Genomic DNA, 72,089 nt, shown 5'->3' on the forward strand with positions numbered 1-72,089 from the left:
GGTAAGAAATGTACAGGGACGGTTTGCTTTCCCTCAACAGCTTTAGCTTTTAATTGGAAGATTTAGGTGATGAGCATGTTTGAATCTGCTATCAGTGTAAATTTCAAATAGACACCTGTTATGAATTTACATTGGAGGCTCCCAGATGCTCTTGTGGAAGGTGGCTCTCAATATTCCAGAGCTGCTGTTGGGCAGTTCTTTACATTACTATGATGAAAGAAATCAGATTGAAAATATTTTCTTTCCTGGCTTGTCATACAAGATCTTAATTTGTAGATAAAATATGATTATAACCAATGAAATGTTACAGTGAAACAGCCAATGAGACATTACAAGCACATAGTCATAGCCCATCTTCCATTTCAAGCTATTACTTCCATGCTGTGGAGACCACAGCTAAGGACTGTCTAGCATAAGCTAAAAGCTTATAGCAATACTGTCTTGATACTGCATGACGTAGTAAGTGCCAGAGGAAAGCCGTATATATAGGGGACCACACTTGTGACTTCTTCAGCTTTTCATTTTTATAAAAATTGGACCACTACATTTTTGCAAGATTGTTTCATCAGTTATGTCTGAGCAGTGCTGTAAGTTACAGGCTAATATTAGGGGAAGTTAACCAGGCAGATTTCTTTTCCCAGTCTCAGAACAGAGCTCTTTCTTTTATCCCACTGCTGACAATATTTTTCCTGCCCTCATGAACATAAAGTCAAGCTTTTTCTTTCCTCTTCCTTCAGCTCAAAAAGGATCCTTTCCACTGTCATGAAGCAATGTCGTCTCTTGCCCAATACTCTCATAAAGCAGAAATTGTTCAGCTGGTGAAAATTGTTAGAGTACGTACTCTAATCTTTAAAACAGTATTGTTTATGGGCTTTGGATTACCTAAATTGGGTTAAATTTCTGAGAATAAGATCATTTCTGACCAGAAAAGCTACCAAAGATGAATCGTTATTCACCAGATCAGTAGGATGCACCATGACAGTTGCAACCTATTGTTTGCCAGTCATTATTAACTTTTCTTTCTTTTCTAAATCCTGACACTAAAATGTACGTTCTGAACTCATTTACACAGATCTTCTAGGGAAGAGTTACCATAGGATGTATCAATCAAAATCAATCTATAACAAGAGGTTTTTTTCCTTGTCAACTTTTCCATGCTTTCATAGATCATGTAGCCCAAAAGCTGATATGAGATTTCTTTTTCCGGGCTATGATTACTAATGCATTCTCTGTATGCCTAGCATAATGAAGGAGTTGCACATTAGTTCAATGTTGAAAGAATTACAACATTATTGAGCCCATTTATCAACCAGAAAAAGCATATTATATTGATTAAAACAGAGTAGTTAGGCGCTTTTGTGACAGAAAGGAGAAAACCTAAGCTTGAAAGAGAAAATTATTATTCTACAGGTTATTCCAAACAGAAAATTGACCTCAATTCATTAAGCTACATAAGTCAAAATACTCATTCCTCAACTTTTGACCTGACCTTGCTGTCAAAAATCTTGGATGAATGTTCAGAAGAAAATGTGATCACAAATCAAAAGGAAAGACTGCTTGGACAGGAACTGTGCATTGCTCATCACAATTCAGTTCACACTATTGTCAAAAAGGTAAAAAGTGCACATGTAGGAGCAGAAATAATAACAGTGGGAGAAAAAGAAATAAAAAGGATACAAAAAGATATAGGCCAGATTCTCAACTGATGTAAAAGTGTCTGTCTCCACTTCAACAACAGAAATCAAGCTGATTTACACCACCTGAGAAACTCATTTCATTATAGGTTTGGTGTCATGGTCACATAACTTCCTGCTAGTTCCCTCTTATAGTGATGTACAGTTGGACTATGGTGGTATATGCTGCATTTTTTCTTGAGTACAATCTCACGTAGAAGAATAAAATGGTTACAATTTTCATTGTATTAAATTGAGGTGGGTTTTGAGGTGATAAGGAGTGGGTAACGCGCAATAAATTCACTGGAACTCCCTGTCTCTGCTACTACTCAGCAACAATGTAATCTAATGTGGGAAATCCAGACTTTTTTTGAAAAGTTTATTCAAAACAGTTACCATTTAGAAAATCTCGATTTCTGACCTTTTAGAAATGGTTTTCAGGGATTCTGAGAGCCTTGTTGAACCTGCTGGGATATTTTTAAAGTCTAGAAGGCACCCCTAAAATAGGTCCTGGAAAACTGAGGCTGCCATGATTCAGACTAAAATGTTAATGGAAATGGATAAGAACAGTGACATAGTAGTGATTACTGGTCAGTGTTGCAGGCTTATGGGGCTGTTACAGCTGTTTTTGCACCTCAGGAACAAGAAGAGTATTTAAAAGCATAAATGTAAAACCATAAAATTAGTTTGTATTAAACTCTTCAGGTAGTTAATTACTCCTCAGAAATACAAGATAAAAATCTATGTTGAAACAGCTTCTTTTTGAAGTGTGGGAGAGGAAGGGGGAAATATTAGTATTTTGATGTACTGAAATGTACATTACTACTTTTTTTGTGTTTCATGAAGAATAATAGCTCAGTCATTTCATCTAGAAAAGTGGATCACTGTGTATGCCCACTACTTTTATCCTCTGCTTATTCTGGAAGGAAACTATTCTTAATGCACCATAAATAGTAATTTCACTGACATGACAGAACATTACAGCACTATAGAAGTCATTATGTTCATTAGTGTCAATGATCTGCAAAATAGGAACAAAATTCTGTTTTCTTCCATTGACATAAATGCCTAGTAATTCCATTATATTTAGTGGGATTACGCCTAAGGTTCACCTGTGTTAGGAATCAGACTCGATGCAGTATAGAAGTAGAGCTTAATATGATGGACCATAAAGACATTAAATTAAAGAGCCTTTTATCCCCCATCAAGGAGCACCCCATAAGCTTCTGGTATATACATTGTGATAGCTCCTGTATTATTGCATTTATCTAGGCAGGTGAAGAAATAACCCATACAAGAGTCCCAATCAAGAAATAAACAGTTACAATGCCAACACATTTATGACAGATTGTCATGTTTCTCTAGTCTGTCAGTAATACAGGCAGTGAGAGTCAAAGATCTGCTGGTTAAAGAAATCCCTAGTAAGTTGTAAATCCATAGGTTATAATAGCTCAAATAGAGCCTTAAGATTTTTTTCTGTCAAAAGTCAGCATACATAATTCTTCTTCCAATTTTGAAATGCCTGTGAATAGTATATGTAACACAGATTAATAGCCTTGAAAAACCTTTATAATACTGTGCGAATGAGCTCAACACTAAGCAGGCAAAATTCGTATGTAAACATTATTGTTGAAGCATAAAGTTCCTCACTAGGGCAGGGAGCTACATGGAATCATGTTATTACAGAGAGTTCTTTTTTTCTGTTCATGGTGCAGTCATATTTTTCTTTTTTTTTTTTAATTTTTACTTTTTTTAACCATAGATGTAGCTGTGCCAGCCTATGATCCATAGTTCTAGTTCCTCTCATTTTACCCATATACACTTTTTAACCATGTACAGAAAAAACAGAATAAAATGTCAACATCTGCTATTAAAACAGCTTAAGGTCTTTGACAGCCCTTGAAAATAAAATGTCCTCCTACTATCAGTTCAAAATCTATATCAAATTTTCCTTCCTGACTTTTGTGATTTATGGCTCATTTTGAGTGTGACAGATACTAAAACTGTCTCAATGTTTATGTTTAATCATAAACACGCCGTATTTATTTATTTTTTATAAAGGCTGTGGCAGAGCAGCAGAAAGGAAGGTTGCCTGCATACGGCCTTCTGTCTGTTTCACATTTGAAACCTCTGGAAAGAGGAGGTCACTCTGTCTCTGAGAGCTGCAGGTGTGCCAGGTGTGCCAGATGTGGCAGCTTTTAGGTTGAGGCAGAGCCAAAAAGGAGCTCAGAGGGAAGATGCAGAGATTCAGAGAGGCTGGCAGCGTGTGGCCGACCCTCGGGGCACGGGAAGGAGTCTCCCTTGGGGCTGCCTGTGTGCAACAGGTTCAGCCTCAGAAACCACTTAAAGCTTCTCAACTAGAAAATACACCAGGAGGAAAAGACTCAAACGGCAAGGATACAACAACCTAACTCCAAGAAAATTTAACCTGTGGAAAGAGAGTCATCAACAGCATCCAGCACTGAGAGTAATCCTACAAGAAAAAGGGTTATTGGGAACACTGCATCCTTAATTAGTGGTTCTTATTGGGAGTGCAGGTGAGAGGTGCTAAGCAGTAAGAGAGGTAATAAACTGTTAAGATTAAGCTAAAACTGTATGTGATATTGTTAACCTTTGTCTCTAAACGGTGCCTCAAATAACAACTTATAAGTCTAGCCACATTTCTTTGTTCTCTTTTTCTATTGAAATTAAAGTAACAAAATATATGTGGGTGAAAAGAGTAAGTTCATTATTCCCTTGGAAAGATCAAACCCAAACAAAGCAGAAACAGCTTACCAAGGACATATTTAGGGAACTTGGGGAGCTGGAGAATGTCTCACCATGCTGAAAACGGTCAGGTGGGCAGGTGCCAAATCTGACAAAGCAATTTTGTATAGCATGCAGAAACCAACACCCTTTCTGAAGAGAGCAAATTGCTCAGAGGCATCCAATAGGCCTGGGTAAAACTTGAGGTGTTACAGTAAGATATTGCTTTTGTAAAATAAAAGAGATATTTTGAATTGTTGAGGCTAAACAAATTTATCTTAAAAATTACTAGCTTGGGCTTCATTATTTAGAGGGAAAAAGGAAAGAGTAAGTCAGATGCTAGTCTGTGAGTCCCCTACAGCTAATTCAGAGACATGACTCGCATTCTTTTTTCATGCCTTAAAACAGTGTTCTGTATCGGATCAGACCTAAGGCCATCTAACTAGGTACTCTATTTTGAAAAAGGGTAAAATTGGATGCAAGTGTAACAATTGGCAGATGAATACCCTCCCTGCCTTTAGCTGTTTTCAGCTCATGAACTTTGTAAGCAGAAATATTTTCTGTTATGAACTCTTCCCATTTACTCCTCAGTCCATATAAACCTTAAACGTCTACAACATACTTCAGCTGGCAGCTCTACAGCTCAGCTAGCCTTTGCATGAGGAATCTTGTTCTGTTTGTTTAGAACGTGGTTTCTCCTACCTTCACGTGGTGCTCTCAAGGTTTTGAACCATTGATCTCTCTCCAGCCTCACCATGCCACACATAATCCTATGGATCATTGTCATAACTCTTCTCAGGTGTCACTGCTCCAAACTGCAGTGTCCCAACATACTCATTCTTCACACAGAAGCCACAGCATATCTTCGATCATACTGGCTGCCCTCTTCTGAACCTTTCCAGTTCTCTATACCCCTTTTGAAATGGGAGCACATGTACTGAATGCAACATTTCAAGATGCAAGCTAACCATGGATTTATACCAATGGTATATTAATGCTTTCTGGTTTGCTCTCTATTTTTTTTTCTAATATTTCCTGGCATTTCACTCACTTTTCTGACAACTACCAAGCACTGAACTGACATTTTCATGGCACTTGCTATCCAATCAATCATAATCCCTGCTGTGACAAGGTTTATGAGAGATAACCTCACTCCTGCAGGGTAATGGTAAACTCAAGAAACCATCATTTTATATGTGAAGTTAGAATTATTTTTTCCTATGTGTATCACTTTACATTTATTTGCACTGATTTTACCATCTATTTTGTTCCAGTCTCATGAGGTCCTTCTGCAATTCCTTACAATCAAGCTGCAGCCTTTGTCACCATATTGTTTGCTTCCTTTTCCAGCTTATTTATCAATATGTTGAACAACATGGTTCCCATCCAGGTCCCTTAAGAACTTCATTTGTGATTTCTTTCCACTGCAAGAACTGACAATTTACTCCTGCCCTCTGTTTCTTGTCTTCTATTTACCCATAAATGCTTACCCATGTGAAGATTTTCCTTCTTATGCTCTTTAACCTGTTCACATTTTTAACTATCATATTATTTAAAACACCCCAAAACCACTAAAAAGAAAACAAGCTATAAATGATGACTAATATAGAGCTTTAACAAAGTTTTAATCCATTTTATCAGAAGTCTACTGCTGAGAATCAAACTATGTTTTTTCCAAAATGGCAGTGCATCCTGACTTGGCTTATGCCAGTGGAAAACTCAAAGATGATGGCAATTCAGGCACATATAGCTAAGCCAGCTTTACCCTCAGAGGTTTGATCGCACAATTGCTGGAGCGGTGAAAAGCTCAGTTCAAACTAACCAAGTTGATAACCACTCACCTTCTGAGGAATGTTTTGTTTCAAGCTATTTTGGCTTGTGTCATGGTTTAACCCCAGTCAGCAACTAAGCACCACGCAGCCCTTTCCCCCTCCCCCTCCCAGTGGGGTGAGGAGGAGGAAAGGAAAGAAAAAAAAAGTAAAACTCATGGGTTGAGATAAGAACAGTTTAATAACTAAAGTAAAATATAATACTAACAATAGTAATAATGAAATATAATAATAATAGTAATGAAAAGGAATGCAACAAAAAAAAAAAGGGGGGGGGGGGGGAACCAGTGATGCACAATGCAATTGCTCACCACCCGCTGACCGATGCCCAGTTAGTTCCCGAGCCGCGATCTGCGCCTCCTGGCCAACTCCCCCCTGTTTATATACTGGGCATGATGTTCCATGGTATGGAATATCCCTTTGGCTAGTTCAGGTCAGCTGCCCCGGCTCTGCTCCCTCCCAGCTTCTTGCACACCTGCTTGCTGGCAGAGCATGGGAGACTGAAAAGTGCTTGGCCTAAGATAAGCGCTACTTAGCAACAAGTAAAACATCAGAGTGTTATCAACATTACTCTCACACTAAATCCAAAACACAGCACTGTACCAGCTACTAAGAAGAGAGTTAACTCTGTCCCAGCTGAAACCAGGACAGCTTGAAATGTAGAAATATTGAATGGGTACTGCAGATAATCAGTTTACAAACAGCAAAGAATTTCATTAAGAGTTAGTGAAGATCTGTTGTTTAGCAGTTCATGGGAAAACCTGAGATGTCTATGGAATGAAAATATGGGTTATGTCTACGCAAACAAAAAAAACATTTAATTCAGTTGCTTGAGAGGAGTTCTTCAAAGCATTGTCCTGATTACTGCGTATTTGCAGAACTGAATGGCATAAACAGTGGTGACTGCTATATGAAGAGGAAAGAGAGAGAACTGTTTGCCCTATTCAGCGTGTTTTTATACTGCCCTCTTTCTGCAGTTTCAAGGTGAAAATACACCTCTTCCATGCTTGGCTACATCTAACATTAATTTGTTGGCATTCTTTCATTGGCTCAATAACTTTATAAGTAAGATCTCTAGCTCATTAATTTCTAGTCTAGTTAATACCTATGAAACAATACCTCTGACTGTATTTGTTTTTTTTTCTTGTGCTAGTATTTTCACTGAACATCTGTAAAATAAGTTGAAAGTGTATTATGCTTTCAGCTTCATCAGTGTTTAACAAGAGCTGAAATTCATCTTTAAACAAATCCAAGCAAGTTTATTTTTGATTCTTGAAGAATCTTTAAATTTGGATAGTTATGATGAAATCGTTGCCATTTATTTTAAATAGTCTTTGGAGATGAACTTGTATTTGTGAGTTCAATAAGGAAGTTGTTTAGCCTCTAACAGGTAACTGTTTGTTAAATATACACATTTTTCCATGATTAAGAAATATAAATAGTTTTGACATTAATGTATATTGGTAGCATCAAATGATTTTGATGTATTCTACATTCACCACCTTCAAGCTTATATAGCAAAGAAATCAGAGAACTGGTTTGTACTTGAAATGTAAAATCATGCAGCAAAACACGCAATATTAACAAGTATAGATCTCAGAGGAGTTTTGAGGTGTTAAGCACTGAAAATACTTCCTTAAAGGAAGCCCGTTCTTTGGGACAGCAGACATTCAGGGGTTTACAATATGCTATTCAAGCATGCAAAGGGCTGACTGTGCCATCAGGAATGACAACTTGTGGGAAGGGTGGTGAGCAGAAACGCTGATGGACATAGTAAGAACTGAAGCAGCTGACATATCTGTTGTGTAGGAGTATCTGATTTTGGTGTCAACATTTTACTAATGAATCTGAGTTACTTAATTGCTCAGCCCATGAAGGAGCAAGACTCCAAGCACGGCAATACAGCCGCTTGTCAGACTACGTACCACTTATATACCTATTACCTAAGGATTTTCACCTAGGTACCAAAACCAGAGTAAGTGACTTTCTTCTGCATAAACAGCACTCCAGAACCACATCCAATTAATGGCTCTGGTGAATGGTAAAGATAATGCAACATAGACATGTCATATCTGTGGGATATGGACATATCAGAAAGAACATTCACTTGATGCATATATTTAATAGTGTGTGGTACATAGAGTGAATGATATTCCCTAGAGCTAGCAGGTATGCAAAAGTACTTTGTTGCTTCTGAAGCCAGATAACTCTAAAAGTAGTATTCGCTGAAGGTATGGTACAGCATTCTTTTCTTCCTCAGCCAGAAAAGCCCTGAGCACTTTTTGGTCTCTGACTGTCATATGGAAATACAGCTCTTATGATCTGAGGATCCAAAGGAAAACAACATGCCCTGCTTGAGCAAAAAGGAACAGGCTATGTTTTAAAATTCCCAATATGTGACAGATCTGGATACAGTAGGGATGCAGGAGTAGCCCGGCAGCATGACATCTCTTGCACCATGGGACCTGGAGAACAGCCTGCAGTGAACATATGGGGGAAGGGGTAGAACAGGTACCAGGTAACCCATCTGGTAAATCAACACCCTGCTCCATTTGAAGCTTTCCTGACCATGCTGCCAGTGAGACAAACCCCAGCAGTTCCTCCAGACCTTTCTCCTCAAAAATGGACATGTCTTCCATTGGAGACTATTAACATCAATATGTACATTCCACAGCCTAAATAATGAGTCACAAATAATTCATTTGCTCCTGTTGAACAGAAGTAAAGGGCACCACTGAGAAAGAAAAATGTGTCCTAAATCTAATGGTCAACAATGGCATGTGATCAGTAGGAAGAAATAAAAAAAAAAAAAGCTACCCCCATTATATATGATTTATGAGCAGAAAAGGAACTACGTTAGCTTATTTAATTTCAGTTATTTGCTCATAATTTAGGAGACTTTCTAATAACTCAAACTATTGTGAAGATAACAGTTTGGAGCACAGTGTAGATTAATTAGCACCAGTACAAGTCATATGCTATGTATCTTTCTGGTACTTGCAAGGATGACAATATTTCTATTAGATTTTGACAGCTGGTTTTACAGCTCTTAGTGCATTTAATGGACATGTTTGACGCACAAATGGATCTATCACCTATTTAAATTGCTTGTGTTCTCAAATCCAGAGTTATTTTCTGAACACATGGTTGGTAGGTTTTGTTTGTTTGTTTTTATTCTGTAACCATTAAACATATCACAGATTACATAACTTAGAGACAGTTAGAGGTTGTTGTTACTGTAATTGCCAGCTGGGTAGGAGATGTTTGAAATTAATTTCTTATTTTCAAGAAAGAAGAAAATGATTCTTTTCAGTTGCAGACACTTTGATATAGGCTCACGTAGCCAGTAATAATAAAGGCAGTCCTTAGCACTGAGAAAAAAATAATGCAGAGACTCAGAAATGGGGCAGCTGGAAAAAAGTGCACTCAGGAATAAAGAACAAGCTCCTAAGAGGTCCATAGCCTAGGAGAAGAAAAATTACAGCAAACCTTATTAGTCAGCAATGGCAAGAGGCTAGTAGAAAAAAAGGTGCTCTAAAAATGCTTTATTGATGACAAAAACAGGGGTATCATTCTTGGAATGAAAGCTCTGGCTTAAAATATCTCCAGTATGTATCTGAGTCAACATGGAGAGACAAACAGAAGAAAACAACTGTTCCTAGTTGTATTTAGGATCTCTTGATGTTTGACTAATCACTAGGTATTCCTTCAAGTAGGAGAGAATTTTTTCTGCATGGTGTAAGTAAAGCAGTGTTCTTAATACCAGAGTGATTTGATATTAAGTGTTCAGTGATTCATCTGATGTTTGCTTCTGCTAATATATTTAATATATATATTTACTGAGTATTTTTCTTTATTTTTCTAAGATAATTCTGATGTTTGCCTCTATTATATACACATACAATATACATATTATATTTATGTGTGTACATATAGCTGTATCTAGAATATGGGTGGTAGAAATAAAGAGGGAAAAAACAAGTAAATTTTGAATTCATTATAAAGGCCTCACACGCATACTTTTTGTAGAATGAGCAATGAATTAATTCTTCCATATTTGATTATTTCTTATTAAGTACTGCAAAAGGTATTACATTTTCCTTGATAGTGAGAACATACCAGACAAAATTTATCTATGTAAAATTAGTTTTGACTCTTTGTGCACCCATCTTATGCATTGAATGAGCTTAGGAGGCAGAGTGAAAGTGGGAGCTGTAAGAATAGCATGTGATCAGGTAACTGAAAGCCGCTTCCCGATACCCAGAGTGACAGAATTACAGTTTTGCAGAAAACTCTAAATATGTCAGTTTCTTATTTTGGTGTACTTGACTTTGTTATCTATTTATTATCTTCTCCAATTTAGCCTTTTATTATAGAGCTTTCAATGAGTTGAATTAAGGACTTCCATTAAGGGGAAGGGTTCAAAATAAATAAACATAAATTAGGTCTTCAACTTTGGAGATATTCAGACCTTGACTTGGATGACGTTGTGAGCAACCTGATTTAACTTTGAAGTTAGACTTGCCCTGAGCAGAGGGTTGAACCAGAGGACCTTCAGAGGTCCTGTTCAGCCTCAATTATGCTGTGTGGTGTGATAACAGATCCTGTCTGAACAACATCAAAGAAGTGAGGATCATCATATTTACCTCTTAATTTACAGAACTGATTATGTCGATTATCATCTGCACTTTGTTATTGGTAGTGTGTAAGGTAGAGTGTGTGGTGAGGATGAAGGGTGGGATGGAGAACAGGCATCACTGGACTTAGAGCTCGAATGAGTAACTAGGAATAGACCACTTTTTCCCACTTTTATTTCCCTCCTTGTATTTTGTCCCAGTACTTGACTCCATGCCATGTTTAAGGTTGTGAATTATTAGAACTGCAAGGCCGATCAGAGCCTCTCAGCCTTCCCTCTTCTTACATCTCTTCCTCAGCCACCGATGTATTTCTAGTTCATCATTTGCCATTGTCGCTGTTGCCAAGGCATTGGCATCAGCCCAGCCCATAGATTAGGATGTTCATGTTCAATGATTATCTTGGTCAGTTTACTACATCTTTCCTGAGGAAACAAGCTAAAAAAAAGAAATCTTGGCTTTCAGCTGATTATATCGCAACCACACCTGAGCAGAATGGTGGAGCAAAAGAAAAGACACTTCTCAAACCCCTGGGCTTTTTCCACATCCAATTTCAGATACCAACGTCAAACATTAGAGATGTCAGAACTTCTCAAAAGATTCCTCAAAATCATTTATAATGAAAGATGTCAAGCAAATTTATCAGAAAGCCATTACCAGATCACTTGATAATAACCTGACTAAATAGGAAAGATATTTAGAGTCACTAAACAAGCCACGAGATGTGTAAATTGTGATTTGCAGCTAGACAATCTTGGCATGTTCATACATGCATATACACACACACGCACACACACAAACATACATAGAAGAAAAATATAATATTCCCTAAGCCTAAATGAACAATTATTTTTGTAAGACTACTACATAGTTTTCTTACAAAATATGAACTGGAGGTAGAAGTTAAAAAAAAAAACCCACAGAAGATGAGAATGCAAATGGGAGTTTTCATAACACAGAACTTTTATATTGGAGTAAAAAAGATGTGCTTTCCTGTAAATCCCAGAAGATGGCTTAAAATACCATTGCATGATAAATTAGCATCAGAAGTTATATATAGAAAACCAGATTTCTTGGTAGTCCTGAAACACAGTATGAAAATATAAAACTCCATGTGCTACTCTACAGAAGGCTGATCTGAGAAATCCAGTGATCTCTTTGGTCTTATGAAGTGCATAGCAGTAACTCCAGTAGTCAATAATATTAAAATTCATTATCTGTAAGTCTATTTATCACTACTATTGGCAAATGTAATTCATTATAACAAATAGAAGTAAATATTATTTGTAAAGGTAATTTATAAAAACCGGATACTTTCTATAGTAGCATGCTTTATACCAGCCCGTGGTAATACAGCCTCTACCCATTTTACACAGTTGGCTAAGCTTAAGAATTGTGCATGTATGGGAGGACACCAACTGATTAAATGTAGTGTTTGCTACAGGATATTGTGCTATGGCATTGTGCAGCACAGGAACCAGTGAAATATTCCACCCTCTGCTATTTGGCTTCTTTGGTTGAATATTATATATATAGGTGTATCTGTGCGTATGTATGTAAATGTACACATGTATACAAGTATACGTATGTATGTACATTTCCCTTATATGACCTCCCCCTGGTGGAAACTTTAGACATCAAGATCCAGTTGTGTTCCCTCTAGTCTTTGGTCATCACTAATAGCAAAGCCCATGCCAACCCAGCCTTCTGCATGTTATTACTAAGTGACTGCTGTTTCCAGCTGCCTTCGTAAAACTAACCCTGTGGTTATATTCTCTGCTGTATGGGAGCTGCAAGGCTTTTTAGAGTCTGGTAACTAAGCTGTATTGACTCAGGTGTCAGAGAAATTATTTAGTGGTTTTTAACTTGCTGATTTTTTTTCACGACTTGTTACAGCCAGTTGTGCAGTCAAGTTTTCACTTGCACGAGCTGGTTTTTTCAAAGTCTGCTGTCACAAAACGCTTTTCTAACAAACATAGTTTCCCTTCCCCACAGTCTGAAAGGAAACTTTTTATATCATTCTTTAAAACAGAAGATCAGAATTAAGGTCATCCAGGAAGATTTAAAAAGACCAACAAAAAATATAAAACTTTTAATCTACTATTTGCTCATGGTTCTTGGCCTAGTGCTGCCTTCAGAAAACACTCCTAGAAAATGTCCTGGTATAATGTTACTGATCTGGCATTTCTAGAGCAATGTGATTTTCTTTCCTTCACTAATTCATTCTTAATTGCAAAGTGTTTTCAAGCCCTCAGATGGAAAGCAATATAGAACTGCAAAACATTATAATTAATAATACAAGTGAAAATTAAACATTCTGTGAAGCATAAGTAACGATTTTTTTTTATATGTCTGTCTGTGCAACCCATTTTTTGCTATGTTTCTTAAGGAGAGTTGTATAAGTGAAAACTAATTTATATTGCCAAGGTGTTTTTCCTAGGCTTTTATGCTCTCTTTTCAATGAGCCACTTTTAGCAACTCACGTTTTTGGAAAGGCTCAGCTTCTGTGCTGTAAACGCATGTGCAATACAAACTGCGAAAAGTGTGACTCGTGAACAATTGACAAGTTGGTAAAGAATATCTGAAGCTTATTTTCATCTTCTTATTTATCTGAGGTTTATTCTTCACTCTTTTCCAAGTCACAATAAAAGCTTACCAAGAGAAATATCAACTAAAAACTATTTACTTCTGCAAAAGCTATCTTTCAAAAAATATATGGAATTAGCTTTCAGTTAACTAGCTAAGCAGAGGATTAAATAATAATTCCACATAAGTTCTATTTCAACACATATCTTTATCATCAATGACCATATGCTTGCCTTTCAATCCCTGTATTTTTTAAATTGATAATTCAGAAAAAAAAAAGTTATGATGACATATATAACTCTAGCTAAGAGTCAAAATCTGTCTTCCTTGATGCAGATATAATTGCCTCAATTGTATTTTAAATCATTCTCGTCCTTATTTGTTCAGAAATTACTTTTTTATATCCAACACCTAATATGAAATTAAATGGTCTATTTTGTTATCAAACTTGGATGTCATTTTTAATTTTACTTCATTTAAGCCTGATTTATTCTCAATGGGCTACTTTGAAAAATTGTATAGGAGGGAGGAAAAAACATTTTCTATTCAAGTATTCTCTAAATAAATTAAAAAAATTGTATGGATATCTCAACAGTAACTGAAGGTAAAAATTCCCAGTAGAATTTATTTTCCTGTTTAGAGAAAAAAATCAAAGTGAAAAAATTCGATAATTTAAAACTTATGCTATTTGAAGAGAAATATTTTGAATATATACTGATATGTCAGCTACATCTGTTCTCACTAGGAATTTAAAAGCTACCTGCTTAAGACTGAACTAGTCTTTTTAGACCTGTTTTATAATCAGAGGAGAGAAACAGACATACTGTAGTGATCCATCTTATTGCAGAATAAGAATTAGATTAGATTAGAAGTATTCCCTAGGTAGGTCATATAAATCAACGTCTGCATTTTTTTTTCCTGTGAGAGGAGGCCACTCATTTCTGTGACTAGCTAAGACTTAGACATTTCACTCTTAGACATTTAAAGTTTCCTGCCACTACTCCAGCAGAATTTTGTCACACACACTTATCTATTTAAAATCCTAAAAAGGCATTGCATTTTGGACTCTACAACTATCCCAACAGTTTAAAAATGCCTTCCTGCTAAAGCAGAAGTTAATATAAGATTGTAGTGAAATACAGTGTGTACTGTATTTGTCATGTTATCACACAATCATTCATGATCTAAAGAGAAAACGAATGAACTTCAATGAAAAGCGCTGAGGTTTAGAATGTGACACTCTTTTCACTGAAATATGGCATTGACTCCTTACCACTTTAAAGTAATCACATTTTCCTCTTCAGAAGATCATTACAACTTCTATTAAAATTAGACCAAAAAATATCTGAAAGAGAATGTATATATTATCTTGCAATATGAATGTTTCATACTATATTCACACTGTGCTGTTGGACAAGCTTGAGGCATTTAATAGTGCAGGAGTTTACAGAGTGTGACATCACAGCCAGTCTGAGTTTTCACAAATACTTAAATGCAGTCAAAATTTCTCAGCAGATACTACTGAAATAATATGTATCGTGGGATTTTATCAATGTCATTGGAATTATTTTAGGGAAATGAATCTCTCTCATTTAAGTTTACTTTTCTATATTTCTGACTGTTTTGATGTATGATATTTGTAAAAGTAAAGTTGAAATGCAAAATTCTGACACCTCATTCTGAAAATTCTTCAGATTTTTTTTCTTTATGAGAAATTTGAAAAATGCTTTCAACTATCACTTTTGGATATAAAAATTTACCATATGGAAGAGTTACCACTTTCACTCAGCTTTATCAATAATACCAAACTCATCACAGAACCCAATTGTAGGAATAAATATTGGGAAGAGGCGTCCATAGTTAATGAAGTTTCACACTCTCTCCTGCCAGAGTTCAGCAGCTCTTGCAATAAACATATTTTGGAACCATGCCACCTTTTAAGCAAATACCTCCTGTCTCTCTGCTGGAGACAAGGAGACATCCATCAGGCTTGATAGGTTGTGAATACTCTAAATACAGTGAAAAAAACTATTATCTGAGTTGAAAGCAAGGGGTAAAAGGAAGACTCTGCAAATTAAACTCCCCTACTTTGTGGTTGTCGTGGTTTAACCCCGGCCGGCAACTAAGCACCACGCAGCTGCTCGCTCACTCCCGCCCCACCCCTGGGATGGGGGAGAGAATCAGGAAAAAAAAAACCCTCACGACTTGAGATAAAGGCAGTTTAATAGGACAGAAAGGAAGGAAAAACAGTGATAATGATAATAATAATATGAAAATAGTAATACTAAAAGAATTAAACTATACAAAGCAAGTGGTGCACAATGCAATTGCTCACCACTCGTTGACCAATGCCCAGTTAGTTCCCAAGCTGCGATCCACCCCTCCCAGCCAGCTCCCCCAGTTTATATACTGGGTATGATGTCATATGGTATGGAATAGCTCTTTGGCCAGTTTGGGTCAGCTGTCCTGGCGGTGTCCCCTCCCAGCTTCTTGTGCCCCTCCAGCCTTCTTCCTGGCTGGGCATGAGAAGCTGAAAAATCCTTGACTTAGTGTAAACACTACTTAGCAACAACTAAAAACATCAGTGTGTTATCAACATTCTTTTCCTACTAAATCCAAAACACAGCACTATACCAGCTACTAGGAAGAAAATTAACTCCGTCCTAGCTGAAACCAGGACAGTGGTAATGTCCATCTCAGTGCATCTAATTCATAAAGACACTATACTAATGGTTTCCAATGGATTCAACTACTGTGGGTATCTTCCACTGTTTCACTGGAATTGCTGCCTTCTAGTCCGGCTCCAGACTTCTCTGTGACATGAGGTTTTAAAATCTACTGCTGTTTTCCTGTTCCTTTTTCTCTCTTTAGTAAAACAAAACCATAAATCTTCTTCAAGGAAGCTGTTCAGAAGTTGTTCAAAAGTCAGAATTTCTTTTCAAACCCCCCCCCCCAAAAAAAAAAAAAGAAAAAAGAGTGCTAATTCTGAATGCAAAGTAGAGATTTCTCAGAGAAAGGAAAGTTTGAAGTGACTTGCACCACTTTAGGTACAGGTGATTCAGCCTGACCTCAACTGTGTGAGCTGTGGGTACTACTTACAGGGAATCAGGATCAGCTTGAAGTATCCTTGGAACGCAGCTGAGAGTCAGAGGAATTCCCTAGATTGGAACTGAGATCTCTAAAATGTCTGAAAGCCCTGCAGAGGGTTCAAGATCTTCCACTCAGTCTTCTCTTTCTTAGTCCACTGAAGACTCTCACCAACTTGCAAGCAGTGATACTCTTCCTTGGGTAACTTCCCCTGTGCAACACCATTTCTCTCACCTACCAAGCTTCTTACGGCATGGACCAGTGAGATACCATCATCAAGCTGGATCTTGCAAAAATGTAGACAGTCCCAGGGAAATTTTTCCCATTTCTGTCTGAAGGTTCCACTAAATAACCCAGCCTGAAGATTCAGATCTTTAAGAAGCTGGATAAGTAGGTACTTACCAGTGAGTGTTTCTCTCTGATGTTGTACTCCATGATAGATATCCGTTGCAGGCACCTGGTCCTAGACTTTCTCAGTGTCTCTCCAGTGAAGTCACCAGGGAAACAGGGAATACATATGAACTTTAAGTAAAAATTTAGCTGCTTAGGAGTAAACCTGTTGCTACCCACAAAATCCAAGCAGAATTATTTATGAGAGCTCTTCTGTATCATAAAAGGAATGATAAATAGATGTTATGTAGACATAAAGTTGTTTCAAGCAGGACTTTCCCAATTCACCAACAGAGGGAATAGAAAATTAATTTCTTCTGGGATGTTATTGTATGTTACAGTATTTTTTTTCTGAGCCATAATATATTATATGATTGTTCCACAGGTTTTAACAGGAGACAGAACATCGTCTTGGCTATAGGGTTTTGACGTATTGTAGGGGATTGCGGTTGTTTGTCTATGCAAGAAGGCATATGAAAAATGTTTCTCCATTTTCAAATTTTTAGGGTAAAAGTGCACACAGCATACCTCAGACCACAAGCTGCACTGAAGGTGGATCTGGGAGGGAAAGGGGAGATGTGACTTCTGGCAGAACTTGCCAATATTATTCCAATTTAAGGCAATTAATCTTTGTCAACAATTAGTATGACAGACAAAATTGGCTTAAATGATTGATCTACTCTCTCAGTGACATAACAGCTGATGAACCTGGCCATATAGGTTAGAAAGTCAAAATGAAAATGATAATGAATAGCATCATGCAAATTTGTATCAAGTCAAAGAATGGGGAAAAAAATCAATCTTAACAATAAATTCTCTTATTCTTAAGAATGGCTGTTTTGACAAAGAAAAATGAAAAGGGACAGAGTAGATATCTTTGGAAGCTAGTCCCTTCCTAGTTTTAACACAGAAAACTGCTGCTAACAGGAGTTATAGGGACTTTTGCATTAAAAAGATGATTTTTCTCCCGGTGAAACATGTTATGCAATATTCTCTACAGTTGAAATGTAGTTGTGTGAGAACTACAGTGAGGATTAACAGTTTGGAAAGGATGAACAAAGTCTGGTAAAACTATTTTGTATCAGGTAAGAATTAATTATGCATACATCACACAAGATTTCTGCTCTTGGTAGTATTAATCCATTAAGCTTGGGAGTCCCTCCACACTCCAGGACCTGGGCAGCCTCTGATTGCTCTCCAGCTTCTACTGGGGTGAAACTGGAACATGCACGAGCTTTTCTCCCCATCTCAGGAAAATAGTCCAGGCCTTGAGGTCTGTGGTTGACCTTAGTTTTGTACATAGGAAGAAGGAAGAAATATAAATTCCAGAGGCAGCACTATAAACAAACTTGCAAAGTCAAAGCATTGATGCTCTTTTGGATTTTTGCGATCAATACAGTACTTGCCTGATTATGCGAGCTTGTTGTATGAGGGATACTTTTTAATGTCTAGTTTATGTAAGTCTTTGTACTTATTTACTTATGTGTGTAAAAAAGGGTAATCTCCTCCAATGATTACACCCTATGTTTATCAAAGGTAACTATACGATACATTTGCAAGAAACACTGTACTTCTGAGGAGTTTGAATCCACTATGAATGCACGATGACACTAACATAACTGAGAAGCTTTGAACTGCTCATTGTATTTGGAATTTTCATCATTTAACATGGGAGAGCCATAGTATTTTGCTTCCTCTAATGTCAGAGCAGGTAAGCTGTTGTTACGTTGGAAGGTTTTACTACCAGTGCTAGAGATTTTCTCAGTATTTTTACTCCTCTATTAAAAAAGGAATACAGACTTTAGAAGGACTCACATAATTGACTATGATCTTCCATTACTTTTCATTTTCTGAGTAATTCACTTTCAGTCAAAAATAAACACCCTTTTAGAAGCCAGGCCTTGCAGCCTCTGATTTCTATTCCACAGTTACTATGTATAAATTTATTTTGCATAAGCATATTTTTTCAAGCAATACAAAGCACTCAAGACACAGATCACGCCACTGCCATGCTCAGTGTGCTTACATTTTCTAAGATCAGAGAGCAGGCTGTCAGAGCAGTTAACAAGTATGCTTCTTCAATTCAGCATTTCTAGAATTTTCCTCTAACATATATTATCTCTCACGCATAATGAGGAAGGAAATTATCTTGTCAGAAGCTTCATAGTTAACTTCCTCTCTAGAAGCCTGCAGGTTTCCGTAGTGTTTGTTTTTTCCCAATGCAAATTATATGAATGCCCTGCCCTTCCCTTTTACTAACTCATTTTGAGCAGAATTGGAAATGAAATTCATGGTTTGATATGCATCCACGTTACAGTAGCAAGTAAGGTCTGTCCTAGCTCAAAGATTTCTAGCACCAAATTCCTGTTTTTTTTCCATTGCCACTGTAATTAATATTCTGCTTTCATTAGTATATTGGCAATTAGTTGTAGGTAGCCAGGATCTTTTCTTTGAACAAAGGGGAAAAAGAAAAGGGTGAGAAATGAAGACATAAAGTGCTGCAATTTCATCTCCATGAAAAGGAACCCTCTCCTTCAGTATTTCCCAGCAATGTCAATGTTACAAGAATTAGAAGATTAAAGTATGCTGTAGGAGATCTAAATTGCTCAGCAGCTGCTGTTTGTCAGAATGGTTTGAATGGAAGAGAGGCCTAAAAATGACTTCTTAGGTGAGGTTACTGACCAGGACAGCTAAAATAGCCTCTTAAGGGACTCTTGAATGGAGAATGAAGAGGTAGAATACATTTCTTATAGCTATTAAGCTCTGGATGGACAGCAGCATAACATAGGTCTGAAAATAGGGAAGAAAAAAAGACCAAGTGAAATATATTTTATCCGCTTTAAGAAACGTACCTTCTCGTGGTATAGCCAAGTGAGTTAGGGCCAAGGTTGCCAAAGATAATGTGCTTCAGTAAAAGAGCAGAAAAGAATGAATAATAAACAGTTGTAAATCTTAGGGAAGTAACATGGACCTTCTGTGTCAGCAAACAGCTGGGTTTCCAAATGGTCTCAGTTTCTTAGACTGGAATTAGGATGCTTCCATACTCTGTTTGACCTCAGATTGGAAGTGCAAAAGTAATACCTTTGCTGGCTTCAGACAGGGTCTGCAAAGATAACGGGTAAAAGAAGCAAATGGAGAGCCTGTACTGAGTTTATTGCATTTTGGATCACTGGATCCTGGATCACTGTTTCAATTCCACCCCTGAAATCTGTGCAAGATCTTGAGCAGATCTAGTCCCCCTGTATACCTCAAGGTAAGGAAAAATGGCAAAGGGGAGTTCTTGATACTTACCTCCTTATGTGGGAAGGGGTACTGTAGATCTAGTCTGGGTGTGAGTTGTGGTTTAACCCCAGCCAACAGCTAAGCACCACGCAGCCACTCCTTCACTCCCCCTCCTGCTCTCAGTGGGATGGGGAGGAGAATCGGGAAAGAAGGTAAAACTCCTGGGTTGAGATAAGAGTGGTTTAATAACTAAAGTAAAATATAATACTAACAGTAATAATAATGAAATATAATAATAATAATAATAATAGTAATGAAAAGGAATATAACAAAAAAAGAAGAGGGAAAAAAAGGAAAAAAAAAAAAACAAACAGTGATGCACAATGCAATTGCTCACCACCCGCTGACCGATGCCCAAACAGTGATCTGCGCCTCCCAGCCAACTCCCCCCTGTTTATATATTGGGCATGACGTTCCATGGTATGGAATACCCCTTTGGGTAGTTCAGGTCAGCTGCCCTGGCTATGCTCCCTCCCAGCTTCTTGCACACCTGCTTGCTGGCAGAACATGGGAAACTGAAAAATCCTTAACTTAGGATAAGCGCTACTTAGCAACAACTAAACCATCAGTGTGTTTTCAACAGTATTCTCACACTAAATCCAAAACACAGCACTGTACCAGATACTAAGAAGAAAATGAACTCTATCCCAGCTGAAACCAGGACAGCATGACACCTTCTTTCTTCTGAAGAAAGAGGGCCAAAAGGTGGTTGCTAAGTTAAGTACTTTATCACCTTTCTTAAAAGGAATATTTCTTTCTATCCTCAGGAGGTTTTTTCCTTTGCTGAGATCAAGCATTTTTACATATAAGGGGGGATTGACTGTATTGGTAGGTCAGTGTCCTCGTGCAGGAAGACTTTTGAAAGGTCAGCTTCTCCTGAATCAGAACAGAAACGGTCTTATCATGCCCTTGTCAGTCACTTCAAAATCTGTCAGTTCTTTCTACTGGCCTGCTGAGCATTGAACATGCTACAAGCTGGTTATTATGCTTTTAATAAGATATAAAGCCATGGTTGGTTGCATCATATCATACTCTGGTCATGAAGTACAAGAAGTCTTCTATCATAAAGGGATGCTGGAAGAAATACTGTGAAAGGTGTTCTTTTAAAAACTCCTCTTTTTGTTATGCTGGGCGAAATAACAGAATACTAACTTCAAGTCCTAAATGGAATGAGACTTGTTTAAATGCTATAAAGCAGAAATAATCTTTGTTCTTACTTCTCTTTAGAACCTTAAGATTTTAGATGTAACCTTTTCAGCCATTTTTACATGACCAAAACCTCCTAGTCTCCTGTTTGCTTCTTAATCTTACATGAAAGCTGAATAAAATATGAATCAGTGATTTGGACCCTAGCCTAAAGGGCTTGGAAAAACCTGGGTACATTCAGCAGATTTCCTGTGTGACCTTACACTTCTTAATCTTTCCATGGCTTTGGTTCTTTGCTTGCAAAATCAGGATTTGATGGGTTTCTGCCTCACACACATTAATGCCTGTGAAATGCTTCAATATTAAAATCTCCATGGCTGATATTAAATAACCTAAGTAAACAGCTAACAGTCATTACTCTGGTAGCTGAAGCTTTAAGAAAAACACCATATGTTTGGAGACTCACAATAATACCATGCGAAGTGGCAGCATGACAATACTGGCTGTGTTTGCATGTCTTCAGGACAGACTCCCTGGAGAGAGCCCACACAATCTCTTCAATTGTCCTGAAAAAAGATCCAAGAAATGAGGAACTCCCAGGCATTTAAGTATATTTGTTTATGAAGAAAAAAAAAAAAGATTGCTTTAGTTGAAGGGTTTTATGGAGGAAGAATGCAACACACTGCATGAAAAAAAAATCTGGAAACTATGGGGGTTTTTTTTCAGACGTTCATGTTGGGGCTTCCTATGAAGTGAGCATTAAGATCATCTTTTCAGTTTGTTTGTCTATTTTTGCACCCATGCCAGCATGCTGGGGTCCTGAAATGAGAAAAGTTCAGTTTTTTGGGAGCTTTTTCCTTTTGAGACTCTTCTCTACCAACTTAGCTAATGAGACAGGCCCTCAGGAAGAACTACCTTGGAAGAAAGAGTCTGTGTTGGAATTAGTGAGGGCTTTGAGGCTGATGTGTTTGGACTGTGTTCTTAAAGTGGGCATACTACTGTTTTATTTTTCTTTCTTTCTTTCTCTCTTTCTCTTTCTCTTTCTCTCTTTCTTTCTTTACCTTCCTTCCTCCCTCCTTTCCTCTTTCTTTCTTTCTTTTTTCCTTCCTTCCTTCCTTCCTTCCTTCTTCCTTCCTTCCTTCCTTCCTTCCTTTCTTTTCTGCTCACAGCTTAAAATCCAAGAGAACCAGTCCTTCCTCTATCTTCTGCCTCTTTTCCCTGTGACCTTGCACTCAACCCAGCAAGTCTCAAGGCTCGACAGGGACCTAGAGGTTCTTGTTGCAAGCCAGAATAACTTCCTTCACCTCACCTGTGGAATTTGGCTGCGCACCAGCTCGCTGTGCCTACCAGCACCCTCCCTCTCTCCTCCACTCAGAAGACAATTTCCTGCCTGCCATGCCTGCTCCTCCTGAATGGTCCTGCAGGCACTCCAGGAATTTTCCCTGGATGCGCATGCACAGAGGCTCACAAGGGACAAGTACCCTCTTGCTCTTTTCCAGCATTTCACTGACCTGCTGCCCCAGCTACATCAAGGCAGAAGGCTGTCTTGCTTCCCAGTGCTCACCCCACATCTTTTTTTACTTAGTAACGCAGGATAGACTGCAAACAGCTCCCCCAGGAAAATTACCCATCACAGAAGCCAGTAAGAAATGTTAAATTGTTGTGTGCAAAAATGTTTCTCTATCCTGGACTCTTTTTTACCATGACAGGGTCTGGCTCCAGTTTGCCTAAAATGCCAAACTTCCTTTACCTCAAAAAAAGACCTGAGGCAGAAATAGCTCAGGATAAATAGTAGGCATCTAGAATAATGCTGTTGCAGTGGGACATTTATAAAGGTATCCATCACAGAACTGAGTAGACAAGATAGTGACAAAAAGAAAAGCAGCTATGTTCACTCTTCCTAGTAATTTTAAAACATCTAATGTATCCATTCATTCTTTTTTTTTTTGTTTAGGGGCTCTTTAATTTACTGCTTATTGTGGGTAATTCATACAGATGACAGTGTTGGAAATGAAAATTTCAGTTCTTCTGAAAGTTCCATATAAATGGAGTTCAAATGGAAAAAAATCACCAGAAATAAACATAAAATTAGCATTAACAGTTGTCAAATAGATTTTTAGCTGTTTAGTATCCTCAGATAGGTAAGCAATTCTACTTGCTTCCATCCAGCAGACTAGCTTAGTGAAGTCAAACAGAAAGCAAAGAAAGTGCTTGAAGCTCCATCCCTACATCTTTTTTTGTTCATAATATGTTGCTGTGATCCTTCAACACCTAGTACATGCACTCATGATGTGGGGAATAATATATACTTTTTGAGGGGAAAGTCAAGAAATGTCATTTTGAAGGTTGGTTTCATTTTCTTTCCCTACTACTCTCCAGGTGATATTGATCATAGTTCCTCAGTAACCTTAAAATGCATTAATTAAAAACAATAAAAGAAAGGAAAGAGGGAAGGCGGGAAGCAGTATTTTGCTACACTCTTATGTATTAATAGTCTCTCAGAGCTTTCTTAATAGTCATTCATTTTCATTAGATGATACAAATATGGATAATCCTTTCAGCTAATGGGTTGTACATAGAAAAAGAGAATAAAGACCCCCACTGAAACTTTGGTCAGGCTGGATACTTGGACGGAAAATCAATGTATTGGATCTCAGAGCCTCTTGTTCTTGTTGAATATGGATAGCATTGTTTAGCTAAAAGCTAAAAGAAAAACAGCGTGAACTGGAAATCCTGTGGTGTCTCCAACTTCTAGTTACTCATCAGTCTCTGGGGCTCTGTCAATACAGTTTGAAGCTAACACAAATGCAAAACAGATGGGTAACTCTGCAGACCAGTGCCATAGCTGTAATCTCTCCCTAGCATGGAAATCGTATGTTGTGCCTGGATCCTTGAACAAAAGGAGACAACAAGCTTGAAGGCCACCAGTGCAGCTAGGAGTCATGGAAGAACTGATATGCTTAATGATACACATGTGCTTACACAGATTAAGGAACTGAGCTTCGAACCTTGAACTCTTTCCACGCTACTTCCATCAGAAACAACCTGCTTATTTTGTTTTACCAAGACATTTTCCTCTATCTCTCATAAGGAATAAAAATGCAGAAATAAGTCTTTTTAAAAGTAAACCAAGCAGTATATAGTAGAACTTTCCTGGTTATCAGCTCCTACTGTGACTTTCTCAGGAGGACTACCTTCTCTGTCCTTACCTTCTTAAAATCTAAGCTGGTTTGAGCAGGCGCTGTTAAGATTTTGTGTTTTTTCTTTAGCAAATCTTCACCTCATTAATGAATAAAAGTCATGCAACCACTCATTGTAAACTAAGTTAACACAGTTAATCAGTTTTTAATATAGTAATTCATTAATATCCCTGTCTAAAAAGAAATCCCATAAGGACTCGGATGATTTATCCAAGTGAAAGCCCTCCTTTCAGTTTGGAAAAAGATACTCTGTACAGTTAGGTCTTCCAGGTGAAAGGATATGAAAAAGATATAGCAATAATATAGAAAGTTGTGGTCATTACAGTGGGCTAGCTCTATCATAGTGATGAAATGACAGTACCAAAGATTAGGCATTACCAAAATGTTAATGGTACTTGTCAATGTAATTAGGCCAATGATCTTTAATGAGGAACTGGCTTGCACAATTTAATTACACAACTTTGTTAGGGATATGCTGCTAGGGATGTGACTGTATATCATCAAGACAAAGGCCTGACTCCTGTACACTGCAATTTGTTTGACAATTTTTCACTTGGAATGTGTGACTTTGCATGATGCAGATGGTAAAGTCTGACTAATGTAGAACTTGGTAGTAGTGAAATAGCAACAGTCATTCAAAAAGCAAAGCAAAAAAGAAAAAACTAACCTTGCAAACCATGTTGCAGGTTTAGAAAAATCTTCAAAACTTGTGGTTTATCAACTAGTTAGGAAGACTGGAAATAAAGGGAAAGAAATAAAGCAAAAGGAGACAGGGTTAGAGAGAAAAGAAAGAAATTTATTCAGTTACATGATTGATTTGGGAACTATAAGCAGAAAAGTTTGAATCACACTTTGTCCTCAGGAATGCTGGAAATAACATGGGACAGTAAGCGCTTACTGCACTGATCTGGTGAAAATTAAACAGTTCCTTCAGAACTGCAGTTTCATCTTTGTTAGTTACTAAATTTACCAAGAGCCTGAATTAACCCAAGATAACCTTGTGTAGGTGAGAAAAAAACAAAACACCAGATATTAGGTTTCCCTTGCAACTGGAAGGTGAGCTGATACCTTCCTACCATCCTGAAAAGGGCACACTTCTGACCTCATGACTCCTGATAGTTTAAGAGGTGCCACTGTAACAGCTCCATTTCTGTTTACCTTTGCCAACAGGGTTTATCATCCGAAGTGGTAATCTACAAAACAAAGTGTGGTGAATATGGATGCTCTATGTAAGGCTCCTATATAAAACAGCTCAGCTGCTGAAAAGTCCATATATATCACTTCAGCATGAACTAGTAAAACTGTATCAAAGTCCAGGAGTCAGAAGACCTGAGGCCAAAGATGTCTTAAGTGATAGCTATTATTTCTTTGGTAGAGGTGGCTTGTCTCATGACCTTGCTCTACTGTGTGTCATTTGAAACATTGGCCTCATTCGGAACTGTCAGTATATGGACTTGTTCTTATCACAAGTTGAGACCTTATCATTTCTACACAATATATAAGTAGCGATAGCATGGGCTGGTCACTACCTTTATTGCTGGTGCCTATGTGAGGTTTTAGTCTGCTGTAAGAATCACTGTCCAAATGAGATTTGTACAAAAGTATTACATCCTATCACATCTTTGTTGGCGACATGGACAGTGGAATTAAATGCACCCTCAGCAAGTTTGCCGATGACACCAAGCTGTGTGGTGCAGTCGATGCACTTGAGGGAAGGGATGCCATCCAGAGGGACCTTGACAGGCTTGAGAGGTGGGCCTGTGTGAACCTCAAGAAGTTCAACAAGGGCAAGTGCAAGGTCCTGCACATGGGTCAGGGCAAACCCAAGCACAAACACAGGTTGGGCAATGAGTGGATTGAGAGCAGCCCTGCGGAGAAAGACTTGGGGGTATTAGTGGACGAAAAACTGAATATGAGCCAGCAATGTGTGCTTGCAGCCTAGAAAGCCAATTGCATCCTGGGCTGCATCAGAAGAAGGGTGACTAGCAGGTCGAGGGAGGTGATTCTCCCCCTCTACTCCGCTCTCGTGGGACCCCACTTGGAGTACTGTGTTCAGCTCTGGGGCCCCCAGCATAAGAAGGACATGGACCTGTTGGAGCGAGTCCAGAGGAGGGCCATGAAGATGGTCAGAGGGCTGGAGCACCTCTCCTATGAAGATAGGCTGAGAGAGTTGGGTTGTTCAGCCTGGAGAAGAAAAGGCTCCGGGGAGACCTTATAGCAGCCTTCCAGTACCTAAAGGGGGCCTACAAGAAAGCTGGAGAGGGACTTTTTACAAGGGCATGTAGTGATAGGACAAAGGGTAATGGCTTTAAACTGAAAGAGGGTAGATTTAGGTTAGATGTAAGGAAGAAGTTCTCTACTGTGAGGGTGGTGAGGCACTGGAACAGGTTGCCTAGAGAACTTGTGGATGCCCGTCCCTGGAAGTGTTCAAGGCCAGGTTGGCTGGGGCTTTGAGCAACCTGGTCTAGTGGAAGGTGTCCCTGCCATGGCAGGGGGTTTGGAACTAGATGATCTTTAAGGTCCCTTCCAACCCAAACCATTCTATGATTCTATGATTCTATGATGAAATGCAATGGCAAAAATGGACGTGTGTATTATTCTGGCACTTTGCCTGTAACCAACCTGGGGGGGCGGGGAAGGGCAGAGGCTTCTCATCTGTCAAATAAGGTTGCATCAGCAGGATTCTTTTCCAGAACAGTTTATCCCGTTCCAAAAATAACTGTTCACATCAAATAAAGCAATATACTCAGAGATGATCCTATGGAAAAAAAAAAAGGAAAAAAAGAGAAGCTCTTGGTTTTTTAGGACAGGGCTTAAGGTCTACAGAAACGACCCTATAGATGAAACTAATGTAACTGTTCATTATAATCTAACTTTCCTGACAAGATTGTCTCTTGATGTATCTTGATGTGTCTTGAACAAAGACTGGACATCTTGCAGAATGAAGAGTTTATAGAGTAAGGGAAATGTTAATTGTTGTTCTTTATGACTTCCTAACAGAAGAACTTCAAACTTATGTCCTTTTGCAGTACTTGGTCCTTGAGAACAAACACGTAGCAGGGTCAGCAAACTATGCCACACCTGCTTGCTCCAGGCAATATATGAAACGGCTCCTCGACAGCTTAGCAGCTCACCAGCTGCAGAGCCAAGCTGACCAGACCAAATTCGCAGAACCAGGACTTCTGATATTTCTGTAGGCAATGGTGATCCATGTGCTGAGGCCAGTGGCTGTGAGGGCAACCCTAATGAAATGGGAACAGGGAGACAGGCCAGACACCACAGAAAGTAATTCTTGATGCTTCTCAAATCTGGATTTATTTTGCAAATGTTAGTAGTGTCAATACACAGCTTTGAAAAATAGGAACAGGGGTTCAGTTAACACAGTGGTAGCCACAGCAGATCCACCATACAAGCCACACGATAACCCTTGATGATGGATTTGCTTTGCCTTTGTAGAGTCTCCTGGAGATAGTTCTTCTGGGAATGAGACCACAACACTGCGAAGGATTTGAGAAGCCCTACTTAGTACATTTCCATATTCTGTATCTCTGCCAAGAAGGGGGGGGGGGGGGAGTTGAAGATATGTTAATTTTACAATATCTGTAATGAAGCCATGTCCAGTTAGCCATTAAAAGCAGCTGTGTCATTTGCCACACAATCACTTTTGCTGACTGAAAGAGAGAGGAAAGAAAGTATTCCTTGTGGAGCTTCTATGCCAAGTCTACAATTACCGAGTTTCAGTTTTATTACTGCTTTTTGTAACACAAAAGAGTTACAGTAGAGTGTATGACAATGCCATGTAATAAAAAGTGTAGAGAAAGTTTCTCCGTCGTTATATTGTAAAGTATGATTAGCAACAAGTAATGGAAGGTGTCATTCTTTATTTGGCATTGGCATTCTAATTATCAAAGGCCAAGTGAGAAAACTTTATGGCTTGATTTTAACTTGAACTTATTTTAGCAATGTATTGTAAGAATACAGCCTAAGACTTGCATGAAAAAAATGTAGGTGGAGGTTTTCTGCTGCTGCATAAACATGTAAATTTATTATGGAAATATTTGCCTGTGATGGTATTCAGCTGGGAAAGGAAACAGGGAGGTCTGCAAATAAAATACTTTATAACAGGAGGTCACAGACTGCAAGTAGAGAAAATGAGTTGGCTATATGAGAAATATTAAGTAGCCATTGGAGGTGTCTTCTGGAAAAAAAAATGAAAATCACAACCTTAATACAGGCTAGTTTGTGGATTTTACTTCTTCCTTAAAATATTCCTCATTACCTGAGATATTTACAAGGAAAAGATCTTTGTCTACCTGAAATTTGTCTATGCCTGTTCTGAATAACAAGAAAGATGTCTAAAATCTCCTATATTTATATTTTCAGAAAGAAATATTTTGTGAACTACTGTACCAATTCTGTAATCATTAACATAGATGCAGATCTTTACTACTATCAGCAGTCCTATGAAATCTGTGGCACTATCAATGTTCGATGTTATTTGAGGCAAGGTCACAGAGAGTATCTTTTATTAGACCACTTGATGTTGCTAGAAAATTCTAACATGCTTTTTGGTTACTTAAGACATCTTCCTAGTTTCAGAGGGGAGATCATGTCTCATAGCTGCGTTACAGCTGCAACAACACTACTCCTTTAAACATATTTGCCTAAGTGACTGAAAGCCTGAATCTTAATAGAAAAATGATGTCTGAAAGTCTCTGTACCACTACTACAGATGTAGTACCACAAGTACTTTTTTTTTAAGCAGTAATTGTTTAAACAGCTTTGGAATTCACTTCTCTGCCCTATTTCCACATTATCCCTTCATGTGCAGAGCTATAAATTTGCACGCGTCACATAGTGAACCTGAGTTAGTAAACAACACAGATGAAAAATAAACCTGAATAGAAAAATACTATCTTATTTTTAAACCAGATGTGGTTCCCAGTCTGGAACATCTACCAGCACAACTGAGTAGGTAGCATGACGATACAAATAAATGGAAAGGAGCAAAGGTTAAGATTGCTTGAGTTGACACCATTATCGAATGAACGGCTCACGAAATTCTATGCTGGGATCTACCTATGTCTTAGAGAAGCCCCCTCCTGTCTGCTTAGCAGCACCTGCCATCATGCTTTTAGATACGAAAATAAGTCTCATCCAGCTGAAACTGCAATGAAATTCTTGATTATCCCATTGGAATTTCTTCAGAAAATCAGGATTAATACCTCTGACCCTTATAATGGCTGTACTGGGATTTTTAAGTGATTACTGGGATTCAGTTGACAAAATTGTGACTCAGGGATGGATTTTGTGTGTACATGTGTGTGCGGGGTAGGTAATAAGAAATGTGTAGCCCCATGTTATAGACTACCTAATGCAGAACGTGCCAAAACCATGATGGGAAATGACTGTATTACTGTACAGCCCACCTTCATCCAAGTGCAGCTGAACCTTGGTTTCCCTTATGAAAGACAAATACTTCCCACCATATGGTGTCTCTTAACACCCTTCAGGGGCATTTGTTCACGGCTGACTCAAAGAAGATTACAATCTGTTGAATCACGTTTCAGTCTTCCATAAACAAGTAAGTAATCTGTGAAAAGCTTCCATATGACTAAGGCATGTCTTGCTTTTTCTATAAAGATGTCAGATATTATAAAGTACAATGTAGCTGTGGAATCATTTGATGAAATAAGAAATCATGTTTTCGATGTCACAATAAAATTACTTATTTGAGAACAGCTTTATTTGCTGGAGTAGTGAAAAAAATTAAGTATCTGCGATACAGACAAAGACCCATTTCATAAATAATCAGAAGTAACAGTAAAAAATACACACACATGCACACACACAGCCCTCAAAGAGTGAAATATATGCCAGTACTCTAAGTTGTTTCTAAGTGAGGGACAGGTTCCTTTGGTGGTATAAATCAGTGCAGCTCTGCTGTTTTCGTGAACTACACTGATTTAAGCTACAGTGAAAATCTAGCCTTCTGACAGTTTCTCTGGAGTTATTCCTGGCACTGAAATGCATCCTTAGTTCAAATGAAGACACAGCTTATGCTCTTATGTCAAGAGCTACCTCTATATAAGGTATTATGAATAAAGTGACATCTAATAGACAATAATACCTTCTGGGAATGATACCATGTCCCATTTATTCAACCAGAGGTATAAGCTGTTTTCTGAGGGTTTATTTTTAACTGCTTGCCCTGATCTAAACTGAGAGTGAGTAACTTCCAATTTGTCATGCTAAGAAGTGTATTAGATACCTCACAGATTTTTGGCTGGTATAGAGTATAGTCACATTATTGTTATTATTATTTTTATTATTATTATTATTATCATCTAAATGAGCAAACCCTAGAGTCTGCATTTTATTTTCTAAGGTTACAATTATTTCCTGTATGTTCACAAGTTATCATTAAACCTCTCCTACTCAATCAGTTACTTGTGTTCCAGCCCTTTATCTACCTTAGCTCAGTGGTTTTTGAATCCTTTGATTTGTTGATTAAAAAAAAAAAATTAAGAAAAATCAGTCCCAGACTCCACAGACCCCTTTGGAAACTTTTCACACACACATTGCTGTGTAACACCTATGAATTTGCTTTTCAATGACTGTCTGTCAAATCATTTAGAATTGTCATTCAGGGAGTTTCAGACTACTGATCGAAAATCACGCCTCTAGTTTTCTTAGTGTCTCAGTACCATGTAATTGTTCAAGTATAACCCCTGAAAAAAACAGGGGAGTTGTGACCACTCAATTCATCCTAAGCGTTCCTTTTTTCAAGCAGATGTAGTACCAGATGTTGTTCTGCTTAGCAATGCTCTTGCAATAGCTGTGAGTGTTCCTCATCATCACATGCACCCTTTCAAAAATTAGAGGGTCATGCAATACCACTCATACTTTAAATACCTGCTGTCAAGTCTTTAACCATCAAATCAATGTTTCCCTTGAACAGACAACTGTGCTGTCAGTCTTTCACAAGGCAATGTGCCTAGAATGTTCTTGCAACTAATGCTGTTAAGTTTGAGGAGGAAAAAATGAGAAAGAGGGTCTGTGGAGTAAGACATCCACATAACATATAACTGTATAAATGGAACAGAGTGAATCCAAAGCTATATGCAATATGTGATACAGTAATGAGCAATCCATTCACCTCATCTACAAAAGTGCTGCTTAATTGAAGAATCAAGCCCTTTAAAGCTCCCCAAAGTTAGCTGCTTTCTTCCCAACCATTATAACAGGCTACCCATCTATTCATGTACGACCACATTTCAAGCTTTCAAACTTACAAGGTACAATTTTGGCACAAATAATTGGTTTCTAAGTATCACCACAGAAATCTGAGTATTCAAGAAACAACACGTAACATCTTCTCTTAGAAGATATGAGGTATACAAAGGCAGGCTAAATATTAGGCTTGGCCCATGGACCTTAAGCTAAGATCCAAAATCCATAAATATAGTGCCACAGTGATTTGACAGCCCCAAATTTCTGGTCAGAAGCTTCCTGTCTTCTCTCACAATAAGGAGATTCGGCTCTCCCTCAGAAGTTCCTGGCGGCACTGCACATCAGGGTGGCCTCCTGAGCAAAAAGCACACATAAGGAACCAAACCCAAATCCCATGGGGTGTAATCAAAGGATATATAAACTAATTTTTTCCAAGGATTTGAATTTTTTATGCAAAAAGAAACAAAAGAACAAATTGTGTTGAAAGCAGGCAATCACAGGAATGTACAGAAGTCACTCCACACAGTTTAATCTCAGATTTAAGCCTCTCTTTCTCTCTGTTCTTGGTTCTTTTGAACTGGATCCATAGTTGTCAGAGATAAACATAGGGAAGGAGAAAAAACCCACAACTTTATCTGTTGCGCAAGACCTAAATATACTTATGGGTTTTGGCTTAGTTTATACTCAAGCTTATTAACTGACACTAGCAAAAATAAGCACAAATAAAATTACACAGCATTTCGTGAGCTTCCTATTTCCCATGCAATCCTGTTCTTAAAATTATTTTGGTCATTATAATACAATGCATACTCCTTGACCCCAAACTGGTCTGGGATACTGAAGAAAGGAGTATTTCAGCTTATCCTGTGCTATCATATTAGTCTGAAGTTAAGTTGTTGATGAATAAGCAAAGCAGAACCTATTACTGGTGGGGGAAAAATAACAATGAAAAACATGTAGGATAGGGCAGTATGCCTCCTACTGTAGTAGAGTTCTTACTAGTTGCTCCCTTAGGAAGAGCTGTGATGAATCTCTCTAGTTTGCTATTAGCAGAGAATAGTATGTGCACTTGCCTAGTTAATCTACCTTCCTGCCCCTGAAATTATATTCTCTTCCTAATTCACCACCCAGGTCATTGTACTGGTCTCCTAGAACAAAAATAAGAGATATAATAGGCTGTGAATATTATCCCCATCTCTGCTTAATTTATTTCCTTTTCCAAAGGGGAAAAAGCCAGTATTTGATTAATTTTGTGCCAGATTGTTTTCTAAAAATGTGTAGTTTTGTCCACCTCAGAGGTCAGAGCCACATGATCTCTCATTTCTAGGAATCCATCCTCTGACGTGCAAAAACCTCTGGCCAAGATTTTCACAAAGGCCTATGTTTTATAGTTCCCACCTCAAAGCACAATAAATGGTCTGATTTCAGAAAATGCTGATCAGACTCTGTTGATATCCCAGAATTTAAGGATTTCAGAATCACTAATTGCCATGATCATATTAACCCCCACCAATGTTTTCCAGTCTCCTTTCAAAGTATTGAAAACAGGTATTGGTGCCTAGCTTAGCAAATTCAGTTACTGCAGATTTTTTTCCTCCTCATCTAGTAATGAATGTATAAAATCTTGTCTATTTGAAATGTTATATGTTATATGCAATGTAAATCTAAAATAGCTACTGTTTTGAGCTTAATTTTTTAACTAAGTAACAGGAGGAAGTCTGGTTAATTGAACACAGGATAGAAGCACAGAAATTTGTGGGTTTCCATGGGGAAAAGCCTGGGTCATAAAGCTGGTTAATAGTACCAAACTTATACTTTCAGAAATTCTGTAATCACTGTGGTTTCAATATGTGCAAAAATGTTTCTAATTTTATTGAGCAATAGCTCTTATCCATGCTTCAGGGAAAAAAATTATGATAGTCTGCTACAGAAGTCTAGGGTCCTTTCTAATAACATGTTTAAAACAAAAAAGTAATTACAGAGTCTGATTTAAACCACCCACAGATCAAGGAAATTCAGAGATGTAGTTACCCCTCTGCCCTTGTGGTTACCTGGGCTTGATTTTGCCACCTTTGTTCACTCAGTGCAGCATGAACCTCATTTGGTGAACTGAGCTATTGACTGAGACTAACCATTGGCCATTATTCTCCATTAATAATTAGTAGCATTGAAAATAACAATCCGTAAGTCCTAGGGACATATTTGTAATGAGATGTGAGTCTCAGTAGGCTGGTTTCTGATGAAAGATAGAAGAGTGATTTGCTCTCAGAATAAATGAAATATTGTTCTGTTCTTCCACACTCCTTTCACCATGGTTGTATCTTCATCTGTGTGAACTTAATCAGACAGATGCAGACAATATATGGTCTATTAACAAAAAAAAAGAAGAAATCAGCTTCTGTAAGCATTATCATGTTAACTGGGAATCAGCTCTTTTTTTTTTTCTTTTTTAATTGTGTGGCTACAAGATAAAATTTTGACAAACTTGCATACCATGCATCAACCTGTCTGAGATTGGGGCAACAGCAAAGGAAGACGTGAGATCTGGCTTAACTACAACTAGTTGAGGATTTTAAAAATTGGATTGATTTTTGTCAGAAAGTGCTAATTTGAGGAAATCTATGCCTAGATCTATTTCACCAATTTATGCTAAATGTAGACAGAGCAGAGTTTTTGGAAACCTCACTGATTTCTTGTAAGCTTGCCTAAAACATTGCTAAAGAGCTTACATTTTCAGATTGGAGTTTCTAGAGCAATTTGCCATGTAGCCTATTTCTGAAGCTTCCCAGGCTTTTTACAACAAAGTCAGTCCTTCTCTGAGAACAAATATTTAATTTACATCCTCACTAAAAGCCATGATTGTGTGACTCAATAATCTCAGTAATATCAGAATTGGACTGAAGTACAGGAACTAGGAGTTGTTAATTCCTGTCCTTTTTAATCAATCTTCTCATTGAATTATCATTTTGTTTTTGTCCAGACCAGCCAAATAGCAGTTGTTAGTCTTTCTCTCTTCATTTGTTCCAGCCTCTCCAAAACAGAGTTAAAAATGTGGTTTTATTCAGCAAATGTAACTTTTAAAGGTGCATTTGCAGCACAAAATTTGTACTTAAAAGCTGAGATTCTGGGCACATGATACTCAGAGAAATTTAAAATTACTGGCATGTTACTGATTTGTAAATTAGTACTTGTAAATGGCTCAAACATTATCTTTGTGGTTCAATACAACTCTTAAATTGCCTATTTGCAGAGGATAAACACTGGATATTCAAAGAGAATATTGCTTATCAGTCTTAGATATGTCTCTTGGAAGTCTGCTGTCCTATAACATTTATTTAACAAAGAGAAAAGGATGCTTGCATGTGTCCTTTAAAAATCAGGGGTTTGTACTTTCATAATTGTTAAGCACTCTAAGTAGGTCAAAGACTATGTTCTTGAAAAGGTTTAAATGGCTACTTACCACTTAGAAATAAAAATGTAATTAAGCCAAGCCATGTTTTTGAATAATCAAAGAAAATACTGTTACTTAGAAAAAGGCTTAAAGCAAAAGTAAATTAAACACAGGAATGAAGCTGATTGTCATTGTTAACTTTGCTTCTTCTGTGGGGTTTATTTTGCCTCAGAGTGAGGATAAATATCTGTGTGCATTTTGCATGCCTTCCTTTAACATATGTTTGCCCATGTTTGCAAGCGTGCATTCATTCTCAGATTCTGATAGAGCCATACTCATTGCACATGCCAGCATGTATGCACTAACAGTGTACTAAAAGGCAAGAGTCTGATGTAGGCAAACTCCTTCCCTTTCTTCCCCTCATGAAATCCTTTCCCATTTCAGAATCAACAGCTACCATGACTGACAAGCCCATTCTCACCTCCCAGAGAATAATTCCTCTTTGGAATTATTCTTCCCTCAACACCTTCTACATATCTGAATATAGTTATTATCTCCCAAACAGTATTTATCTCAATTTTTGCATTTGTTTAAAAAAAAAAAAAAAGGTTGATGGGAAGTTTCCACCCAAATATCCTTCTACTTTTGTGAAAAGAAAAATGGTCACTAAAAGCTTAAAACATTTGGTTTGCGACTTGACCAGTGGAAATTCAATTCATATATTTTTCCATGACCTTGGAGGTGAATTTCAAAGTAGCCTGAGCCTGAGTTCGTATTTTTGCTGTTTCCCATTGCTTTCCCTATCTATACTGCACAAGTTACACTTTCCTGCTCAGTAATGTGTGGAAGAAGTTTGTCTGACCCTACATTAGACATCTAAGTCTGAGATTAGGTTTAGGTTTAGGTTTGTTGTATAGTCAGTGGATGTGAAGGGCAGGTCATCTCATCACAGGGTAGATTTCTATAGTAAAGCATCATGTGGAGATCTCTCTTTCTTTTCAAATACCAAAGCGAGCCAGGGAAGACTAGCTTTTACTTAAACCTCTGTGGCACCTGTGTTAGAGAAGGTGAATCCCACCCTACATCTGGAAGAGTTTGCCCCCTTCTATTAAGCCCATTGTCAAGGACAAACATGACAGAATAATTTCACCACCATGGATTTATTGATGGTATAGCTTCTTCCCCTCAGATTTCTCTCTTACTGTCGTAATTAAAAACTCAATAGCTGGTTTTCTTTGACTCCAACTGTATATACCCTTGTGGACTTAATAGTTTGACAAATTCCACTGGTGTCAAAATATGAAATTTGCCGTTTGGAATAGCATTATGCTTGTCGTGGTTTAACCCCAGTCAGCAACTCAGCACCACGCAGCCGCTTCCCCCTCCCCTCCCAGTGGGGTGAGGAGGAGGAAAGCAAAGAAAAAAAAGTAAAACTCGTGGGTTGAGATAAGAACAGTTTAATAACTAAAGTAAAATATAATACTAACAATAGTAATAATGAAAAATAATAATAATAGTAATGAAAAGGAATGCAACAAAAGAAGGGGGGGGAAAAAAAAAAACCAGTGATGCACAATGCAATTGCTCACCACCCGCTGACCGATGCTCAGTTAGTTCCCGAACCGCGATCTGCACCTCCCGGCCAGCTCCCCCTGTTTATATACTGGGCATGACGTTCCATGGTATGGAATACCTCTTTGGCTAGTTCAGTCAGCTGCCCGGCTCTGCTCCTCCCAGCTCCTTGCACACCTGCTTGCTGGCAGAGCATGGGAAACTGAAAAGTCCTTGGCTTAAGATAAGTGCATATTAGCACAGCTATAGATTTTTCTTCTTACTGCTTTGACGAACACAAAACACGATAGATATGTTAAATACCAAATCCGACAATATCAAAAGAAAAAAAGTACAAATAAGAAAAAGTGTGTAAATGTTTTGTGGTGATAGGAAAAAAGGCATGTATGACTACCTGGATGAGGAATATGTTCACAGATTATATAGACTTCTTTTGAGTTCCCCTGGGCTAATTTTTTTCTTTATTTCTTAAACCTGCATTCATAATTGCTCTAAAATAATACTTGAAACACTAGGCTTGGCTGGCTTGTTTCCAAAACAAAGACTCCTTAGACTTGAAAGGTTTTGGGACCACAATATAAAGCATTGTCATGAAAGGAACAGAAAACCATCTGTGGTGACTCACAGTCACTTGATTGTTTAAGGGTTTTTTCATTAAAAAACAAACTAAAAACACATTAGTGATTATAGTATATCTTTCCAATATGCAATGAGAAAAAAAAAAGCAGAGAATTCAAAGATAATTATCCTGTAAGAGCAATGTTAAAATTATCCTGTCACATCCCCATCTTTTTGTCATTGCATTAGCTGACTTTATTAGGACCTTTACAAGGTCTGCTTTGAGAACCCATTTAACATCAAGCATAGCTTCTAAAAGAGACATTTTGCTGTTGTCTTTGTGAACAATAAATAATTAAAAAAAAAAACAAAAACAAAAAACAAAACCCCTCTTATCTCATCTCTCCTTACATTGTGCTATTGTTTTATCAGGAGGAACACAAGCAGTTCCTCGGATTCTTTCATTCCCCTCTCACACCAGTTTGCCCCTTTTGCCTTCAGTCATCTATCTGCTCTGTCCATGCCCTTCCTTTGTAGTATTCAAATACCCCTTATTCCCAAATTACTTTCCATGTGTATTTTCCTTCCAATTACATATCCACTTTTTGTCAATACCTCCCTTGGGACCTCTTTACCTACCCTGAAATCTCACTGCCTTTAGTTCTCTTGTCTCTGTCACACTATTCTTTTTAGATTAAGGTGCTTATTTGATAGCCTATAAAATTATCACATTCCAACAGGTCAGTCCTTAGTCCTGATAATGAGATTCTTTCTTGTCTTAACAGGAATTACAAGAAGAAATAAATATCTCCCATCCTGGTGCAATAAGCAATCAAATTGCCCTGGTGATTACCAAAACTCCCTGACCCTTAAAATCTTCTTTCATGCTGCTTGCTGCTTGCTGCTTGCTTCTGTACTCTTGCTTCTGAGTCTCTGCTGACTCAGACATCAAACTCAACACTTCACAGTACCAGACTAAGCCTGGAGAATACTCAGTCTGCTTGTTATGTGTCCCCCCCCCCGTGAAAGAGGGCTGATGAGTCTCTCATTTGGGTGGTATTTACTGGGGTAGACGAGCCTGTTACAGTCCTAGCTAGTAGCCCTGAAGATGGCTGACTTAACTAGACAGTCTACCAAGGCATAGGTTCCTGGCCTGAATGGCAATATCATACATAAAAAGCCAATCCAAAATATCTGATACTAAAAGAACCAATTTTTGTTCCAGCCACTTTAGAGGTGGATAATTGAATCACAGTGGATCAATTCTTTCTGATACATCCCTAGCAGGAATATGTATGAATACATATATTCACTTAGGACATTCAGCAGCTCTGACACAGATATGTGATTGACTTGTTTAATGGGTCCTTTGTCAAGCATCTACAGTAAGCCTTTTTTACTTTGGATTGTAAAACCCCAATAAAATGTCTACAGCTTTTTTCTAGATTTTATAAGTATGTACTGCAAAGCTTTGCTAAAAACAGTAAAAATGTCTCTCCTTGGAAGTACACTAATTATTATGGGCAAAATTAGGAAAGGGTTTACCACCAGGTTTAAATGAGCAACTGATTGACAGTGGAATATGTTGGATTGTTCTGAAAGCATAATTAGAGAAAGCTCACTCTCATAGCTATTAGCGTTATTTTTAAACCTGCCAAATATAGATCAGAAGTCAAATGAAAATATCTTTAAAGGCTTGTGATCATTCATGCAAGTCTGAAATGTATTTGGGAATTCTTAGTCAGGACATCTTAAATATCATTGCCATGGGACTTTAAAATCACAGTACTGATGAAATGTCGCTTCAGGAAACACTTGAGTGACATTTAGCATTTAATGTTTCCCTGTACTTCTCTGCAAAGATTAGAGAAAAAACAGTTTTTGATTCTGAATCAATGTTATCACACCCAAACTGATACTACACAAAACAGAGAATATTATCCCAATGGCCTACAGGTGAAGTACATTTCTGTAAGAGAACTTTTTGCTCATCTCCTGGAGTGCATGTATTAAAAAAGTTACAGGGGTCTCCCTGCTTGCTAAGGATTTATTTTTGAGATGTCTATGAACACATCAGGTTTACCCCAGAAGCAAAATCTGATATTTTACACATATGTATACACTAGAAGAGGCATAATTTCAAAGTGAATCTTAAGGAAATCAAGGATTTTCTGCTGAAGGCAAAACACAGGAGGGAAAAAAAAAAAAACAGAGAAAAATCCCATGAAACAAACTAGCATTGATATGCTTTTTAATATTTTTGAATGTTTCCAGTCCTTTTGAATAAAATGTAAGGAGGAACGGCTGCTCTGAAGAAAAAATATGTACTATGCAGATCAAAGTTAGGGCTAGTGTAACAGGTTCACTACCTGACAAGAGACGCGAGCTGCAAACATGAATATGGAACCTAAGGAGATCTGTGGAAGATCTCTTTGGAGCAGGATGTCTGTAGTGTTTAGGTTCATTGAGAAAAGAAGTGTCTGAGTTTCATTGGCTGTCTCTAATTTGTGGGGTTCATATATTAGATGGTGTGTCCCATTCTTGGGACACATATCACACTCTTGAGATGTGTATCCTGATCACATCCCTCATGAACAACAGGAAGTGTTCTGTTATTACTCTGTACATGTATCGTTTGCCTTTGAAAGGCAACTTGGATGGAGAGGTAGGGAGGCAGCTGTGTTGGAGTTTTTTAGGAGAGAAGGAAGGTGAGAGAAGCCTAGCAAAGAGTCACCTAGTTACCGCAAAAAGCTCAACATCTGCAAGATTAATGCAAAAAATTCCATATTCACTAATACTTGTTCAGCTACATGTAGTAAATCTGCTCTGGCAAGTATTCACAATCCCTTTTGTTTGCTTTCTGCGAATATTCAGGAGAATAATGTTTGATGAAAGAGATAGTGTTCCAAACCCTTGTGCAAATATGTATTTATGCCAGAAGTATTTGCATGGGGATCTTGAAAGCTGAGATTTTTCACGTAACAATAGAGTTAACCCCTATGCTTCCAAATCCTGCAGAAAATGGAAAGAAACTGTTCCACCATACTGTTTAGCTGTACTTTCCTCCTTAGTTTAGTACATCATGTTAATGATCCTAAAACCAGTGACTTCAGCAAGCCTACTTACAATGGCAGAATTATCTATAGACGTAAGTTTCAGGAAGGGACAACCTATTGACTAGAGGCAGGATTGTGATCTGGGTTGATTTAACTGCTTCTACAGCACAGAGTCATATTTAGGACTCAATTCAGTTACCCAGACATAGGTGTCTAGTGATGTTGAGATGACCCGCAGTATCCCACTTGAGCTCCAGCTGCTACTTTGCTTGTCTCCTGTAGCTCCTGCATCTCACCATCCAGCCCCAGGCAGATGTGTCAGATACTCTGGGGCACTGCAAATCCCACTAAGTGCCCATGGTTAGGACACTGAATTGCATCCTTAATTCAGGTCTCAGTTTCTTAGCAGTAACAAGGAAACAATCTTCCTTTCCTAGGAAGGAATATCATGATGATGAAAACCGTCACAGACTGTTTAGTGCTTACATATTACATAAGATGATACACCTGGTGATGACACATAAGAAACTGCAGGTAAAGTTCTGATGGCAGGGATCTTTATCCATTGATAAAATCTTTCCAAAGAAAATTAGCTAACAACTATAAAAACACTAGTGTTTAAAATTCCACTACATTGTATACTGCTAATACACATGAAAATATCTTCAATAGAAGTGTGTTTGTGCAGGAGTTTACAAGTTGTTTGGGAATATCATGTTTTCAATGATTTTATGACTAACTAGTGAGAGATGTTTTCTTTGAGATTTTAACTTATAGTCACATGATGAGATTCATAACTAAAATGATTGTCCTTTAATATTGGCTGTTGTTGACAGTATGATATTCTTGATTAACTGTGTTTTTACTGAAGCAAATCCAGACAGAAGCATAGGGAATAAAACAGGATTTTATAAATCTAAAAATAAGTATATTTTTAATAGGAGAAGGATTTTAAATGAATGCTATTTATGGATTGTTTTTATTACAGATACATGCAATAAAAATGATACTACATTCCAAAACTCACGCTTTATATAGATTACAGAAATATCTTTCCATAACTCTTAGTCTGAAGGATTATGGATGACCAGCTATACAGATACTTATCTGCCCTCTAGAGATAAACAGAGGGACTGGAAAGGGATACAGTAGCAGCTGTGACTGATGTACTAAGTTTGATTTAGCAGGACAGCACAGTCAGCTGTGTATGTGCACACAGTACACAGAAAATCCTGCATGCCTGAGTGTTCCTTGTACAGACAAAGATGACCAAAGTTACATGTCATCGTAATAAATTTGTAGATAACAAAGTAGGTTAGCAAAGTGTTAGCAATCAATGACTAGTAAAACCTCTTCATGTATATCACCCAGTCTCAGACAATTCCTGTCCATATCTCCTTAAAAATATCAGTCTTAGAAAACAAGTATTCCAATAAATTAGAAGGGAAAGGACTCGTGTTAAAAATCTGTGCCAAAGGAGGACAATGTTTCATAGCCTTCCCTTTTGATGTGTATTATCCACACATAGCTGTAACTCCAACTGCTGCAAATTGCAAGTCTTCTGTACCAGTAATTTAAGGGCTACACACAAGACATTCAGCTAAGTGAAGTAATTTCACTGTTTAGAAATTCCAGAAAATCACAAGTAAAACATAATCTAACTTTATTGGTATTTTTATTCAATAGAGTTATCAACAATTTTTTTGACAGAAATACCAAGAAATGACAATACTGTCTGAAATTTGAGGAAATACATATAAAGAAGGGACCAAAGTCTGACACACAGGCATTACTATCTGACTGATATTCTTTGACACTTACCATTAGATTCCACCCCACCCCGCCCCTCCCAAATGGTTGAGGTTGGAAGGGACCTTTGGAGGTCACTCAGTCCAACCACCCTTCTTAAGCAGGGCCACCTAGAGCAGGTTGCCCAGGACCATGTCCAGATGGCTTTTGAATGTCTTCAAGGATGGAGACTCCACAACCTCCGTGGGCAACCTGTGCCAGTGCTTGGTCACCCTCACACCAAAGAAGTGTTTTCTGATGTTCAGAGGAAACATCCTGTATTTCAGTTTGTGTCCATTGCCTCTTGTCCTGTCACTGGGCACCACTGAAAAGAGCCTGGCTTTGTCTTCTTTGCACCCTCTCTTCACGTATTTGTATAAATTGACAAGATCCCCCCTCAGCCTTCTCTTCTCTAGGCTAAACAGGCTATTTCTATACAAGAACAAAAAGTATTGTATTTAATTCTTTCAGTCATAATCATTCTTAAAGATGTTTGCATAAATCTGTTAGTGAAATTTTAATCAATAACAGGGACATTGTATAATATGATCTGCATCGCTCATTTCAACATTGAGTTTTAAACTAGACCCAAGTTAAAATGTTACCATTGAGAAGAATTCATTTTCTAAAGGTAATAAACCAAAAATATGCCTCTCACCTTCAAGTGGAAAACAAAAAAAAAAACAACTGAGTCATGCTTATAACCAATCATTACCAAAATACTGAGAGGAGAAAAGGGGTGTATACTATAACACAGATCAAGGCAACATTTAAAAAAAAAAAAGTGGTCAGAATGAAGGAACAGGCATACTGGGTTAAATTTTAAAATGGCATCCTGAAGCAGAGAACAGAGAAACCAAATAATATAAAAAGAGGGGAGGTGATATGAATTGTTCCTGAAAAGCTCTTTAAGAAGGAGGCAGAAATGGGGAGCTTTCAAAATGGAATAAAACCACAAAAGAACCAAAAAAAAAAAGAGGAAATGGAGGGAGAAAAAAAAGTATACAGAAGGGAAAAGTAACATTTTCCTAATAGACATTCCATCTTGGGATAGTCTATGAAAAGCAAGTGAACTGTATACAACGCTGCAATACAAGCTATTGCCGATGTCGTAAAGCTGATTAATAGCTAAGGCACACAACTGGGAATCAAGACATACTGCTTCCATTTCTGTTTTTCCGACACTCCATGCATGATTTTGACCAAGAGATTTGTATAAGTGCATCAGTAATATTTCAATTTGTACGAGCACTTTTGCATAATTTGCAATATATATTACTAATTTTATAAGTGAATATTAAGCTGAAATGTAAGTTATCTAGAAGTCTGAGCCAGGCTCTTCACGGCAGTGAATGGCAGGAGAACAAGAGACAATGGACACAAACTGGGAAAAGAGAGGTTTGGACTTGATATGAAGAAAATCTTATTCACCATGAGGACTGTCAGGCACTGGAACATGTTGCCCAGAGAAGCTGTCAGTGTCCAGCCTTTGAGGTTTTCAAGACCCAGCAGGATAAAGCCCTGAGCAACCTACTCTGATATCATAGCTCACTCCACCACTTTCAGCAGGTAATTGGACCAAAGACCTCCCAAAGTCCCTTCCAACCTCATTTATGCTCTAATCCTACGAATCTACCTAAAATAGAGGTGCAATTTTACCTCTGAGCATTTTGAGCTGACTAAAAGCCTTATGACTGCATTAGTGCAGTGCTGAGCTAAATGTAATACACCCTTTCTCTCAAAAAGGATTATGAAGTTGGACTTGTTGCCACCCCAATGCAATAAGCTTGGGTTTGGTCAGTTTTCCATATAAGAAAGTCAGGCTTATGCTTCTTAGAATATCACCTTTAGACAAACCCCTTATACCTCCATTCTGTACCCATAATACGGGATATTTCATAACGGTATCATGAGGATACAATCTTTATTATATGTGAGATGTTAAACTTCTATAGTTATGAAAAGTCTATAATCATAAATTAAATTAAACAAATCATATTTCAATTTTACCAAGTATTTACATGCCTTATCTGAGAAAAAGCAGGAAACTGCATCCAGCTGAGCAGGATGAGTCTAGCTAGGAAAATGGGCAGCTAGATGTGACAGTCCTTTGATTTTGGAAGGAAGTTAGTATTTTGAAAGAAAATCATTACCATCCTAACTAGTGTAAAGCATCAGAGAAGAAGCTGGTAATTTAAATGAGCCCAAAAATGCCCATGTAGAGTCACATTTTGTGGTCTCAGGCATATAATACTGGGGAAAAGTTCAAGGTGTGGCAGGATGAAAAAGATGTTGTTGGGATCTCTTGCTTCCCTTCTGAATTGAGTTCCATCCAAAATGATACAGTTTTCCTCAGAGGTTGCGCTCAGAAATGCTGACTACGAGCAAGCAAGAGGAGTCTGCCTGACAGTCCAAGTCAACTGGCACCCCATGGGGGAAGCCGCAGCTGCATGCCCTCCAAAGGGGATATTGCCAGGCACAGAGGGAACGTTTGTGCTTCATTCCCACCGGAGGCCAGTGGTGGGGTCTACACTTGACATACAAGTGTGAGAGTATCTTTAAACCAAGCAAGTTTTCTATGCTGCTGTCTTGGGCCCAACCTGCAGAGAGCTGCTTTAGCCAGGCTAGTATCAAGTACTGAATATTCACCTGTGTGCAAAATACTCCACACTGCCCAGCTTTTAATATTCTTCCACATTTCTCTTCCCTTTAGGAATAGAGATCTGAAGAACATCTCTTTAATTTTAGCCATCCAGAAGCTAGGCATGTTAGGAAAGGAGGAGCTGCCCTCTGAAAGCACTTTTATTTCCAGTGATAATAAATAGAGCCTTGATACCTGTCATACAGGTGGGAAAAAGGAAGTGACCTGAATCTCACACAAAGTGCCTGCCCATAATGGTCTAGAAAGATTGTGGCAGAACCGGGAACTGAATGTAGGTCATCTAGATTCTTATCCAGTATTTCAATCACAAGTCTATGTTTTGTTGATGACACGTAACTCAGGAAAAAAACCTGAATTTCTATCATCATTATTCTGTCTTTTAGGAAATCTGGCAATGATATGCCAGTCTCTCCCCAAAATGTGAGATGGAGTTGGCTAGTTGGTGCCTGGTGACTTCTCAGATCATTATTCTTAAAGAAATAAAATCATAATATAAATTTTTAAAAATCTGTAAAATAATAATATCTGTCTAAAACTTACATGTGAAAGAAGCACTGCAGATCACTATCTCAGGCTCTGCACAAAACATATTGATCTATAGATTCCTCTTTCATAATAGCCACTTTGTTTATTACTCCAGTTTTCTTTCTGCTACAGTGCTTCTTATAATAAGCTCCCCTAGTGATTTTTGAAACATGGAAAAAATCTAACCTTATTTTGTCCAGCTGTTCAGACAAATTAACAATGCCAGCTCTGATTTTAGTTAATATAGAAGCTAAGGCTGAACTGCATGTTCAGAAATCATTTGTATGTAAGAAGCTGTGCTCCTGATCCCATGCCAGCTTAGGGGGAAAGGCAGAGGTAAACAAAGATGGCATCCTGTGGCCTTGAATCAACTCTCTTTACCAAGGTCTACTCACAGTTATTTATTTATTTATTTTATTTCCCCTGCTCATTATGGAGGCTTTGTGTTAAGCTCTACAGCTGCAGGGGATATGCAGACACCAACCTGATCAGGAAATTCTGTAGCTAAGAGACTTTCTATTTGGCATATAAGCAGAGTTATGGCACTAAGGGACTTGATTTGCCCTGCTCAGATATTCTGTACAATCTTCAACAGCTAATGCTTTACCAGTTACTGCAAAAAGCAGGACACTGAAGAAAAAAAAGATATATATTTAGGCACCTAGACTGCCACCCACAGGAAAAATTAATCACTCTTCAGAGTGAAGTGGGAAAAGTGGTGGTGGAAATAAAGCTACCCCTGCTAGGAAGAGGTCAAAGGAGCACTGCTTCAGTCCTAGTTGAAGCACCTGCTCCAAGAGAAATATGAAGAATTTAAGGGAAAGGCAAGGAGGGAAGGTTAACTTAGGAGGCCACTGGAGGAAGGACAGCCCATATATCCCATGAAACAGATCCATTTTCAGTCAAGGGTTAATAATTCAGTCTTCAAACACAGGGCTTTCAAGTCCAAGCCCTGTAGTGTCACATCAGGGCCACAGACAGCAGTGTGTGGTTTCAGTGTCTGCAGAGCCAAGGAGCTGGGAACCAACCCACCATGAAGTCTTTTACTTTCAGGATTCTTGGGCTTCCCTGTGTGGAAGGAAATGGGGGTTTGACAGTAGAGCTCATGAGCTGTGCTATTTCTCCCCCATGCTTCACTCCCTGTCCATGCACCCTTTTCCAACCCAAAGGATCACAACCCAGCTCCAACCACGTGAGGTGATTCTACTGCATGGACTCTGTTTGCTCTTAGTCTTAGCCTGCATGCCAAGGTGAACATTTCACTACCAAGTCGCCTCATAGTTACAACAGAAAGAGAATCTCTCATTGGAAGAGCTGCTCTGTAAAACTTGGCTGCCTATTATTTATTCTAAACAAGAATAGCTCAGGCTGACTTGTCCTGTATTCAAAAATATGCAAAAATATGAAACTCACCCCTCCAGGACTAGAGCACAGAGATGACAGACAAGGCTACAGGGATACAGTATCAGAAGGAGCTAGACATTAAAACCAGCTGTTCACATGGGCTCCTGAAATCTCAGAAGAGATGTACAACAGCTGTATTTTAATGCCCATTACTGGAAACAAATGTTTTTGAGTACACATTTTGTGTGTTCTCTAGAAATAACTGGGTGCTGAAACTTTAAGCTATTCCAAGGGAGGAACTCTGTTTTATGGCTTTTGTTGTTCTGTATATAAAAACATAAGAAATTCTTTACTGGGTGTGACCAATGACCCATCCCGCAGTCCGTCTCTAATAGTGCCAATAGAAAATATTATTTGTGGAGAACACACGCATGGGGTGGCCTGTACACCATTTTCCACACTGTTTGCCCCAAGAGCTAAAGGATGCCTTGAATCTTCAGCAGTCCTCCACTTTAAGCAAACCTTGCAGGAGGGCAGATCATATCCCTTGCTCACCCCTAGACTTGGGGAGCTCTTTCACAGCCTCCACCCTGAAAGCCTCCCCAGTGGTCTGCATTCAGCGTTTCTGGTGGGTGCTGTAGTATCTAGCCCATCCACATCTAACTCATGCTATGGAGACTTTCTTATGAGCTTGCACTCCACTCCATTTTCAGACAGAGAGTAGTAGGATGTCTTACAGCCAACAGAGAATGACGAGTCCCAGTGAGTCAGCTTAACTGTGAGCTGATTCCTGTGATCCACCAGGGACTTCTACTGGAAAATGCTTCGTGGCACAAGAGTGTTCACAGAGTGTTTCCTGGGTCCCTCTCTGTGCACACACATCAATTGCACCACGTTACAGTTCCTTTGCCCAAGCATCCCTAAGGAACGGCACCGCTGACTTTCTGCCATCCTGAAAAGTGAGCCCTAGGCCTACCTCCACAAGCTTTTAGTCTATAAAAGAACCTTTCCTCCAATCTGTAATAACCTTTAATGTGGAAATTTATCAAAAGTGTTTTGAAAATCCAAAGAAACTGTGTCCACTGGATCTCTTTTATCCATGTGCTGGTTGACATCTTCCCAAATTCTGACAGGTTAGCGATTTTAATACAGGCTCTACCATCTTGCCAGGGACGGAAGTCAGACTAACTGATCTGTAGTTCGCATGATGGCCTTTTCTGTAGATATGCTAGTCTTCTGGCACTGGGGGGGGGTTTGCGGAGGTGGGTTTTAGACATCAGCCAGCAGTTCTGCAATTTCACATCTGGGTTGCTTCAGAACTCATAGGTCAATCACATCTTCTCTTGGTGCCCTATTGACTATTAGATCTATTTGGTACAATACTTCCTGTGTATTTATTTCAGGTCCTTCTAGGTCCTCTGATATATTTGCTACAAAGAATTTACAAGGTGTGGGAATCTCCCCAGCACCTTGTACATGCAGTAAAAACGAAAGCAATATTTCACTGAAATTCTCCACTATGGTGTTATCATTCATGAGTTCCCCTTTTACACCTCTTGTCATCAAAAGTTCCATCAATTCCCTAGCTGGCTGATTTTGATGTATTTTAATAACTTTTCATTATCAATTTGAGCATCCTTTGCAAGATGTTCTTCAAACTCTTTTTTAGCTCCTTTAATTTCCTGCTTCTATTTGACCTGGTATGTATTATGGATTTTTCTGTTCTCATTTGAGAAAGCTTTCCAATTTTTAAATGCCAGCATCTTCTGTATGATAGCCTCTTTAACTTTTTTATTGAGCAATGCAGGGTTTTTATCTGGACAGTTTTGTTTTCTTATTTTTTTGTTTAGTTTTGCCTAGTCTTCTAATACAGTATTTTTTAACTCCAGTTTTCTTCCTTTTTGAATTTATACCTTCAGCTTTTTGCTTTGCTTTGTTTTTACTAACTTTCTCATGTTTATGTATTTCTGTTTCTTACAATTGCATATCTGCGTGCTGGATTTGTTTAACCTCTTCTTTCCCACTACAATGGTAAACCTGGCTGAACTGTATCTGATATTATAGAGCGACTTTCCTAGTAAAACCACTCAGACTAGACCTAGTACAAAGTCAAGACCAAATCCAGAATGTCTTCAAAGCTTTGTCCTCCCTCTGCACACACAGCTAAGTTGGCACTGTAGGTGTTCCAATTTACCTTCCTTATTTATTGATAATGTGCTTTTTATCTCCTTGCTGGCCTTTTCACAGGCTCACTGAAAACTAACCATGTCTGCGTTATAAGTTGCATCAGTCTTTGCCCCCCGACTTTCCCCTGCTTTTAGCAGCCTAACTGCATTATAACCAGGGTGCAGCTGTCCTTCCTGTACAAGGTGCTGCTGTCCGAAGAGATTTGTCAATTCTTAACACATCTAGATCTCTGCACCATCATCCATGGGCTGACACTACACATCAGAAGGGAAGGGAAGGGAAGGGAAGGGAAGGGAAGGGAAGGGAAGGCAAGGCAAGGCAAGGCAAGGCAAGGCAAGGCAAGGCAAGGCAAGGCAAGGCAAGGCAAGGCAAGGGAACCTGTGCTGTATACTTTCATGCACAGATCTTGTGAATGAGCTTATCTTCACAAATTTCGTGCTGTTTACCCATCAAGCTCAATGGATATAAACATGTACATAAAGGTTTCACTGAATGAGAATTATGGGGCACAAAGCAAGAGTGCTCCTTTTCCATTTGTAACTAATCATTATTTTCTTTCTTAAATAACTCAGGCATCCAGTCAAGGGAAACAAAAGTACCATCTGATTTAGACAAACTATGCCGTACCACATGTAATATATGGTCAACCTTAACAATTCACAAGCAGTTCAGATGCTTAAAAATCTTCACACTAACATGTGAATGATTACGAATAACTAGGAAATGTATAAAACCAGAGTTGAATTCATAATGGTGATTATTCACATAAATAATTCATACAATTCTAGTGTTAATGCATGCTTGACTCCATGGTAGCGTATCTGGTAGTCTTTGTCAGAGTACGTCATACTGTTCCTATTGCTTTCTTATTGTAATGGAAAAATAAGTGGAAAATGGAATAGCCTGACACATAACAGGATTTGCGTGTTTCCCTAATACATCAGTTTCTGGCATCTGTGTAGATGCCATGGAGGCATATCTGATGTTCTTCAGCCATATGTATTAGAATAGTATCTTTGCTAGGATTTAATCTTTTAAGTGTGTTTACCACACAAAAGAGAAGTGTGACAGAGGGACAGAGAGAGAAAAAAAAAAGGTTTTAAAACAAAAGAACTCCTTTATTAAAGAAAAATGACATCAAAGGCAAAAATTCACCAAATATGTCATTAAATAAAAACCTGCTACTTTGAGGAAAGAGATAAAAGGAAAAAAGGCTGAGAGAGAATGATTTTTGTTATATGACACAGCTCAAAAGACATACCCACCTGGCTTGAAAATTCATATTGTTTCGGTCCAGTTGAGTATTATAGAAAATTAGGATAAATATGCAACTTTAACAGGTTAAAGTTAGATATAAGGCTATTCCTCACAAAAGCACAACTATGTAGTTTCTGTTACTTTCTTTGTTTCAATGGAAAATACTGGAAAGAAAATTCTTTATGTTTTGCTATAATCATTATCTGAAAAATACCCAAACAAACAAACAAACAAGGCTTACAATAATGAACTACTGCTCATACATTTGGTGTACCTTATATCTGCTTAAAAAAACTATTTTCATAAGGGAGGGGAATCCCATGATCTTGCTCTCAAGGGTCAGTCATTGCAAAGCTTAGGAGAGGTGATATAACCTCAGTCTAAATGAAAGGGAAGGGCTACAGAGCTGCATGTCTGTAGCTTCCTCACAGAAAAAAGAAGGCATGGACTGGACAAGGCAGTGTGGATTAGACTGAAGTGAAGCAACAGGCAAGATTAAAGTTTTGTCCCCTCTTACCACCTAACTTCACATCTGACTTGCTCAGAGAAGAATTCCCACTGGTGTCAGCTTGACCAGCCAAATTGGTGTTGGCTTTGGTGTTTCCAAAGGGCAATGGAGGCTTTCAGGTGACTCCCAGAAATTGCCTGTGTAATCCAACCATTCAGAGTGGTTTATTAGCTTTCACAGTGATAAATAATACAGCATGACTTAAGGGAAATTTCACCTGACTCCTACCGTTTGACTTTGCCAAATAGTAGAAGCCTGCAGATGGTGAGTTATGGTGAGCTACCATTTCTCAAATGAAGAGAAATCACTTCTCAAAATATGCTAACTCAAAAATTGGAATAGTATGAGATTACTGGGAGTCTACAATGTGAGCTCGCTGTGCCATCATATGGTAGGATACGAGCCAGTTCTGGAACAGAAGCCAAATGGCTGCTCTAATGTGGCATGGTACATGATTCCTGAAAGGCAATGGATATTAGTTTAGCAGCACTTAACTACTGCTGCTCAAGAGCTTCCAGAGTGCTCAGTTTAAACTTTGTGAGACTGAACGCACATCCATCTACATCCTCCAAACAGATTTAACTCATGTAACTTTGCTAATGCTGTAGAAGCTGGTGGCAGAACAAGGAATTGAATCCTTATTACCGAAAGTGGCAGGCATGCTAGTGCTGGATCATCAGTCCACCCACTATTGATATTCATTAATGCCACCACTGCTCACACTGCAATGCGCTTAGCAATACTGATAGCTCCCTTGGTAAAATGGAAATCATGCAGGTGCTCATCAGTGTGAGAACAGGTGGTAGAAGCATGCTTTTAAAATATGATCAAATGTTGTAATTTGGAAATGGGAGACTTACTGTTTCTGAATTCAGCTCAGGATAAAGCCAAGCTGATAGCTAAGGATGTCCACCATGGCTGGATTTTTTTCTTGTTGTGTTTTGTCATCTCGTTTACGTGTTTCTTTTGCTACCACTGCTGTTGCTTAATTCCTTGGCAAATTTGGATCTAACAACAGTTTCCATTATGGAATAGAACATACCTAGTCCCTCATCTCCTCTTCTCCAGTCTGACAATATCAGTACCAAATCCCTAATAAGAATGTTAGTAGTTTGGATGTTTTATAAAAGTGTGTGCATTGAAAATATTCTCACATATCCTGGTAACTAAAGCTTTTAATGTTCTATTCCCCCATGTTTCCAAAGTTTCTCCTTATGTTCTACATGTACCGAGGGATAATTTATTCAGATTTATGTCACTTACGCTCCCTCAGAAACAAACACACTGGTCTGTTTTCTCTGGACCTTATATTAGTTTAGAAGATTAGCAACTTGTATCTATCAGAAATGTATTTTAATAGAAAGGAGTTCATCTTTCAGGAGATATAGTAGGTTGGTTATCTGAGAATCAGAATTCTTCTGCATATCCTTACAGAAGACTTGTCATGTGCAGTAATCACAGAATTGTCTTTACAAGGTTTTTGCACAACCTTCAGAGATGTTTCCAGATGGGAGAGACTAGTTAGGAACTTCTGCAGAGTTCCCAAAGCTCATTCTCTCTTTGACTCCATTTCAGACCAAACAGCATGTCAGTAACGTGAGTGGTGATGCTGTTATCTTTTATCAAGGACAGAACTCAGTGCAGTAATTTAGCACTTCAAAGGTCTGACTGGCTTTCAGATACTACTGATCTGGTCCAAATGCTGAACAGTGACAGACTGCACATCATATTACCAATCTCTTGAGGTAGCTCAGGAAATATTTAATGTGCAGTTAAGAAGAAAAACATATTTTCAGGTATCAATGGGACTGTCATTCTTATTTTCATAATATTACTACTGTTCAAAAATAAATCAAAATCAGAACTAAGGAAAAAAAGGTGTGTGTGTTAACATTCATTTTGGCAAAATTTCACCCAGTTATTACTTTTGTGCTTAGTTCATTTAGTTTTAATGACTAATAGTACAAGGTCTTAAGTAAACAGAATAATAATGGTGCCTGCTAAGACTACAACAAGCAATGCCCAGTACAGTCTTTAGGGAAAATTTGTGTCATTCACAGCCTCTCTTCAAGATAGAATCATTTTTTCTTTTTTTTGCCTCTCTGCCAATCAGCCATTTTTGCACAACTCCCTTAGGTAATACCAAGCTATTTGGTATCGAGGTTTCCCTCAGTCAGCAGTTCTGACTTACTAATCGAGTCAGCTTTCTTGTTTTTGGTATGTTTAGCTCCTGTGTTTCAATTATTCCCTCATCATTTTACTTCCTGTCTACTCCTCTGCCATGCTTTTGATAAAGTAAAGAGTCTTGTGGGGCTAGAAAGCCACTGAATCATCTTGTGCTGTAAGGATGGATCTGGATACCTGCCACCAGGGCAAAATGTTACTAGATTTAAATTGAGAGAGCTATATTTAATAGAGAGAATACTTTTAATTAAGAAACTGTACTTAAACTAAAAGTCTTATATATGTTTACAACTTCCTGGCATTGCTGCTGAAGGAGAGACATTTGTGAACCTGAAGAGATACAATAAATCTGTTCTTTCCCCCCCCCCCTTTTTTCTTCACAAGTATGTGACAGAGAAAACTGCTGCCCTAGGTAGAGACCAAACAGGAAGAAGTGACTGAAATAGATAGGTTAGTCTGGTGGGTAGAGCATTAGCAAGGTTCAGCATGCTCTATGAATTCAATGTAATAATTGCCCCTCCATTTTGTTGAAAGGACAAACACACTGAATACAATCAGGCTGTATAGTAATAGGGATCAAAAAAGCAGATTGATAATAAACCAGACCTTAAAATATATAAAAAAGCAGACTGATCATAAATCTGACCTTAAAATAATGGTGTCTCAGTCAGTATTCAAGGTACCTTACCATTCCCCTTGCCTAAGTTTAAGTAAAAACTGTCAATAGAATGTTTAAAAAAAGGTGAAATACAGTGAGTGCTGGCAAAACCACTTTGAGTTCGTTAGAGACCAGACTCTTCTCCCTTGAAATAGTTTGGGAAAGTAAAATGTCACTACAGTATGTACTTTGTTTCAGATTTTTAACTGTTGATTTTGAAAAAGAAATCCAGAAGGACTGAGAAAGAAAGAACTACAGCAAAGAGCTGAATTTTACTTTCTAAATAAATCATATGAAGATGAAATATTCTATTTTCTGTCATTTTCTTTAAATATGTCTGACAGAACAAGGATTGACTGCAATAGTGAAGTTGTTGTGAAGATATTTTCACATCTTTTGAATTGCTGGAGAGTTTCCAGAGTTGGCTCATGTTACAGAAAACATGAAATATTTGACTTTTCTTCCAAACTTGTCCACAGTTTTCACCTGTTCAACAGCTGGTACATTTTCTGTTGGCCCAGATCTCCAAAGTTTCAGCATCTTGTACTACTAAAGGTTGTGTTGCCTTGCAAATTCACACTGTTACTAAATGTCTGTTTCCATTCCTTGTTTTAACAATAGATGGGGTTTGACAGTACCATCAGCTGCCTTCAGAACTAGCCAGATATTGTCTGCTACGTTCTTGTCAGAGCCTCTTTCCTACTAATTGATACTATTTTTGTATCTCTTACCTCCTGTTTCATAATTTTGTCTCAGGTCCAAATAAACTGATTTATGGTACTTCACATCCTTCTGTTTTCAGCCTCTACTTTTTCATATCTAGCTTTGCTATGGGCCAGTCCTAAATATTTAGCACTTGGTAGACTTACTAGACTCAAACATTAAAAAGCCATGCCTTCTTATGTCTTGACATTGGGTTAAAAATCATGTACATTGTGTAATGCATTCTCTCTTCTCGTTTGCCATCTGGTTCTGAGTTTTTAAAGATCTTTGTAAAATTTACAGTTTTAGTAAGAATTGGTTGCTACTCAAACTTGAAAAGCTGACATTATCATGTTGTTAAATATACCTCTCAAGGACACCCAATATCAAGAAAATACACAATCAATTTGTAACACCTGCTGCAAAACTAATTTCTGTTTTTCTCTGATAATACTCCTATGTGCCCACCTCTGTGTGGGCAAATGACAACTGAGTACACGTGCAGTTATATAGATGAAGCTCTTCATGATAACACATTTGTTCTTATGCTGGAAAGGATAGCAATTTGCTTTAAACTGAAAGTAAAGACTAGGAATGCCAATAAGATTTGCTCAAATATACACCAAATGCTAACTTTAAACAAATGTTTATATCATTACAAGTTTGTATCTAGGTTAGGAAATTCACATGCAATTAAGTCTTCCATCTTTACAATCTGTCCCACAAATGTTCAAATCATCAAAAGTTTCTTTCTTATCCACCCAGTTAAGAAAGTAACTAATCCTCATGTTAGACCCTAGAATATTGCCAGAACTTGGCCATTAGTCCCCTCCAGGAATTTTCTTTTAAGCAGAAATGCCTTAGTCCTACAGATCTGCATGTTGCTGTTGTTCTTCTTCCCCTGTCGCAAGTGAGTTTATTCAAATCTCAGTTTTGTTTTGCATTTTTTACCAAAGAGAAACCCATGAGTATTTTAAGAACCTGTTTATAAAAGACGCTATAAAGAGCTAATGGCTACAGCTGTGAAACGGGTGCTTTAGTGTCTCTATCCCTATCCCAACCTCCCTGACTCCATTTATTTCGAAATCAATGTTTTCATCCCACTTGCATGACAGAAACAGTCATGAGTTACTAGCCTTAAATTGTATGTGCACCTTGCACTGTGGTGCCCATGAATTTCTCACTTCTCCATGTTTGGCTGATGAGGAAATCTGCAAGCCTCTCACAGGAACCCAAATCAAGAGAACAGGCTTCCTAGAGAGGTGGTCAATGCCCCAAGCCTATCAGTGTTTAAGAGGCATTTGGACAATGCCCTTAACAACATGCTTTAACTTGGTCAGCCTTGAATTGGTCAGGCAGTTGGACTAGATGATCATTGTAGGTGCCTTCCAACTGAAATAATCTATTCTAGTCTAGTCTAGTCTAAGAGTGTGAGCCTCTTCCAGAGGCAAAAATGGCTCTGGTTTCCTTGTTCCGTGGAGGGTTCAGCACCTGCCTTTTCCTCCCTCTTTCACAAGTCTCCTCCAAGTTTCCTTATGTGTACTGGAAGTAGCCACTGTGCTTTCAATCCCTTCAGGACACTGACTGCTGCTTTTTTGATGTATAGACTTAAAGTCTTGCTATATTCAGACATAGCTTTGCTGATGTTGTGAGAGATTTCAGGTTCTACAACACACAGACTCCTTCTGGTACTCCTTTGCCTCACTGTCTGTCTCTTTTCAAATCTCCCTTGAAAAGAAATTGACACCATATTTTACTTCTTAGTTTTTCCTTCTTTTCTTTAATTATAATTCAATGTAATTATAACAGAACTTTTTCTGCGGCCCTATTCTCTGCTGGTGTAAATCAAGACAACGTCATTGATCTGATGAAAATGCCAGCAGTGTGAAAAAAATGAACACTTCAGTCTTTACTTCCAAATATCTGTTCTGGGCATTTTTCGTATGAAGGCAGTCTACACAAATAAGGATTGTGGAGCAGCTAAAATATATGACAATAGCTATATTTCAAACCACTGCAGCTCACTAGACAATACTAAAACCTCTTTAGAGACATGGATTTCTTGCTCAGAGTAGCTTAGCTGTGTTATGTGTTTGATTTTACTGAATAGTGTTTTATTCCTATATATACAATCCTGGTACAGATGTTCAACTGGGGTAAATCAGCATAATATTATTGACTTCAAGTGAGTTTATTCAAATCTCAGTTTTGTTTTGCATTTTTTACCAAAGAGAAACCCATGAGTATTTTAAGAACCTGTTTATAAAAGATGCTATAAAGAGGTAATGGTTACAGCTGTGAAAATGGTGCTTTTCGGATAGATACACCATGTTAATTTTTAAAACACGCTGCTTTCATTTGTAATTTCCAAGGCACTACACATTTTTGTCCCTCTGTGCTGTACAATTACTTCTAAGGGCAGGCTTCATGGAAATCTTTAGGCAGGAGAACAAAGGCAGAACAGTGACTGCCATTGCACTCAAATCAGCTGCAAGCAGAGTCCGAGCAGCTTGGGAAGGAAAGCAGTAGTCCCTGCAGCCTGCTGCCTCTCCTGTGTACTGGTCAGCCCTCTGTCTACTTTGTACCAGCCTTTGATCAACTGGAGGACTGTCATATATCATCTCTCCCCTCTTCCCATACACACACATGTTCTGCCTTCTTCTTTAAAGAGTAAACAAACTTAATTATTTCAAATTTCACTGTTTTCTTCTTTTCTTCACAATGATCTTGCTGAATTGTTTGCAAAGCTGGGCATCATCCTATTAACCATTTGTGCACTTACCTCATGATGGTCTCATCTGTCCCACCTTCCTCCAGGCTGTAGGGGTTGAGAATGTCTTGAACTTCAAAACCCATATTATAATCAAGTTATGTGGTGTCCATTGCTTCCCTTTTGTCAGCTAAGTGAGGCAAAGAGAGTGGTTTGATGCAATTTGTTCCTGAAAAAGCCACTTTGGCTGCTTCTCATCATCTTGTTATTTTCTAGGTGCTCATAGATGTATTGATTAGTAATTTCCTCTCCAGTGATGCATTTTAAATTTACACTGACCAGTCTTTATTTTCTTTTCTCTGCTTTATGTTTTTTAAGAGTTACTAATTTTATTTTCTCCAGCATTGTGAAGACCACCCCGATCTTTCATCATATATTAAAGACTATCTTTCAGAGGTTACTTCAGCTTTTTCTTTAAGCATTCTGTGATAAGTTTCACTAGGTCCTGCCTTACTTAAATGTTCATAACCCATGTTTTGCCTGATGTATTTTCTGGGTTCCTAATCAATTATTACAGAAACCCCCACCACTAACAACAAATCCGTCTCTGAATTGTATTCACTCTCTGTCACAATTAAAAGACTCTGTATTTTCTTTGTCTCCTTAAATCAAAAACATCTGCAGGTCTTGCATTCTGTGTCCCTGTCTTTTGTAACATATTTGCTTCTCAACTTTTTTTGGTTGTATTTCTAATTGTCTATGCTAATTTTCCATTTTTATCTCAGCCATCTCTTCTTGTATCTGAAACTTTTGTAACTTCTTTTTTACTTCAGGTAATTCCAATTCTTCATTTGCATTTTCCAGTCTCAGAGCAACCTTATACATGTTGTCAGTTAGGCTAAAATTTTGTCTTCTCTGAATTTTTGAAAAATGTATAGGACCATGGTGCCTTGTGGACTTTATATTGTCCTGAACCCTGCCAGCCATTTATTTATCCAAATAAACAATGTCTAAAATCCAAAATGAGCTTACATTTTCCAGTAAGAATCAGGATAGACACTGGTAACATTCACTACTGGGTTTGTCAGTAGAAATGCTGTTGATGTCTCTGGTGGAATTTCTCTAAGGGGCAAGGTCTGACAAATTAATTAACACTTTCTTCTTCAGACCTGTGGGAGTCTGAAGTTACGCAATGTTTACACATAAGCAAAAAACTGCAGTATCAAGTTCTCCACAAAACTGGAGAGACAATCAATAAAGATAACAGTTCTGAGGATGAAAAGAAAGTCATATTCAGCCCTCACACGCACTCTCAAGAGGTGAAAACACAGAAATATTCTGAAATGGCCCAAGTTTGTGATCTGTTAAAAATTCTTGTAGAGATTACTAACCATTTTGTTTAACAAACATTACTTTTGGCTGGGATTGAAAGAGGTGATGGACAGCCTGCCTGTACTTGTAGATGGCTGCTACAGATGAGGATGGAGGAAAATCTAGCTATCTTGGAAGGAAACTAAAGCAACTGTCCCCTTATGCTGGAAGTGGAAGGGTAGTGTCTCTTCTCAGTCTCCCACAGAAGGAAGTTTATGAAGAAGGTCAGGGGTCTTTTGCAAAAAGAAGTCCCAACTAAATAAGAAGGAACAAAAGTCGAGACATTCTGAAGCTACAATCGTATTTCCTAGCTGTGGAGGGATTGATCCCAAGCTGAGTGACTATGTTCTTCAGAAGCACATAGAATGAATGGAGGCTGAGTATGGCTTTGAAGTACAGGCTTTGGACACTGACTTCTATTTTGTCAGCTTTAGGACAGGATATTTGATCCCTGTTTTACTCACATAGTTCACACAGATTGTCGTGTTGGCCCTACCACTACATTGTGGCGCAATGACAAAGAGAGATCACATTTAAGAGGCTATTAGAAGAATATTCACCTAGTTGTCTTTGTGGTACCTTTCCTGCAGTATTTATAAAAACAATGGAATTACCTACTTGGCCTTACTTATTCAAGCATTACCAGTCTCTGTCTTTATATGATTCATATCTCCCATTCAGTAAAGATGCATTGAACTATGACAATAAAGGCACAAACATTATTGGACAATGTTGGTATCTCAGGTATGTTTATTTTCTGGTGTTCATGAAAGAGGAATACGGTTACTTTCCCTGCTTATAGATACTTCCCATTTAAATAGTCAAAATATATAGATATACTGAGTTACTTCTGAAAATTGCATAAACTTTTACTGAAGTATAAACCACTAATAAATGGCATGATTCATAAATCACTTTTCCCCCCTAAATTCCAGTATTCTATTTTCATCCTATATTCTCCTGAAAGCAGTATCAAGTCATAAACCATGAAGCAGAGCAGCTAAGCAGCAATAAGTATTGCAAGTGGAATGTCAAAAAACTGCTGAATTAAAGTGGAAAGAGTCCAAACTAGAAAAATACTCTCTCCCCTTTCTGTAGACCAATCACAGTCCAATAACATTAAGTCTAAAATCCTCCCTAACACACTGAAGTTCCTTCTTTTTGTATTGCTCTTCCCTTTTTGACACTCCATCCATTCAAGCAACTGCCCCTGAACTCTGCAATAGGAACTTAGATAAAACAGGGCTTGATAATAATTCTAGTATCAGAGCTCTCTCTAGTGGTGACTGTGCTACCTCATTATCTATTGTTCATCCTAGCTAAATACAAGGAGGAGTGAGTACCTCTCAAATGGGACACCTCCTCCTTTTGTGACAGCCGTTAGAGAGATTTTAGGCTGATGGAGGTGTGTTAGGATAAGAATACATGAGTCTGAAGAGAAGGGCAATGGATTCTCAGTTGAGTTAGGAACTTGGACTTTGGGCAGATGAGGTAGGGATGTAATCATCCCACCACCAGCTACTTAAACTAACCAAAGGGCAGGACAGACAAGATCTAGTGAGCGGTTCACTGTCTCAGCTCTCTACTCTGCTGAAGACTGCTGTTTCCAACAGTAGCACTGACAGATGAGAAGGTCTGATGGGGCCTTAGCTGTCTCAGGGCAAAGGCTGGCCATTTATTTTAAGCTATTACGTTGGTACTTTTACTCTACAACATCCCACTTTGCATTAAAAGGGCTGAGGGGTCAGCCAGCTTTTCTTCTGCTGACTGTGCTTTGTTGGCTGTCGCAGGAAGGGAGGAGTGGATAGGGAGGTTGTAATATAAACTTCAACGTAAGTTTGGTCAGGGTTGGTTGGTCTGTCAGTACCCCAACACAAGTAACTGAAGCTGTATAATTTTTCTTTTTCAATCTGTTTGCAAATGACAAGAAGCTGCTTTGAAAGAAAAGAGAGGCTGGGAAGTATGTCAGATTGTGTAGAGCTGCACTAGAGCATGTTCTGCCTATGGAGAAGGCAGAGAAAGGCAGTGTGATGACTCCACCTGACAACGTAGTTTAGACCTCTTCTTTTTCGTAGAGGAAAGGTTCTTCATGAGAGAGGATGAGCAGCCTTCTGTCCCTTTATCTAGTGTCAGTCAACATAAATGAACACCTCACTGAGTCTTTGAAGAAATGTCCACAGAAGATACACAAATAAGAGCTTTATGATTTACTCAGAGACAGGAGATGAAAAGGCACAGTAGAGCATAGAGGAAGAATCTGTGACTCACTTTAGCAATTCATTTATGTGTTACCAGAGTGGCCACAAAAAGCCAAGCCCTTACAAAACATTACTAAAGGTATAGCCCATGCTCCATTAAGCTTGCAGCATAGGAACTGCCATGGGTAAGAACACACAGGCATTAAGAAGGGTAAAAGTAACACACAGCTAATACAGGAGTCAACTCAGTTTGTCTTTCACAGTTAGAAGCATCATAGAAATGGTTGTTAAGAAGTACAGGAATATAGTGGCCTTCACATGAGCCCAGGGAAGGAGTTCCTTTGTATGAAAGGGTATCAAACTTAATACTAGTGACTTATTCACTTTTGAGAATGAGGTGGATATAAGAAGGCTGAGTGTTCTCTAAATATCAGGGAATGGACATTTAACTCCTAGAGTTTAAAAACCAAAACAAAAGTAAAAATTAAAAAAACCCCATAGCTCTCCAACTGCAAAATGACACAATAATTGGACCTCAAACTAAAAGCTCCAGTTTTTTAGTTTATTACAGGATTCATTTATTACAGAATCTGATAATTTTGCAAAGATAATGTAAGAGTAATTGGCAACTGCAAGGACAACAGCAATTTGAATGAAGCAGAGATAGTTAAGGGATCCAGTCTCAACTGCAACTGCGTCACCTACTTGAAGTTACACTAACATTACGCAGAAAAAGACCTGTGGTCCTGGTGGACACCCAAATTGAACATAAGCCAGCAGTATGACCTTGCGGCAAGAAAGGCCAATAGTATCCTGGGCTGCATTAAGAAGAGTGCTGCCAGCAGGTCGAGGGACATGATCCTTCACCTCTATTCAGCACTGATGACACCACACCTGGAGTACTGTGACTAGTTCTGGGCTCTTCAATACAAGAGAGACATGGACATAGTGGAGAGAGTCCAGCGAAGGACCACAGAGATGATTAAGGAATTGGAGCATCTCTCCTATGAGGAAATGATGAGAGAGCTGGAACTGTTCAGCCTGTAGAAGAGAAGGCCCAGGGGGATCTTATCAATGTATATAAATACCTGAAGAAAGGGTGCATGGAGGACAGAGCCAGGCTATTTTTCAGTGGTGCCCAGTGACAGGACCAGAGGCAATGGGCACAAACTGAAACACAGGAAGTTCCCTCTAAGTATCAGGAAGCGCTTTTTTACTGTGAGGGTGACCAAGCACTGACACAGGTTGCCCAAGGAGGTTGTGGAGTCTCCCACCTTGGAGACATTAAAAAGCCATCTGGATATTGTCCTGGGCAGTCTGCTCTAGGTGACCTTGCTTGAGCAGGGTGGTTGAACAAGATGATCTGCACAGGTCCCTTACAACTTCAACCATTCTGTGATTCCATGATTCTGTGACTGTGAAAGACACATCCATTAATTTGGAAGCAGAGCTAAAAGGCATGCAAATCTCTTACCTGAAATCAGTTATGATGATCAGTGTACATACAGTCCATCAGACAGCAGTATGGGACATGAGTTCTGAGAGCTTGTTCTCCACCTCTTCTGACTCAAAAAAGACTGAAATAATAAATATAAACATGATCAGAAATTGCAGTTAAGATAAAATCAATAAATTAAGATTATCAGATTAATATGATATCAAGGAATAAGTGTTCATCTTTCATTGACCAGATATGTGAAGAGTCAGTTTTATTTAAGACTCTTGGCCTGTTTCTAACCACAATATTCTGACCTAGTCAGAAAGGATGCAAAGGATGAAGGCAGATGTCCTTCATGTAAACATCCTTTGGAAAGATCAATTCTTGTTTTAAAACTTTCACAAAAAAAGTGACACAATGGAAGCACCTCAGTCCCATAGTAGCTAGTAAAAAAATACAGCAGTTACGGTGACTGCTTCATGCCTCATCCTTCAATCCCACTGCTGGTGGGTTCTATTGTCCATAGCAGTCCTATCATCTGATACAGCATCATGGACTCTTTCCACAAATGTAACATCAAAGGTATGGTAAAATAAATATATACAAGGCCTATTTCGACTAGTTACTTTTTAGCTCAAAAGAGCCTATTGACCAGTATCATTTTGTACTGATATGAAACAATTGATACACCAACACAGATGTCCATACACAAAAAATAAAGAGATATTAAAGTTGAACATGTCCTCCCAAAAATAGAAAGTATTTTTTTCTGCTCAGTTGAATGGGATTTATGTTCAAAAGCTGGGGTTTAATTTCCTTTTTTTTTTCTTTTTCTTTTTCTTTTCCTTTTTTTCCCCCCATTCTCTTCTTTTTTTTGCCTGACAGCGGTAACCTGGCACAGCTTGGAACATAGACTTGATCTCCTGTTACACTATCAAGTGACCTGGCTAGTAACTCCAGTCTTTTAAATCTTCCTCTACACAGTTTATCCAGAAGAAATAGGGAACAATACATAGTCTATTAAAGCATCTGAGGGAATGTCTCTTTTACCGTAAGAACAGTGGTCTGCTTCACTGGGTGCAGAATTTCTGCTTGCCAGGCAGACCAGGAGAGAAGCTACTTTTTGGCTGCTGCATCCTCTAACACCTACTCCTGGATGGAAATGTCTGTGGTGAGCTGCACACTGTTGGGATTGAGCTGGTTGAGCTGCTAGTCTGTGATACCAAGCAGCAAGGTGGTATCCCACTTTAAACTCATGAAATTCATGTAAGAAGGGGAAGTCTAATGTGTGGACATACCCAGTGTGGTGACTGGAGGCTTTCTAGAGCTGCATTGCCAGAGGCTGATATGTCTTCCTCCCGGCAGATGATAGAATTTCCCTATCCACTGGGCTGCACATGGGATTGTGGGCTGCCTTATGCTTCCCTGCTGAGAACAACAGCTTTCTCCCTAAGACAAGAACAGTTCTTTTTTTCCCAGGTGGAATTGTTACTCTTGATCTAGTAGCAGGCCTCCTTTAGGGTTTTCACCATCGCCCATCCAATGTCCTTAGAACTAGCAGGCTGTTTTCTCAATCATCCTGGCTTTGGTCTACTTATCTAAAGCCTTATTACGGGTCACCTTCTCAACACCATGCTTTCAGACAGAGATAGGGACTGCAAAGTTTCTCCTTGCTTGAGCTTTTACCCCAAGCTGTTCAGGATACTGATGGCAATGCCATAAATGACAAAACGGTATAATCTGTTCTCTTGCAGTTTTTCAAGAGGTGCTCACTAGCACTGGGGACTGGTCTTAGGTTGAAGTATACCGTCTTATACATTTATTTCTGAATAATATTACAGACTTTAGACTGCCCAAATGAGAGCTGTGCTGCGCGTGAGTCATCCATACTGTAGACCTTCATGTCCTAAAGGCCTTAAAAGGCAGGAGCTAAGTCTTCTCCTCCCTTCTCCCAGTATGCCAGGCAAAGAGTTTTCTTGGTCTCTGTGAGGAGTTTATGCAGCTGGGTAGTACGGCTGGTGGGAAGGGGGGTGGATTTCGGCCTTCAGGTCACTGCTATGAATATTATTCTGGCTGGTCCTCTGTATAGAAACATCCATGAATATCCTTGGGTACAGAATATGCAATAAGGAACAGAGTGAATAGTTTCCCTCCAAAAATCTAAAGCATCACAAAAACAATTGTCATTGTCAAATTCCAGTCTCTGTGCACCAACACTAAGTATTTTATTGCAAACTGTATTCTCCTGGCTTATATTTATGGCCACTGAACAGGCTATTAATGCTGGCTTTAAAAGACATACTGCCATCGACTGAAAAGTTATAAAGATCTTCTTCCCATCTATTTTTTCAGATCAATTTGGGGTGGTCACTCAGCAATAAATTGAGTCTCTAAATCAATCTTATTTCTTCCTTTTTAAAGATCCCTTCCACTCCTCCTCTTAAGCAGTGACACCAACTATTTTAATCTAGCCATTCTAAATCATTTGATTCATACGGGTAATAGAAAATCCCTAGAAATTTAACAGTACTTGGATCTTAATTATCAAGAAAGCCATTGTGTGAATTAGATTAGAATATAGTATGCTTTTATATAGCCCCTTTCACACATAAGGTGCAGTGGCAGTGAGACGTTTATGATGAACTGAACAATGTCTGATAATAAAGCTGCATCACTCCACTAATTTGAAGGGTCCTAAGAGTGATACACTTTTTGTCAAGGTGGTTTTATACCTGGATTCTGCAGTCTAGAAGGCATGTTTCTGTCAGGCAATATTTCATTTTGCAAGTCTCGTTACTTGCACTTTTCATGCTTGGCAAGGTAAGAAGTGACATGCTGAGTCAAAGCTGTGCTATCTACGGCCAACTGTACATCCAGACTGATATGACAGCCTTAAAGAAACACAGAGTTATTATAATTAATAAGCATGTTTGCTTCTATCTGAGGGGGAAATCAAATACATACATTGGGGATTTCACTTGGCATTGGCCAAAAGTTATATAAAGAACATGCTGTTTAGCCAAACTTACCCTCTGTATGCAATGATAATGAAGAAATTCTAAGTAGACTTTTCTTAATTTATTTAATGAAATAAAAATATATTGCCAATTTTTTATAATAGTCTCCGTAACTGATAGGAAAAAACAGTAGATGAGTCAAAGTTTACATAAGAATCAGTGAAATTTTTGTTCTGATATAATAGAACAAGCAGTTGTCTATGCAACACATTTACATATTTTTGTTTAAACTGCAAATTATTCTGTCTTTGTATGTTTCTGTCAAAGAATAATTTTCTGTAGGCAAAGAATACATTACTATACAGCATGTTAAACTGATATATCAATTTAGTCTTAAAATTAGCAATGTCTTCCATTTGTCATGTACGGGGCAATCTTTTGCATATGACACACAATTAGTCCATTCTTGAATTCCAGAAAGAAAGCCAAAACTCTTCAAGTGAGCTGGATACTGTTGGTGGTATTTTAAGACTCGTCTATAATTTTTCATCTTTTTGGCCTATGTTTTTACACAGGCCATTTCTCACTTTCAGGTTTTACCACTGATCATCTCCCGCATAATCCATGCTTTGGTGTGATGTCTCCAACAGTTGCAAACCTCAGAGATGTATTCTCCATATTAAGTGTCTTTAGATAGTAAAAACAACACACCAGGTTTCCAAAAGAGCTCCTTTTCAAATAGCTCCTACTTTAACCACATACAATTGGAAACGATGTGGTCCAGCCTTTCTAGTGGTATGTACTAAATGCTCTTTAGGGATCCAGGCTGGCTGCATAGATGCAGCTGTAGTGACACAAAGGCAAAAACAGAAGTTGAGGAAAAATTATCTACTGTGCTTGATGTGGTGTGTAAGCCAAAAGGTTGAACCACCAAGAACTTGCTCTGCCTACAATGAGGAATATAACAAGCAGTCTTAAGTCCTTTAAAAATCAGATCTCAAGGATGCAAAATGCTTTGGAAAATCTGCCCATACATTACATAGTTGTTTATTTTGTCACTCACTACATCAAAATTTCTACTACAGTCTTTGTTAGCATAACTGTCTGCACAAATCCCTAAACATAACTTCTCTTTCATTTTGTTTGCTCTTTTCGTTTTGCTATTATGTTTTTTTCTTCATGAATGCACTGCTTAATTATTCCATCCTTAAATGGCTTCTTCACAGCATGTTTAAAAAAAAAAAAAAGTCTCTCTCTACCAGTGCCCAATTCTTATTTTCCTTAATTATTTTCATTATTTGCTTCTACACTGACGTTTTCCCTTTTATCCTTTCCATGCAAATATATTGTGTTTTACTCAATACATGCAACTTATATATCATGTTTATCTTGTCACTCTCCAATCCACTGTCTGCGAGCATGGTGGATCACACTTTTAGAACAGTAGATCAGGAGGCTAGATATCTTTGTGACCCCAAAATACACAGACAACATAACATACAACTTATACAAATTTATACTATTGTATACATATGCATATTGATTTTTACACATAAACGCTAATTAAGGACTCAGTCCTGCCCTGTACTGAGTCCCAAGGCTTGTAAAGCATTTGGGTAATCCTGATAGCTGCCAGGAGACTAATCATATGACAACATTGTGCTCAGACACAGTTAAAACTTTGTTGCTGAAACTAATTTTCAACTTCGACAGAAACATCCATCTCCGTTTCCTTCAGTATCATAAGTATTATAACAGGACTTGAAGGTCCAATAGATACAGGAGCCCTATTATTCAAGGGCAAAACACTATAATGTGAATCTGTGTTCCACAGAGTGAAGAGGTTTGGCAAGAAGAATGGGAGGGAATAGAGTAGCTCAGATAGGTGGTATGACATTCAAAATCACAGACTTGAGCAGGAGAGGGAGGTCTCTCCTATTATAGTTATACACCCTAACAACAGACCTTTTTTTTTCCCCCTCCAAACAGGAGTTTTGCTGTGGTTGTCTTGCATAGTATATAATACAAAAATGAGAGAGAAAACAAAGGCAGTGCTTTCCTGAATTCACAAAAATCAAAAGAAAAATTCTCATTCATTTAACTAAAGCTGAGGTGTTTCCAAACTTTGTGCAGTATTTTTCACTATAAGACATTATGATTACAGTAGATCTTAACAAAATAATAGCACATCACTATGCAGTACAAATTAATGGAGATAAAGGTAAGACCTGCATGGATGTTAAAATAAATGATCATTGTGTATATATATATAAAAACATATATGGACTCAAAATAAGCCATTCCTGATTTATATCAGTGGAAGGGAGGGATAAACATGGTCTTTGAATTACAGTACCAACTGTGAACAAAATGCTGTTGAATACTTACTTGGTTTCTGTATTGTTCGTTTTGAAGTGCTCCACCATTATTAGCTTGGATAATATTCCCCAAAATATTGCACATCAAAATAAACTGAGACGGTTATATTATATTATTATAAACAACAATATTATAAACATCCAAGCGTATTAAAACCAATGTACTCCTATAAAAAAAAACCACAACATAAACAATGACAAAGAAAGCACAATGTAAAATTTGACAAAATGTTGTAATAAATTATTATCAATTCCTTTAGTTTTCCATATTAATATGTTGATCATGATAAACACATTTGGTCTTTAGGACAACATAATATGAAATCCCTTTGGTATTTGCTGCAATTTAGCTGTAAATCTCTGCAAGCATGATAGCACTCTCCAACTGTTTGGTGTGATGGTGCACAAGGGAGACAAATATACTCTGATTTTCATGAGTTGATTGATACTATATAAGGAGGTCTAAAGGAGGAATAGCATTACTTAGAGACATGCTATGCAGAAGAGGAAAAAAAGAAGGCAAAGTAATGGGTAGCAGGGTGGCGTCAATTTTCATAGGACTTTTATGACAATGAAGAGTGTTTTCCCCCCCATCACAGGAAAATACTCTAAAAATACATTATTAGAAAAGTAAACACATTTCTTGGTCTGACCTACAGTGAGTCAGCACTCCATACAACAGAATCCCTGGGCATTTATCTAAGGAATAAATGTGAAGCTAAAAGGAAGAAAATACAAATGTATATTTTTTCATTTCTCACCACATTCATATAGATATTATTTTTCTTTAGACCAACTTTTCATTTGGAAACAACTGATCAGGCAATAAGGAGCCTCTACAGACCTTTGCAGTTAGCAACCACATTTTAACAGCCCAATCTTGCCTGAGCCAAACACCCTCCTTTCTCTGAACTCTTGATCCTTCAAGAAGAATTTCCAGCTCTTTCAGTTGGACCCTCTCATTTCTTCTGCACTGGGATGGGATGTTTCCTCCATCCTCCACTTTGCTCCCCTTTGTCTGTGTGTTGCTGTTTATCTCTGTGTCCAGCCTTACCTGCTGCTCGTTTCTCAATTACTGCTCTGCCTCAGAGAGCGCTCTACCATCCTTTGCCCCTTTGCTTTTTTCTCTTGCTCAACTTTCAGTTTTCCCAAACACCCACTCTGTGCTACACTTTGCCCTATCAACATTTCTTGAAGCTAGAAGAGACAATTACACCCACATTTCTTTTGGCAGTTTAGGCATCTTGTAGTAACTTGTCTCTCATGCTATCCTTGATGAGTGCTGGCTTCCTTTCCCTTAATCAGTTCTCTCCGTAATCATTTCTCTCATTAATCAGTTGTCTGATTACTATTCCTTCTCTGCCAATCAGGATTGTTCTCATCATCTGACATTGACAGTCAGCCCCACCTTGCTCATACTAGGAGCATCCACTCTCCAGTTTTTTGAAACGTACATACTCCTGCTAAAATCGGTATCAACCTGAGTATCTCACACAAAGAGCCAGTATGGATTTGGACAGGTGGGCGGAGTCTGCTGGACCATTTCCACTAAGAACATCATCACCCGTGCTCTTCTGCTGGGTGCAAAGGGCTGCAGGAAGAAGGCAAGAAAGGCAAATCCCCCTTTGAAGTGCACCTTTTTATGCCTGATGTGGCAAAACTTTGGACCCACATTTATTGATCACGTTCTTTTACATCCCTGACTTTTCTGCACATCAGCTCTGTCCATACTGTTTTACCAGCTTATGCTGGTAAATGTTATGCCCATCAGATACAACCAGGTAGTGAGAAACTAAAATTATGGCTATTTGTCCTTGACAGCAACTCCCCAGATCCAATACAATTGTCTCACATCATCTTCTGCAATTGATTTCCTTTTGCACGTCTCTTTCACTAGATTGAAATGGTCCCACCCTGCCACATGCTGCATCCATGCTGGTGGGGGTGCCTCATGAGATTTTTTATCAAAGCAGAGGTGCTTTGTGGTCTGTCTTTGAAATTTCCTTCCCTATTTTGCTGTCATCCTGAAATATCACTGGGATATAAATTCCTCACCCTTTGTACCTGGCTGGGGAGGTGGGCCAGACTGATGAAATCAGAGAGAGCTCTCAAAAAGTTGTACTTGGGAGATTTCGGCTTGGATTTTTGTTGAGTATTACACAATACCGATGAAGAACCTATATTCTCAGCCAAATAAATCTGTCCTCTCCCTGGTGGTGTTCAATACACGTTCCTTAAAGATTTTCAGATTAATTCAATTCGCTTTCATGTATTTGCTAGCTGACACTGGAATATTTAGTGGCTATTACTTGGAAAAAAATAATTGGAGGCTTTATAATCACTGTTTCAAACTGGATCTTGTCTTTGTGGGATTTACAGCTTAGATTTGACAAAAGGTAGGCAAATATAACATCAAAAATATAGAAACCACACATCCTCCTGTACACCAATGTCCTGCAAAACAGGTTTCTTAAAATCTTGCAGACCCATCCTTTCCTTCACTCTGGAGATAAGGTACAAGTGCTAATGCAATCAGCAAGCTAAAAGCAAAGTTGTTGTATCTCATCCACTAGAGAAGAGACTGTAGGTTTTCAGAAACTCAGTGGAGAGCTAAAGTAAAGAGTGCTTAAAACAAATGAAAAAGAGGTATTCAGCTTTTGACTGAACTGGTCTAGAACCATCTGCTCAGCTGGGAGATGCTCCGAAGAATTCTTCAACTGGGCAATCTGCAACTGGTTAACTATGATGTCCTTTCTTTACAACTTCAATTAATAAGGATCTACAAATGTGACTATAGTCAATACCTGCACAGTCCAATCCAAAAATGATCAGGCAGACTGAGCCTGATTGTAAAATTTATATGCATTTTATTACATTATTCAGTGGCAGAAAAAAACTTATGTTATATTTTATTGGTATTACTATGAATACTAATAAAATACCAATTAGGCTAAGATTTTCAAGAAGTGGTAATTCTAGATCTTTGACATGATCCCATATGGCTCTTCTTAAATTTCTTTGCAGCTGTATGCTTTCCTGTTTGATACTCGACTGGATACCTGGTTTGCAGAGAATAGGTGTCTACGATTTTAAGATGGGACCCTCTACAATGCCTCATTTTGTTCAAAAATCACCGCTTGCTTCTGAGAATAGCGTCTATCTGCAGTTTAATTTCCTTTAAGAACGTTCATGCTATGAGTGTGAAAACCCTTATGGAAAAAATGCTGAGTTGTTTCAAGAGCACTGACAATGTGGTGGTGGGTGGTACACGGTTAGAAGCTGTAGCAATCTGCTCGGCTTCACAGGTTTGGGTTTCACAGGCAACCATTTCACTCTTCACACAGAGCTTTCCCATTTTTTTCTTCTCCCCCCCCCCCAAGATCAAAACAATTATCTCTCAAAGCAATGACAATCTCTAGCCATTTCTGAAAAATGGACAGATGCATTTTTTAGGTTTTGGATACTTGCCTACTCTACATGGATACCAACACCAGGAAAAAAAAAGCAACTGTTTCTTTCACCCTCAGTTTTCTCTCATGGCGAAGGAATGATTTTTAAGCATTACATTGGAAATATATGGAGTTCAGAGGGCTAAGTAGAACGCAGGGATGGAGGGAATTCAAATATTTATACTCAGACATTTGGGCTGCTTTTTTTCCCTCCCCTCTCCACATTGCACACACTTATACTCTAAATCTATACTTGGGGATCCCAATAAAATAACCTGAGTTCAGAGATAACAATTCACTTCTACTGACAGACACTCCTTTATGGTGAAAGCCTTTCAAAATCAGGCCAGATTTATTAGAGACCAAAATCTGGACTTGCAGGTGTTCAGTAGTATAGAAAGGTAAAACTGCGTCCCAAGACTCTTGTGTGGATTAACAGCTAATGTTTGCAAAGAAGTAAGAAAACTGGCAAATATTAATATTATCATAGTACAGGAAATTAGCCACACTTTTTTTTTTTTTTATTTGTAACAGGAGCTGTGCATCAAGTACCCTTCACATTGCATTGAACACATAGCCCATTCAGTTCACCTGTCATTAACATAATAGGAGAGTAGACAAAGTGAAGCATTGCAGCATTGATATAACTTGCCATAATGGAGTGCTTCAAAAGATGTTAAATATATTTTTAAACAATTAGTCATCCTTCCTTATTCAAGCAGCAACCATCCAATCAAAGAAAAATGCAAGCCATGAACAAAAGCAGGCAGAGAGTGAGGAGGTAAAGGTCACGCAACATGGATCACTGGTTGTTCAAATTATTTTCAGGTAGTTTGGCAGATCTCCAGGGGTGTGATTCAACTTTGTACAGGTTACAGAGCGAAATCCATTTTTGATTTTAACAGAACAATTTCACAGCATGATCTTCTAAACTTAAAAAAAAAAAAGAAAAACCCTTGAAACGCTTTGATTGTTCATTTTGTAAAGGAGATTTCTTGAACATATAGCAATTTTCTTCCTCATTCTTTGCAAAAAAAATTGAGACACAGCACTGGAAAATTAGATCTGGGATTAATTGGACAAGTGGGGAACTCTGCTTTCCCATTAAACTTTTTGTTTTCTGATAGTATCATTGTATTTGGTTTGCATGGCAAGGTTTTGGTAGCGGGACGGCTACAGAGGTGGCTTCTGTGAGAAGCTGCTAGAAGCTTCCCCTGTGTCCAATAAAGTCAATGCCAGCCAGCTCCAAGACAGACCCGCTGCTGGCCAAAGCTGAGCCCATCAGCGATGGTGGTAGCGCCTCTGGGATAACATATTAAAGAAGGGGAAAAAAAATGGTGCAACAGCAATTGCAGCTGGAGAGGGGAGTGAGAATATGTGAGAGAAACAAC

This window comes from Gymnogyps californianus, chromosome 2, assembly GCF_018139145.2.
Source record: "Gymnogyps californianus isolate 813 chromosome 2, ASM1813914v2, whole genome shotgun sequence".
Taxonomy (NCBI): Eukaryota; Metazoa; Chordata; class Aves; order Accipitriformes; family Cathartidae; genus Gymnogyps; species Gymnogyps californianus.